Raw genomic sequence first — 70,306 nt, 5'->3', positions numbered from 1 at the left:
TGCAACGATCTATGCTCTACTTGGATGCCCTCTTTCATATGTTCTGTGGTACAGGCCTCTCTATCGTGCAATGAGGTAAATATTTAAAGAGGGATTTGTTTCTAGTTTCTAGATAAATATAGGATTTGTAGTTCATCTGGAGCTCACAGAGAAGCTGCTTGTTAGCATAGAACTTTTGGCACTACATAGAAATATTTGTCGGAAATATCATGGATCATAGGCATAGCTAAGACAAGCTAATAACCAGATATAAAAGAATAAGCATTTGCATGTCTCACAAAATTATCTTTGTCTTCACTGCTTGTATTGATTGTTGAGGGGTATTTTTTCCAATTTGCAGGACAGATAGTGCCTTTAAGTTTGGTTGGTTTTTCCTGTTCTACATGGTATGTACTGATACTGTATCCTTTTGAATTCTTACTGCTTAGCTTATTGATCTGATTTGTAATCAATTTCATGAGGCAGCTCCATATTGGGTTTTGCATTTTTGCGGCGATAGCTCCTCCAATTGTCTTTAATGGGAGATCATTGACGTAAGTTCTTCCCTTTACTTTTTTGTTTGTTTCTTTGTTTCTTAAGTATAATTTTCTATAGTAAGATGGTTGGCAAATGAAAATTTAGCATGGAACTTACCACCAAGTCAAAGTACATTTTGACAAGCCATCCGTAAAAGGAAATTTCTTGGCTCATTAGCTGCTGCATTAAACACATGTTTAGCAATTGGAAGTGTAAAACTAATAACTTATGCATAGGTACATTTGCTAATGTATACTTTCTTTCAAATTTCATTTCCTGTTTTCATAATGTTGATTGATTTGAAGTAAGGGAAGAAAGTAACTTCTGCAGTTTGTCATTTGAAATTTGTTTGTAACCATTTTCATATTTAACTAAATATATTTTTTTGAATTTTTACCTTGGTGGAATGGCAAGCCTGGAGAGAAGTTACAACAGTTCAATTTCTGGTGGACTTTAAGTTATTAATAAGTTTCTTTTTCTTACTAAATTACATAGAGTTGTTTCAATGAGTATAATTCTTTTCATGCTGTTTAACTGAACCAGTATATTTTCTTCCTTTATATTGATGCTGTTTCCTACTTTTTTGGTTTTTATTTCACAAAAAATACAGGGGCATTCTTCCGGCAATTGATGTCTTCTCAGACCATGTGGTGGTAGGGGTAAGTTTGTAAACATGCCTGTATCTGTCTTTCATGAGCTTCAAAAGTGTGTGCTTGTTAACTTATATAATGCCTGCTAGAGGCTGAGTTGCCCTGAGAAGCGTGTGTGTTTTCTCCTGTTATTTTTTGTTCATTTGATTTTATAACTCTGCAGAGTATTAATAAATAACAGATTTTATGATGAATTATGTTCTTAGAAGAATGTTGTTGGAAATATAGTGTTTCTTTTATTTTCATGCCCATCATCCTAGTATGTTTAGTTTTTATTACAACTTCTAAAGTTTAAGGAACAGAGCAGACAATATTAGTTAAAAGCTTGTTACATAATACATACGTAGAGCTGTTTATAATACATTCAATTCAAGATACGAAACAGCAAACTTTTATGAAGAATTTGGACTACATTTAATCAGGAAAAAAAGAAAGAAAAAGAACAAGCATGATCTAAATCATGAAGTAGGTCGAGAAAGAAATACAAAGATGCCTGCTGGTTTTCTGTGGAAGTCAAAACTTAAACCTGCTTTCGTATCTTTGGCATGTCTTCACTTTTGACTCCAAATTAATGTGTCTTCTTCCCCAAAATACTCTTAACAAATGAAACAGGAACCACCTTCTCTGATGATCTAAACTGGGAGAAAAGATAAAAACAAGCGTGATACGTATGCAAAGAATTCAGAATATCAGATTGTTGTTAAACCTTTGTTTGCTTAGCATAGCTGGATAGTCATAAATTTGTGCTATGCATTGACAAGGTACTGTAACAAGTTTGGTAAAAGAATATGTGTGCTTTTAATGTGGGACATATCCCTTGTGCGTCTTACTTACGTGTAGAAAGACTCTTAAGACAGAACAGTGAAGGTGTATTTGTTTGTCCAGAAAAAGGACAAAAGGTATATTAGTTGGTAAGGATATATTCATCATGATTTGGATTTCGGATGACCAAATTGCTTGAATGTTTGGGTTATAATATTATAAGATTACTAATATTATTTTGCTTTTTTTTTTCTTTGTGCAGATATTCTACTTAACTGGGTTTGCCTTGTTTTGCTTAGAAACCCTTCTAAGCTTTTGGGTACTTCAGGTGAGATACAGAGTTTGCCTTGTTTTCAATATGCACTTTCAAATTTTAGTATTATCTTCTTTAGATGTATAGGAAATGCTTTTGGTGGCTCACAAAGAGATGCACTAAAGTAATCTGTAGATTTGGAAACTACTCTTAGTTTATGGAGCTGTAGACCACAGTGATTGTTCCTTGAAAGTGGTTTGTGCCCTGATATTTTGCCTCCACCAAATTTAGTCTGTAGTTGGAAACTTGGAATCAGACAATTATTTTAAGCTAAATTAATACTTATTATTTCCCTTGATCTCTGCCACAACAAAGTGGTTGCTAAGATCACCTGAGGGTAATAATGAGTGAAAAGCAAATAACTTTCCTGTATTAAACAGATACTTGCAAGTTATAATTTATATGATTTGGATGAGATTTAGTAAATGGAAATAGATTATTTATTAATTATCTAGTTGACACAAGAAACACAATTTATCACTCAGTTTCACCATATCGCCTTTTCAAAGATTGGAATTTCTTTACTAGTCTGAATGATTTGTTATTTTATTTTGGGGCCTAGTCAGAATGAAGTCATTGTTTACGTGGTATTTATCCTTGGTATATATCTGATTGTCTTTTTCCTCTTTGGTTTGTGCAGAAAGTATACATGTATTTCAGGGGGAACAAGTGAGATTTGATCCTGGGGTTGTGTCCAATTGGGATTCAGAGTTGCGTTGTTCTTTTCGAGTGATTTTAGTATATTCTTCTGCGGCCTATTATTATGTTGCATTTCGTTGCGATAATTGCATTGCATGAGTAAGTAGAAGAATGATTTGTAAGATAAATATATATGACACATGATGTATTGTTCTACCCTAAACTCTAAAAGTCTGTCTATTGCCCCCTGTTCCTCATCAAACTACCTAGTCTTATAATTGCTTTGTTTGTTATATAGTCATGTTCATCAAACTACCGGTGCAAAAGCCACTGCGAACATTATGAAAAATATATATGCCAGACACAAAAGCTCTTCGGAATAGGCAACTGCAGGCTCGTTTGGGACGGCTTCGACAGAAGCATTCACGCTGCTAAATGCTTTTATCAGAGGCGTTTTCAAAATCTGGTGCTTCCAGTTGATAAACACGAAGTCGAGTTTGATTCACCTCTATCGTAACTTTGGGCTCTAAAAACTGTAAGGCCAGCTCCCGTTCGTTTCGTTGGAGCTTTCTGAATGAAAAGGATCTGCAAAATCCCATCTACGCCCAAAATAATAAATAAAATAAAAATTGAAAAAAAACCTGCAAATGTGTTAGAGCCAGGGGTGTTTGATGAATAAGAACTTCTTGGACATGTGGCAGGAGTAGATTATTTTCTGTTCCAAAACCTTAAATCATGGTAACTTGTGATGTCACCTAAATAAATATTAAATTGGGAAACTGGTTAAATGACCAGACCCAACAAACAACAAAAGTCTTCATCAATGATCTTTTAAAAAAAAACAAAAACAAAAACTGTAGAAAGTTTATGAATGGAAGGACTTTGTATAATTAATGTATTTATTTTGGTTAATTTTCACATAATATTCCAATTGTTTACAAGGAATGCACACTTTATAAGAAATAGAAGTGTATATGTATGCTTGGTCAATTCATACGACACCAACATTATTTGAATATATATGCTTTCTGGCTTCAAAAAATCTGGTGAGTTTATTAGTATATGATATTCATGCGAAAACAGTGTTATTTGAATGAGAATGTTAATTTCTTTTTGCTAACTAATATTGTGTGTTATATTGTCGTATTATCCATTGAATTATTTCTTAGGTTTATTTTTAATTTGAATGCATGATCCGAGTTGTTAGTTGGATACCAAAGGATGTCAAATTGTCTAGCAAGACATCATATTATTTAGACTATTAGTTTAACAATATCCCTCGAGTGCTAAGTAGTTAGTAAATTAATACAAAACTAACCAAATATTTTGACCCACACCACAATTTATCTCATGATTCTTTTAAATCATCATTGAAAGATCATTCTAATAAAAATTCACTCAAATTGAAAAGCGTTTAATTTTATAGTTATGACCAAATAAATAAATGAATACAAAATTATCACGACAATAATCAAGTGGCTAAATGTTCTTTAATTTAGATGAAATTTTGCACGAATGATCTATGAACGATGAAACTTATTAGCCGGTTAACGCTTAAACCCTATTGATTAATCTAACAAACAACATTTATTATGCATAATCATATCATACATGAGTATATGATCTAGATTGATGGTAAAACACACTAGAGTGACGTCGCTCATTGTAACTCGTCATGCTTCATTGTACACGTCATGACTATTTTCTAAAATATATATATATATATATATACGTTCACTTTGTTAAGAATATCATGTGTGTGTTGTTGCTGAATCATGGCAGCAGGTTTTACCAAACTGTGAAAACTTTATAATAAAATATTAATAATAGAAACTAGGCACAGTCCAAAGATTAAAGTGTATGGCCACATACTCTCTCCATCTCTCTCTCTCTCCTCCATATCTCTTCCATTCCTCACCCTTCACCCCTAATCTTCAACCAGCCACCACTGCCATGCCGCGTGGCACATCAAATATCCAAACTAAAGCAAATGACCACCAAGCCTTCTTCTTCTCTCCATCCCTCAGGTTATCACAATTCAATTCACATAATGCCATCACCTCATCATCAAGAACTTCATCTTTTCTAAATTAAAAAAACAAAGGTTTTTTTTTTTTTTAAATTTAAAATTTTTGCAAGTGGAAAAACAAAGCTGTGAAATGACAATTATACCCATCGCCCACTGGTTTAAGCCCGTCCTACAACCTTAGAATTAGGCTCCAAGGTTGTCCGAAACCAGGGGTACTCAGAGAAACCCACAAACCAGAAGACGCGTCAGCAAGCGGCCTTAGCATATCACCAAGACAACACAACATCGTGTCAGCAGCAACCTCTTATTTATGTTCCAAACTTTTCAATTTTCTTTGCAACCCAAAAACCAAAAAAAAAAAAAGGTTCAAAACCCATAAAACTTATGTGTCTTCTTCACAAAACCAAGCCATAACAGAAGAGGAGAGAGAGAGAGAGAGAGAGAGAGAGAGAGAGTATAGTGCTCCAAAATGGCAATTTGTGCAGTTTACACAACCACCCAACTGAACCCAACATGTTCATTTTCCACACCAGCATCAAAAACCCAAACCCAGCTGGGATTTGGATTGGGGTTCTGCCAGAAGCAGCAGGTGGTGTTTTACAAGAGAAGTCAAAGTAATAGCAGAAGAGCAAGTGTGAGTTTGATAACATGCTCCGCGGGTGGCCAAGAGACGGTGGTGATTGGTCTAGCAGCAGACTCAGGGTGCGGGAAGAGCACATTCATGAGGAGGCTGACGAGCGTGTTCGGAGGAGCCGCGGAGCCACCCAAGGGAGGCAACCCGGACTCGAACACGCTCATCAGCGACACTACGACAGTCATATGCTTGGATGATTACCACTCTCTGGATAGGACAGGGAGGAAGGAGAAAGGGGTGACTGCTCTTGACCCAAGAGCCAACAACTTTGATCTCATGTATGAGCAGGTCAAGGCAATCAAGGAAGGGAAAGCTGTCGATAAGCCCATTTACAACCATGTCTCTGGTCTCTTGGACCCTCCTGAGCTCATCAAGCCCCCCAAGATTCTTGTCATTGAAGGCTTGCACCCAATGTAAGTATATTTATTTATGGAAAAATCTTGAACGAGCTCGAAACAAATGATTATGGACACTTGCCCAATTCCTCTAACATTTTTTTTTCCTCAATATATTCCCCATTCATTAATTTTCCCTTTTACTAATAATAATATATATTTTGGGTACAAATTATAATGCAATCCACTTTTTTACTACTTATTCATGAAATCCTCAAATGTTGTTCTATATTTTTGCTTTAAAAAAAAAAAAGACATTTAGAGAAGCATTTTCAGACAATTTTTTTTCAATGTTGAGGAAAAAAAATTCTTCATATATACATTATTGAATAAGATTATCATCGTCTAAAAGTGTGGTCCAAATTCTCAGTATTTGTTCAGGGCCCATCCTTATGACAAATTAAAATATTACTATACACACGTGTGTAAATAGGTAATGATAATATAAAAAATATATATTTATTTATAATCTAAAAAAAGACAGGAGGAAATGAGAATGCTTTTGAAGAATCCTATTTTTTTTTTCTTTCTAAAAACCTCTATTGTAACGAGATATCACTGTTTTACTATTTCTGGTCAATAACGTAATGATATATGAAAAAGTTATCTCTAGTGTCATTACATTATTAACCGGAAAAAAGAAGATTGATAGAGTCACGAAGGCTGGTAAAGGTGGATGGTTTTCAGGGGTCCTTTGTTGGTGGAGCTTAGTTTCTATTTAAATATTAAAAAAGCTGATGCTGATCAAATTGTGTCAAACCTGAGGCATAAGTCTAGGTTCAAAACCAAGGCGAAAGCCACTAATAAATAAAAATAAAAGCATTTGAAGAAAAACAAAAACAATGTTTTTTTATTTTTATTTATACAAGTGGAGGGTTATTAGTGTACAAGTGGCCTTCATTTATATATAAATTTTACTATTGCCTTTGATTGTTCAATGATTAATTAATGCCACCAAAGAAATCAACCTACATAGTACATACTAATTAATTCCAAGCTACTGGCCATCACTTTCAAATCTTTAAAAATACAAATTTGCTGTAAGCGACTTGTAGCTCAAGTCAAACAGTTATACTTACATTCGAGTTCATGCGTTCAAATTTCTCTTTTATTTTATATTAAATTTGAAATTAATTGGCTATGCAGGTATGATCAGCGAGTTAGGGACCTGTTGGACTTCAGCATCTACTTGGACATCAGCAATGAGGTCAAGTTTGCATGGAAAATTCAGGTGATTAACCTTAATCTTAACCTTAACCCTGTTTAATTATAAATTTAATTTCATGTGTTCAATTGGAGTGGTGCAATTAAATTAACCATTGGATTTGAACAGAGGGACATGGCGGAGCGTGGTCACAGTCTTGAGAGCATCAAAGCCAGTATTGAAGCCCGGAAGCCTGATTTCGATGCTTATATTGGTACACCAACCTAGTTAAACTTTGATTTTATTTAATTAAATAAGTGAGAAAAATTAATTAATCCTAATTTATTTAATTAATTAAATTTGTTATTTTTTGGTTGAATTGCAGATCCACAAAAGCAGTACGCTGATGCAGTGATTGAAGTGTTGCCAACCCAATTGATTCCAGGGGATAATGAGGGGAAGGTATTGAGAGTGAGGTTGATAATGAAAGAAGGTGTGAAATTTTTCAACCCAGTCTACTTGTTTGATGAGGGCTCCACCATCTCCTGGATACCATGTGGAAGGAAGCTCACCTGCTCTTACCCTGGAATCAAGTTCACCTATGGCCCTGACACTTACTTTGGCAACGAGGTACTAATTTTATTTCCAGTTTGTTTACTTATCAGAATGGGTGTTGGAATTATTCGAATTCTTGCTTTCCTGTGTTTACTGACACATGGAATTTGAATTATTCCAATTCTCGACTTCCCATGCGTTTATTAACATATATGGAATCAAAAAATTTGTGAGTTATACGTTAAAATCCAATACCCTCAAAATCCGGAATCGGATCAATTAGAAGGGAGTAGTTGATCTAACTTTAGTGTCTCAGTGTATTTATTAGTTTCCTACCTTTTAATGTTTTGCTTGTTATGGTCATATTATTAGGTGTCTGTGTTGGAGATGGATGGGCAATTTGACAGATTAGATGAGCTGATCTATGTAGAAAGCCATCTGAGCAACATCTCCACCAAGTTCTATGGAGAAGTCACCCAACAAATGTTGAAGCTTTCGGACTTCCCCGGCAGCAACAACGGCACTGGTCTCTTCCAAACCATAGTCGGATTAAAGATCCGAGACCTCTTTGAGCAGCTCATTGCAAGCAAGGCCAAAACTCCAGTAGAAGCAACTAAAGCTTAAATTAAAACTATGCCTTATCTTTCTATCTACTGTCTACGTACTTTAAGGCAACGCAGGCCACTCTAGAAATCTTCTTTCAGTTTTCCATTTTTCCACTCTCTCTCTCTCTAGTGTTTCTGTTAGTGTTAGGCTATTCCTAGCAAGAACAATGACACTGTGTAATATCTTCATGTTGTAATTCTATGGAACATTTGTATTATAGAGAAACAAATTTAAAAAAAAAAAAGAAAAAAAAAGAGAGAAGAATACAAAATTCAGTTATGAGGTTAACATCCATTGATCACTTCCCAATGCTGCACTGCATTCCATTTCATCACTGACATAAGCAACCGCATTTATGATGGTGCCATTCGTCCTTTACTGTATGGAAATGCTTCTTTTTCTGTTTTCTGTTCTAGTTCATTTATAGGGACTGACCTTAGCATGACACTTTGCTTCTATCTTCGACTATTGAGGCTTCTACCTCATCAAATTAACATCTCATGCTAATTTAGAATCAAAGATTAGACCCTTGTGAAATGAAAGCACTTTCTCGTACCAACTAGCTCATGGTCTATAGGAACCACTCCCATATCATGGGGTGTATATCCATTTCTTTCTATCTCTCCCCTAACTTGAGGATAGAGATGGATAGAAAAGGGATAGACACCCCGGGATGTGTGAGTTTTTCTTCTTGATCTAGTAATATATTTCTTCTCAATGTTTTTCGGGGGGGGGGGGGGTCTCAAGCTGAAATCTCCTTCCATGTTAATGGGAAAAAAAAAAAAAAGTCTAGCTTAATATACATCGTTTTATCAGGCCTGAATCTTGGCAGTCAAGTTATATAGGGAGAAATGGAAACATAAAATGGCCCCAAAATGTTCTCCACTTCGACATCTGTTTGAAACCTGCTAAACTCGTTTATGTTAATTTCTTCAATTCCTCAAGACATCAAATTGAAGGTTGTTCGGTGCAAGCTTATATGTGCGTGAGGAGGCTTTAATGCATGCTGTGTTAACTTACATTTTTAGGTCGCCTTCCTATAAAGTGCACAGTACTCCATGTAAATTGCCAGTCTTTTCCCCTATAAATTTTGTTCTTTATAGTTTAGAATAAAATGAACGTTTAGATTTAAACTCGATGTTTTTCGTAGTGTGTTTTTAATAAGAATATACATACTAAGGGCAGAATTTCTTGTGTACATGTATACGGATACGGTTAACAAAAACATAGATTTCGAAGCAGTAGCTAATTGTAAGAACAACGAAGCAGCTGATAATTTCATCCAACTACAGCAAGCAAGCTTTGCCTAACTGCTGGAATTGAACAAAGCAAAGAGCCAAATATACCATTCAGAGCATAAGCAATGGCACAAAATGGGAGGGCCTCGGGTTCCTTGGCTGACAATGCTGCCGTTCCCAATCCATGAGCACTAAAGCAACAAAACAAAAACAAAACACAGAGTTCATTGAATCATAGTTTTCAAAACTGATTGTGATGAGTAATGCTCTGAATCTAGTCAATAGCACCTATGTTTGAGTATAAATAACAATAAATCATAGGATTAAAAAGGTTTTGTGGCACAAAGGTAAAATCTTCATTATTTAATATATCTAAGAAAGAACTTTCAACCACAAAATTTTCCTGCAATAATTCAGATGCTTTAACGAATTCCTTTTAATTGTTTAAAGTTTCGTCCCCTATACTTTCTCATTTATAATTGACCGTTTCATGTAGAGGGTTCAGCAGAGATGCATACCTAGATGCAGTAGCTATCCCTCGAACTATAGGATCACGGAATTGTAGTTTATCAAGTGTTGCTTGCACAAAATTAGCTCCAACCAGACCAGTTACCACAACCACAGCGGCTGTGAGCGATGGATTGGTACCTACAAAAAGTACCAAAAAAAAATATTATAGAGATGTACATGCGTAAGTGTATTTCAAGGATACAAGATAAAGATGTACTGCATGCAATAATTTGTTCCTATGTATTACTTAGTTGTAGCGTGTTGAAAGAAAGAAAAAAGAGGGGAATAGGTTGAGGAAAATGAGACAGGAATAGTCTCCAATTCATTATTCTAATATTTTATAAACTCATGCCAAACTTAGCACATGTTTATCAGGTGAGAAATTTGCTTGTCTACAACTCCAAAGTATGAACTAGTACCTTCAAACAAAGACACAATGCTGAGTGCTAATGCCACAGTTATACATCGTGGTAGAATTGAGACAGTCAAACCAGGTTCCAACCCAACAAGACGTCCAACAAGAGCAGTTGAATACAACGAGAATATGGTTGACAGGATGACGGATGTGAAAATCTCAGCTGCGTGCCTCTTGACTAGCTGAAAATTTGTAGTTCAGCAATAATCTTCATCAAATGGTTGTAACATGTATTTAAAAAATGTGACAGCTAAGTTGGTTTTAACATCAAATAGAATTTGGGGGAAATTATGACACCCATTGGGTGAATGCACAGAGTTGAATCAGGTTCAAACTGTAATGAAGTATGTAGACATAAAAGGCAAACCAAAATTCTTTGATTTGAACAACCATATCTCTTAAATAAATAAATAAATAAATAAAGCTGTTCTAAGGCCTTTTGCAATCAGTTCTCAACTTTTTGCTATATTCCCTATGATATATTTCAGAATACCAAGTAAAGAAAGAAGATTATCATGAAATATTGTAATTATATATGATGAAAGAACTATCCTAGTTAAAGCATTGAAGAGTTATAATCTCCCAGTTATATTTACTCCACAGGTTGGAACGCAATGTTCTTCAGAAGAAATATATTTCCAATGGATAGTCCATAAAATTCAGTCCACCTACTCAATTATGCTTTTCAACTCACCATGGAATAAAAAATAAAAAACTAAAGATGACACAGAATGGGAAACCTGGGCTCTTCAAATGTTATTTACCTTCCTCTGTTTGAACATTGAGAAGGCAAATGAGAGGATAACAGACCCCAAGAATCCCATCAGAACGTCACCAGCTCCAGGATTAGATGAAACCTTTGTAAGGTAAGATCCTGTGCATATCATTAAGAATGACGATCTACATACTGAAAGCACTACTGGTCCATTTGGATGGAAAGATTTAAAATGAGGGATTTGTATTGGAGTTTTAATTGGAAATTGCTTAGTTGGACTAACGACATATTCATTCCTATGTAAGAAAATCCACATATAAAACTGAGAAATCCGAAATATTATGTTCTTATTTAAGGGGGGAGAGAGTTGCAAACAGAATTTCAGTTAAAACAATGCAGAGAGGCTCTTTCTTATCAATGACTTGCCAATTTTAAAATGAAGAACCTAAGAAAAAAAAAGACAAAACCAGAAGAGTATCCTGGACCATCATATATTCTCACAATTGCAATGCTAACCTTTTTCTCCTTGTAAAGGCCTTGAAAAAATTAATTCTGATGCTATTGATGTATTATGCATCCCAATAGATTAGCTCTGTCGTCATATGACATCTTAAGTTTTTCTGTATGTCGTTGAAGCCTCAAAACTTTGTGACGTGAAATTCCTTAGTATATTATAATCCAAGTATATATTCTTCAACCCTGCCATTTATTTCTAAATCTTGTAGCCATTTGCTTTCTAATGGTGAAGAATTTAGAGTCCCAAGTAATTCCTTTCAGGGTGGTCGGTACACAGTTTCTATCTGTTATTAAGGCAATATGAAACTAGCAATAGGCTCGCCCTGGATCAATTAAATTACAGATTAGTTGTAAGAAAATCAGATAAACTGATGCAGGGCAGGTGGTGTGTGCCTCTATGGAGCATTGGGATGAAAAGAAAAATTGATTGACATCAATGGCACTTAGGGCTGGCTTCAGTAACTTTAAGAGTGGCAATAAATCCACATGCATGTTAGGGATTAAATGCACGTCTTTTCTGTTTTCTAGGTTTATCTGATTTTCAGTCTTTTAAAAGTTTCTGCAGGTTTATTTTGTAAAACTTTTATTAATCATCTTTTAATTTTTCTGAGTTTATCTTGTAAGCCTATAAATAATACTTCTTGCTGGAAGTAGAGGATAATTTATCTGGTTCAGAGATGGTTGGCTTTCATTTTTCTAGTTGTCCGCAATTGTAGGGTGGTACTAGAAATAGGTAGGTAGGCGATGATTTCTAAGAACCCAAACACATAGAGGAAAATTTTGAGATCGAATGATGAAAAACTAACAGATATGTCTAACAAGAGGTGACAATGAAGAGTGATATGAGAATTTGTACATGTATTTTTCTTTTATTCTTAAGAAAGGCGGATGAAGAGAGAGAATCAGAAAATCTGCTGGGAGGTGGTTACCAAAAACAAAAAATTGTTTTGACCTGAATTTTATAAGAATTATCTTCATTTTATAATTTTTGTTTCAAGAATCATTGAGATAAATTGGAGTTTTTGGGCCAAATATCCTCATTACAAACTAGCTTAGCATTGTTATTTTATACCATAAATTTTGAAAACCTAATAAACATGCAGACTTCTACTAACGTACCAGGGTGGCAGAAACTCCTGACTTCCATATTACTTAGGCAAACACTCAAAATTTGTAATCCTGATTCCTGACATTTGAATTATCTAAGTTTCTGTCCTACAAGTTTGTTTAGTACCTGTCCTTGTTTTTTGTACGTGAGTCAAATGTTTATATCAAAACTATCTTCGTTTTAAGAATATAATTATATTCATGAACATGATACAGAGCATAAAATTCTTCCCTCAAGACCCATTTTCAGTATTCTTTAACTTGACCTAATAACAGGATGTACATTAAGTCCTCTTGATGGTACGTCAGGTCATTTTGTAGTTATAATGATTTATGGAGGAAAAAAGAAAAAGAAAGAAAACAGAAATTAATAGACTGGTGAAAGAGACCACATCGAAAAGAAAACAAATAAAGAAAATAGCGATGGAAAAGCTAACTTTGAATCTATGAGGTATTTGTCATTGGGTGATTGTTGCAAGTTGTTAAAAGTCTGCCTTTTGTTTTAATCTTATTGCTCAGTAATCAAAGGGGGCATAGTGTACTAGCCAGAACCAAGAATGTGGTTTCAGAAGTGTACCAAGAACAGAGTCAAGCCCAGACTTAGAGAAGTATCCAAAAGCCAATGCTGCCAAATCTGCAGATAGTGCACAGCAAATAATCGGGTGGAAAACCTTCTTCACATCTGATGGCAATCTGAAAATTAAAAGTCAACAAATGAGTGAGACCTTCAAAAGGGAAAAAATATAGCTGGAGAGTTTGAGTAACTTGAATTAAAATGAAAACCTTTATTTGGTCTACATATTTGTTTAGTTTTCATAATAATATTCTTGTGAAGACAGAACTAAATTGAGGAAAATAAGTTTTACCCAGAACCAACTATATAGCCCAACACAGTTGACGCAAGTAGGAATGGAAGGCATGTTCGAGCACTTGTCCCCAGGGCTGTTGGATATAATAATGCAGAAACAAATGATATCAGGAGGATCCCACTCCAAGACCACACTTCAACCGCAGAAAATGGAGAGGGTTTTCCCATAGGCTCAGCATCTGTCATTTCTGTCTTTACCATTCTTCTAATAGCTATTGCTGTATATCCTGCAACAGCAAGTGAAGCCAGCCAGCCTCCAACTGCAGAAAACCACTTATATGTATAAGAAACAGACTCAAGAAGGAAGAAGGAAGATGAGAGATAGAAGTATAGAGCAATTGAACTGACCAAGATGATTTTGGTCTCTGTATTTCAGCCGTACATATCATGTACAGGAGGTAGACTTTCTCAAGTCTATTTACAGAAAATAAGCAATACAAGGTAAGTAGCATTAATCTTATATATGTCAGAATTATGCACATGTACACCAGAAGGGAGAGCGAGACAGGTAACTGCTCCTACTACATAATTATTTGCTCAGAGACAGTTATGGTTGTCATCCGAAGACACCACTCTCTAATTATTAAACTATTCAAGAAAGACAGTTTCTAGATTGTGAAAAATGAATAACGACTTTACGATTTTCCCCAAAACAACAAAGAAAACAGTTTAAGCGTTTTTTTTTTTTTGCATGCTTCATTAGGATGGTATAGGCCAAAAAAGTTAAGTCATTCCCATTGATAACCAAAACAAACAATCACCATAGGGAAATTTAAATACTCTATAGCTTCACCAGAGAAAGTTATGTTAGAGTAGCAAAAACTTGCGTACCTATAATATAGCAGATCTTGATGCCGGAAGCAGCGGGAATACTTTTTACAGAAAGTGGCAAAACAACCAAAGAAGGAACATAGAACAATGGCAGCCATCTCTGGATGAACAGTAGTGCCGGCTCAAAGAAGTTCATCAAGCTTGTTGCCACAGCAGGAACAGTGGAATCAAGAATAATTAGAATGGAGAATATACAAAACATCCCAAAAAGCGCACTGGGGAACTTAATGGAAGCCGCCACAAATGCTTGTTTCAAAAAATTGTCGATTGCAAGAATAATACCAACTGAAACAATCAGATGCAAAATCCCAAGCACCTGCAGTGCATCAAACTAAAGCTAAGAACTTTTGACAAAAAATCATTGAAATAACACAAAATACATAAACCCAAGAAATTTTTATGTCTAAACATTCATTTACTCACACTTTGAGACACAGTGGAACCGCCAGCACTCTCTGCACCAGTTGATTTCACTAAAACATGTCTACTAGAGGAGCTTTCCTCAGAACCAATTTGCAAGAACCTGGAATTCAGCACCCCAGGAACTGTATTTTGGACATTAGCCTGCTTATGTTGTAACCTGACGCCATTGAAAGCAACAGGAGAATTTTTGGGATGGCTTCTCTGAAAGACTGAAAGTGAAGGCAGGCAACTTGGAAAATAGAATAATGAATTGTGGTGGTTCAGGAGAGAGGTGGGTGTACAGGGTGTAGCTGAGAAGGTAGACATCGAAAGAGAGTAAGGGAGTGAGTGTGAGAAAGGTGAAAGCTGCTGCTGCTAGTGTGTTGATGCAGCAGGAAAACCATTGAAATTGTGCGGACCGGAGCCCAGCTGACGTTTTAACGTGAGGATGATGAGGTTTTTCACCCCACCCACCCAATCATATTTTGTCCCGAGACCACCAAGAAGCAACTTTTCCCGGGACGTTCAAAAACAACTTTTCCCGTGAGTTTAAAAAACTTCGGCTTATTATCACAATACATCCTTAAAATTTACGAAATTATCAGATTGTATCTTTCTTTCTTTCTTTTTTTGGTCGTTTGTGGTCCTCAAGGTTAGTATGTATGATCACAAATGGTCCCTGCTATTAGGTTCCGTTAAAAACTGTGTTAGTTTGATGACGTGGCATATACGTATATTACAAAACATCCCTGAGATTCACACGCCTTTCACAAATGGTTCATACAAATTTTTTAAATTTAAAATTCATATAATTTTGGTTTTCTTTTTAAAATTATTTATAAATGTAAAAACCATTTATGGGAGGATTTTAATCTTGAGGACCATTTATGAACCCTAAATCCTTAGTTTTTTCATTTTTAAATTTTATGAATTTTAAATTATTTTTTAAAAACTCCATTAGTTTGTTGATGTGGCATATATATGGAGCCTACATCTACAATAATATAGTGTCACATGTATTTTAAATATAATATATATTTTTAAATAATTTAAAATTCATATAATTTTAAAAGAAAACAAAAATTTTATGAATTAAAAATTCAAAAATTTCGTAGGGATTATTTGTGATAGGTGCGTGAACCTCAGGGATGTTTTGTGATATATGTATATGTCACGTCAGCAAACTAACGGGGTTTTTAATGGAACCTAACAGCATGGACCATTTGTGATCACACATATTAACATTGAGGACCACGAATGACACAAAAAAATATTAAGGATAAAATCTGATAGTTTCGTAAACCTTAGGGACGTTTTGTGATAATAAGCTAAAATTTTATTTACCTAAATCTGAGTAAAAAAAAGTGTTTCTATTTCTTTTTGGTTGAAAAAGTGTTTCTATTTGAACCCCATATTTGTGTTATTTGGTTACTCCTAACAATTTGAAGGCTTATGTACATTTTTCTTGGAGAGCCAATAAGGAAATTTGGGCCCCGTTTGGTTCATGGAATGAATTTGAGGGGAAATCATTTCATATGTCATTCCCCAAGGAATGGGAATGAAAGATTCCTTTTCCGCGTTTGGTAATGCCCGGAAAGTAACCGGGAAATATCCATTTATTTCCTTTCCCATGTTTGTTTTGAGTAGGAATGGAAAACAAAGTTTGTATAAATTTTTAATTATTCCCATATTAAATCAAATAAAATAATGCATTTAATGATATATTGTAATTCTAAATTGTTAATGGGGATAACATGGTCATAAAAAAATGTATTTAATGTTAGCTCATTTTTCCAAACTTTCTATGAGGAGGGAAAATAAAACCCATGTTGGGAGGATGGCTTCACTTTCCCCCCTCTTTTTCCATGAGCCAGGCAATGATTTCCCATACCTAGACTTACCAAACATGGTAAAGCAATTAATTTCCCATTCCCAAGTCTCCTTTCCCATGAACCAAACGAGAGAGGAAAAAACAACTTGGATGTTATAAAGAAAGTGATGGAGCCCACATAAATAAATAAAAAGAAATAATATTCAAAAAGCTTAATGATGATGTTGAAGCTTAATGATGATATTGGAAGCCATCCAATTTGCCTATAAATAGGCTTCCCATTGCTTAGCAAAACACACCAAAAGAGAGGAGATAAAAGAAAGGAAGAGAAGAAAGGAAGAGTGAGAGGAAACAAAAGAGAGTGAGTTCTATCTGAGAGGAAATTCTGTCAGTGTAAACATCACAACAACAAATACAATTCTACTCCCAATATTCAATGGTACTTTTCATACTCTGATTAGTTTATTTTTATAACACGTTATCAGCACGATAGTCTCTCCTCTTTACTTCTAAATTTTCCCAGCTTAACACTATGTGGTTATTTCTATGTCTCCTCTCACTTTACTACTATGGCGACATGAAAATTTTATTTTATTTTATTTTGTTTTGTTTTTGTTTTTGTATTATCGCAATTTTTATGTTGCTTCATCCATGTTTATTTAATTTATTTTTTCATATTGTAATTTAGAATGGTGCGGTTTTATACCTCATCCTGTTATTTTATGGTAGTGTAATTTTCATTACCCATCACGTTGTAACACATATTATCGTAATAAAAATGATGGCATGATCTTAAAACCCATCTTATTATATCTTGAATATGTTGGCGAGTCCTTACTTAGTTAGAATTTTGGTTCCTTATTTAGTTAGAATTTTGGTTACTTACCAATTATTATTCAGTCTTATTGTAATAGAGATTTATTTCATATTGTAATTTAAATATATTTCCTATTTTATTTAGGGTTAACACATCTTGTACTTATATAAATACCTCCATGTTGGGGAAGAATAATAATATGAGCAAATATGAGCATTACTGAATATTTGCCATACTTTGTTTGACTTGGTATCAGAGCCAGGTTTTCTTGTGACCCGTGCTTGCCGTACTCACGTACAAAACTCATGAAGAATTAATACTTGGTCAAAACTCCTGAAGAGTTCAAGAAATATTTGTCTCGACCTGAAGATCGAGCATTATGCAACGAGATTCTTGCTTATACTAAGAAAGTATTGAAGCATTTTCATGTGGATTATCCGTTAGGCACTTAAATGATTTTCTGGAAGTATACTAGACTAGACATTATATTTTTCAGATAGAGTTCAACTCCATCACCACCACTTTCGGATTATGTGAGACATATTTAATGCTATCTCGGCATAAAATCATATACGGGTATATTCTTTTCAACTAAACTTACAAATAGCCCGTGTTTTGTTTGATTCACGGACTATGGAAATTTCTATGATTTACATAGAGATAGCTTACTGAAAATATATTTGCTTATTCAACTACATGAAATGTTGATGGCTACATCATTCACTCAGTCCAAAAGATCTTCCTTCTAGAAAGATAGTCATGAAGATATCAGGGAGAGATATTCTTCACGGAGAGCATCCAACAATATTACAAGATTGACTCACAGAAGCAATGTCAACTATGACATTTAGAAAGATGATCAACAGTATGGCTTAAAAGATATTTTGCCAATCATTAGGGGGAGCGTGTTGTCAATAAAGATCTTCACACAATGTACTCCTTTTCCTTCATCCAAGTTTTTTCCCACTGGATTTTTCCTGGCAAGGTTTTAACGAGGTAGTATCACACGCATGTCAATATACACATAATTTTATGTTACACATGGTTATGTACTATTTTTCCTTTCGACTAGTTTTTTGTCCCACTGGATTTTATTGGCAAGGTTTTTAATGAGGCATATTCCATACATTGTGGTCTTCAAGGAGGAGTGTTGCAAAGAAAATGGTGAAGCCCACATAAAGAAAAGAATGAAATAATATTAAAAAAAGGTTAATGATGATGTTGGAGCTTAATGATGATGTTGGAAGCCATCCAATTTACCTATAAATACTCTTCCTATTGCTTAGCAAAACACACCAACGGAGAAGAGAGGAAAGAAAGGAAGAGTGAGATGGAATACGAGAGATTGAAATCTGAGTATTAGTAAGTTCTATCTGAGAGAATTATGTCAGTGTAAACACCAGAAGAGCAAATATAATTATACTCCCAATATTCTGTGGTACTTTTCATTCTCTGATTATTTTGTTTTTAGGGTAAATTACTCAAATGGTCCTCAAACTTATACTCGATTTACATTTTGGTCCCTCAATTAAATTATTCGTTCAAATGGTCCATCAACTCTATATTATTCGCTCCATTGGTCCTACCGTTACATTCTATCAATATTTCTATTAAATATGAGGGCAAATTGGTCATTATTTACACTAAAATTAGGTTAAATCTAATAAAAAATTAGACGGTAGGACCACTAGAGCGAATAATATAGAGTTGATGGACAATTTACACGAATAATTTAGTTTAGGAACCAAAATATAAATCAGGTATAAGTTTGAGAACCATTTGAGTAATTTATCTTTTTTTATTATTTTTATAACAATATGTTATATAATCTAAAATTTGCCTAATGGTTGTATCAGACCACCTCATGTGACAAAAGCTATTAAAAAGTAGTAAACAGGTTAAAGTGATTACTTTACGGCGAACACATTCCAAAACAGTCGTCCTCTTTGGCAAAGGGATCTTCTTCCATCTGTTGTTAAGAAGATGCTGAAGTCATGGTTTCACCATCCAAGTCCAATAATTGAAGAATTTTCTTTTTTAGCTCTTCTTTAGACGAGGACCTTGTTTTAAAGATTACAGCTTTCATCTTCTGAGAAAGATCGGATTCACTGACCACAGAGAGAGGAAATGGAGTGTCGCTTGCCAATTCTTCCAGAATAAATTTTAGGATGAAGGTGGAAGTTTGAGATGATCCTTGACGACATGACCAGCTGAAAGTAAAGGATTTCAATTTCAGTTGGGTAATACAGAGACGAGCTGGACTGTATCTATAATGGAATCTGCTGTGCAAGGGTGTTGAAATATTACTTGGGAGTGCAAATTTGGACGACTTTAGGCATAAAGGGTAAGAAAGGTCGCAGAGTGTGACACTCTTCGATGGTATGGCCCGCGTATCACAAACTCATCCACATGATCCCGATCTTCTGGGACCATAGAAAGGCACTTATACAAAACCTCTGCATCTTTGAAATATTTCTTTCTATTCAGCCAAAAATCAGATTCAGAATATTTTCACAACGCAACTACACTTGCATTAATGAAACAATAATTACATTTATAAGGCACCTGAGAACTCAACCGAAAACATCAAGTAACTAGAAAATAAGCTAGATATCATGGTTAGAGGTCTTGTAAGCATGCTAGCAAGTTAATGGTCAAGGTTCTTCGTTGTAATAGGCATAATGTGGTGGGTAGGTTGAATGATACTCATAACTGGGAGGAGAGTTTGAATTATAGACGTATTGGGGTGGAGATGATTGATAATGGGCATATTGGGGAGGAGATGGGGGTGTCTGATGGACGTAATGGGGCGGAGAGGGGGAACTGAGTTCGCTTGTTATGGGAGTGGCAGCATGAGTTTGATGCTTGTCTATTCTGACTTCAACCAACTCCTGTTCCTCGAATGACCGGAAAATGGGGTGCAAATAGGCGTCTGCCAAGTATGACTTCAAATTTAGGTCAGGTTCCGCAGTTCGCTCCATTGCGTCTTTTGCCATTGCTTCCTGAGGAAGTAACAAGGAAATAATTTCCATCAGAAATTTGAAGAGAAAAATTAGATGCTCCTGTGAAATTGTATTACAGTCAAATGACCTCTAAGAAAGTTTGTAGCTCATAGCATACAGATCCAGCACAAGAATGGTACACTAACAATATCAATTCAACTTAGGCACATCAGAAGGGACCTTGATTAAATAAGTCATAGCTTCTACCATAAAGTGCATTGCAAACATCTGACTTGGTCACACAAACAAATAACCAAGGGAGACTCTAGAAATTATAAAATTAGGGCATTTTCCATTGCCTAACACTGAAGAATTGATTAGACTGAGGAATATAAAGAGAATCTCGACTGTATCAGCAAAAACTTCAACCATACAGTACCTTGTATTGTGTAGATTGGTTACATTGACTTTGGTTAACCTTTTGCTAACATCCAAGAATAGAGACTAGTAGAGTATGTAGAAAGCCAATCCATGTTAACAGTTAACCAGTTTGAAATGATACAAGGCCCTCCAAGATATAAATACCTTTAAATTGTTACAGAAATGTTAAATCAACTTACCAAAGGCCCATTTTGTAATATGAAGCCAATTTGTCACTAAGGGATATTTTATTCGTTAACATGAAAGGACCTATTGCAGATCCCCATCTAACACATATTAGAATCAGTTTCTATCGAAAACTAGTAAGTAGGTAGCCAAATGTAATTACTCAAGCTAACTGTGCTTAAGGTTCAATTTAGGATATGACAAAATGTGGTGCTAGTAGGCATCTTCATCACAACTTTCAATGGAATCTATTCCAATGTGTAAACAAGTTCTCACTTCTGATGATTCATTTTAGGAAACAGTGCTGCTTATCCCGCCGATATTTTAATAGAATATTACTGATAAGTTTACAATTTTGTAAAATACCTCTGGGAACCACAAAATCGCTACCTTAAAAAAGTATTTGAATAGAAAGAAACTTATGATTGGACAGATAAAAGAATTTAAGAAAACAATACATAGTATAGTCATACGTTTTGATGAACGGGAAAGAAAGGGAATAAGCTTGTAGGATGGGTAGCAACCAACTGGTATAAATGTTTAAGCTTTGATGAGCTAATAGAATTAGGGTTTATGAAAGAAAAATAAATGGAGATAAGAGATGAGTGAGTGTGTGGGATGACAATTTGGTGGGGGAAGAGTGTTTAATTGGTGGGTGATTAAGTCATTATTTTGGGGTATTAAGTTAATAATGAGGGGTAGGAAGGGTGTTATTCATATCTTATAAAATTTTGTGGGGAGTGAGAAAATAAGGTGGGTGGGAAAATAAGACAGGTGGGTGGGAATAGTAGCCAGGAACTGTATAAACCAAGTGTTGGGGAAAACAACCTTTTCAACATGCAACTCCAAATGTATGACAATGGAAAGTTTGGAAACATGAGTACATTACTTTAAAAAATTGAATGCAATGGATCAAAAAATTGATTAAAAGTCCCAAGATTACCTCAAGTGGGTACTCTCTGAATGCAGGTTCAAAACGATACTTGCAGTACTTGTGGAATGATAATGTTAATATGGGTAGAACAACAAGAAATGGAGTTGAATTAGCAGCCTTTTTTGTGCTTAGCAAACCCATCAAAAGTAGTTGAGATATCACTAAGCTTGCTATAATGCGGCTATGGACCTGTGGCCAAAATGCAGCAGCACTTTCATAGTGTTGATTGTACACATTGATTATCTGCAGGAGAAATAGAGAACAGATTACATAGAGAAACTAATAAGACCAAATATACAATTTACAGTTGTGATCCAAGAGGAAGTTTCATAGACATCTAATGGTTTTTCTTTTCGTGTTCACCATATCCGCAACCACTAGTGTTATTTGTAAAAATAGAAATAAAAATAAAAATATCAATTTATTGATATTTTTATTTCATTTAGATTGAGATGAAAATGAATATTTTTTATTATCTTGGATTAGCCATGACAAGTTTACAACCAGTTGCTTCTGAATTTAGGGACACGATGCAAAGTCATCCTTTGGCCCTTTTATCTTATGTTAATGCATTATTATACTTGAGTTTCCAAATGTTCTTCAAGACATATGAAAAATGTAATTAGTAAACTGACCTGATGACGGTAGACTAAGTATGCCAGGGCAAAGAAGACTAGTATGAAAGGAAGCAGGATCGGGGTAACCACAGCATACACAATACCCAGAAGGAAGTATAGTTGAAGACTTGGGAGAGTCTCTGGAAAATCCACACTCCCAGGGTCCATTGCCTTCACTCTATCTCTTTCCGTTTTTACCAAAAACATGTTCTTCAGATGAAATATAACTAATGGTTTTAAACGGAGAATCTCACCAGCAACTGCAGCCCACCCATCAACCATTATATACGTAATAAAGAAGGTAGCCTTCGTTGGTATAGAAACTCCAATGGTTCTTGGAATCCTATTGAAAATAAAAACAAGGTTCATTAAAAGTGCATGTTTATCAAGCTCTAAAGAAAGCGAGATATATTTCTGGTATTGATAATATTAGTAAAAATATTTTTACAAATATTAATGATTAGAATTTGGTCTATGTTCAAGATTAGCTTTTGGTTAATACAAGGATTTCAGTGGATGGATTTTTATCAGCAGTGGTTGTAATTAGAGGGATTAATCATTTACAACATACAGAAATATAAGATTAGTTATTGACAGTACAAGAAATTCACTTGAAAGCATGAAAAAAAGTGAGCATGATAATCATGGATGTTTGGAGCCGTTGTATTGTCAAATTCCATTTTCTAATATTAAACATAGAGACCAGATAGAGATGGAATATTACTGGGTAGGAGATTGGTGAAGGAAAGCATGCAGTTGCTGAAAAGCTGTTCCAGTCACTATGCTTCCCAAGAATACGTTGACTAACATGAAGTAATAGTATTTTGCTGCTGTTTTCCGTTCAAGGATTGATAATGCTATATGCCCCTCAATTTTCGACATGATCATTAATACAGTTGGGAGAATGTACAAAAATATCTTGAGGGCAAGGCCAGGAAGAAAGCCCTGTAGAAATGACTTGATGAATTTCCTGTAAAAAATAATTATATTAATTATTGGTAAGGAAGAACCAAATATTTGAAAACCATATGACATAACAAAACAAAGTAAACAATCAATCGCAGCAGCTGGAGGACATATGAAAGGGTCAAAAGCCATGTCACAGAGGTCAAGCCTCTTTTTTCTTATAAAAAAACCAAGTTGTATTATAACTTCATGCAAATACAGATGCGATGGACAAGATGTCCACTCAGAAGATTGTACAAATACAAAATAACAATAGTATCTCTAAGTTGAAGCAAATACTTGAAGTTTCAATGAAACAAGGACTAATTTGATTGGAAATGTAAATGCCACGTAAATAAGTACAAGAAAATGCTTTTCCATGAATTATTAGAATAATCAAAGACGTGAAAGTAATTATTTACAGAATTTTTGGTTTTTACATAATTAATGAGAAACATTTGAATGCAAAAGTATTATCTGAGAGAGAGAGAGAGAGGAATATGCTCTTGCGTTTATTCAATAATGATGAAACTACCAAAAAGCATAAGCATGAGATTTTAATGTATTAAGAAAGCAAGCAGGTATGGAAATAATATTGTTTTATAGTTCATCTGAGCTCATTGGTTAAAAAAGGATGACGAACTTTAAGGACTCTATGGCAAGATGAACAATTGTCATATATAAAAGTAAAGAAACCAAAGAGACGAGATCTATGTACATATTATTCAATCGTTCTATTAAAAAATACAAATTATGGTAAGGTTTATTATAATTCTATCATCCTTTATTGAAGAGGAGCGACCTTTCTAGAAGCAAGCAAACAGCAATATTACAAGTTTCTCAATATAATGAATATATAAGAAATTGGGGACTTAATCGAAAGAAGAACTAGCTGGCATGAAACATAAAGCAAATTAGTTTAAGTACTATGGTAAATGTTATTTAACAATACTATCCAACAAACCTTATAATAAGGTAGGTTTACTTACAATTCTATAACCGGCCTGAGAAAAGGAGCAACTCTTTCCAGGCCTTCTAAATTTGCAAGCGATTGCACAAAGGCTATGGGTATCATGTAGAAGAACACCAAAGCAAACACTGAAAGCGTTATTACAAGTTTTCGGATGCTTAAAGAAACAAAAGGTATAGCCAAGTTACGCCAATAAACATCCCTGGGTTCTGGGGCCCAATTTGTCAACCATAGTGTGGGATTCTTGCTCTGCTGTGTCTGTGCACAAACAGCCGCACCCCAGCGTGAATCAAAAGATACAAAAGCAACTGGCAAAATAGACTTGGGGTCTTTGAGAATCTTTTGTTGTTCCAGTGTCATCTAAACATACAACACAAGAATGGAATATAATGCCTATTAATTCATGCATTTATATATATATATATTTATGAGAGAGAGAGAGAGAGAGAGAGGGAGAGAGAGAGAGAGAGGTAATCCAACTGAAAATATAGATCCCACTACACAGCAAAACCTAACCCCAAAAGAAGAAATGCCCCACCCTAAAGAAGATAGATAAAGAAAACTGAAAAATGGTAGCTTATAAAATAAAAAGTACAACATTATCAATTTTAATCATAACTTACTATTTTATCAAACTGCTTTATCTGTTGTTTGTAGTACTCGATGGAATCAACGCTTTCACCCCAAAGCCCCAAAAATCCTTTCTGAAAATTCAAAGAGTGTTAAATGATCAGCATCCAAGATGAAGAATTGCACTCAAACTGTTAAATAAGTACATGCCACATACATTTATTGTCTGCTAATGTCAAACAATATCATTAATGATTAAATTTGAAATGTTTGCTCAATTTAAGTACATATGAAAACACTACCTTTGTAGTTGGTTTTTTGTCTGGATGCCTTTCGAACTTGAGGAGGTTATAGTCTAGCCAATTTTGGAGCCTATCTCGCTTTCTTGCAAGTTTGGCAAATTTGTTTGCATTGTACACTGCCTGAATGAATAAAAGTCAATTACAAATAAAAACCAAAGAAAATACTTCCAGGTATTGTATATATTGTTCAGCAATCAAACTCCTTACTAGTGAGCTTATTTACCCACGAACAGAAAATTTTTAGTACCTGGTGACAAAGATAATTATTCGGGTGGTTCTTTTGAAAGAAGTGGTCCACAGTATCTGATACTGAGCGACCAGAGACGTGTGGTATACTCCTAACCACTACCTGAAAGAAATAAAAGAAATAGAAGGTGAAAATTATAGCATTAACCTTGAAGTATAAAGAGATTTTCAAACAAAAAGTTAAGAATATATTCACTTTACCTGATCAAACTGTCAAATAAGAAAGAATTACAATAAAATAAAACATTACCACAATCAATATTTTTATTGTCAGAACAAGAACTTGATCAGAATATGAATCATGTGAGAAAAAGGATTTTAGATCCTGAAAAAGTTCAGACTATATTTTTCTAAGTAGCAGCAGTATTTATGTAAAATAATTTCCTGAGATGGAGTCTATGAGGGCAAAGCAGGGATCAGGAACAGCAACACATATAGTCATGCAGGTTGCACTCCGTAAATATATGACTGAAGATCATAAAGATTCATACAAGCACCTAATCACCCCTAGAAATAGAACCACACTCTAAGGAGGTAGAAATGCAAGCAAACTGAAAGAAGGTGACTGTTCCTCCTCAACGAAAAACATGCTTAGTGGTTTACAAAATTATGCGGTAATTGATGATTTTACTCACTGTGAACTGTTCTGCACGCCTGCGTTGAGAAGCTAAGAATTGTAACCTCATTGATGCTACATAGTCATACTCCTTGTATAACATGTAACAAGTCCAGAGTGTGAACAAGTATTCCAATCCTATGTGGAAAAAAAACCTGAAATTTATAGATTTCAATTCTTAAGTAAAATCTGCATTCGTATATGATAAAATTGAATACAACTGCAAACGATTAAAATAAACAAAACAAAACAAAAACAAAAATATAGTGGCAGATACCAGATCTTTAATTTCAAGATACAATTCTAATTCTCCCCCCTTCCCCCCTTAAATATGCTCGTAATTATTGTCTTGAACTATTACTATTTCTTTCTTTCTTTTTTTCTTTTTCTTTTTTTATTGATTTTACATGTGTCACAGTACACCATGGATAATATGTATAATAATGAAATCCCTTGACTAGAAAACACTCTAGTACTTGCTTATTTAACAAATACCTGGAATAACTTATGGTTGGTGAAACTAGAATTAATATCGCTCCTATTATATTATTGGCTCAATCTATTTTTACTGGATTAATAGAATCACAACTTCAACTGTCCAAATAAACAAAGAACTATCCAACCAAAAGGAATTTTAGGCATGTTTTAATGTTAAATTCAATATAATAATCCAGGCACAACAATATTCTTCTCATCTATGTGCTATCATCAGTAAGTAAATAATTACTGGACGTATGGGTTGAACATGAAAAAATAAAAAGGTGAGTCATAACAATGGTGTTATTTTGACCTTCATTTACTCATTAATATCAAGAATGTCATCTTTTTTATGCATAATTTAAGAGAAGATTAAAGAGAAGTCAATACTGCTCCTCATACGTTAATCAGTTATCAAGCCTGAATATTTGTAAAAGTGTAAAAGAGTTAGAGAGTTACCTTATGGATTTGGGGCGCACATTTGATATAGAGAGCTTATCAATGTCACTCAAAACTAATTCTTTCCTTAGGAAAAATAATGTTCCACTTGATACATTGACTGGAATGAGAATAAGGAGTGCTAGGACTGCCATTGGAACAAAAATCTTCAAGCTACAAGTACAAGGTGGAAAAAAAAAAAGGTTCAGTTATGTATCGATAATAAATATATATACATATATATATTTAAACGAATAGTAATAATAAGAACTCTTTGGGGTTGCAGGATCAGGCAGTGTTTTGGGTCATATGGATGGAGCAAAATAGAATGCTTTTTGAGGATTATTCAAGGGTGGGTGTGGATGAACTTATGGATTGAGTTATTTTTACTCAGCAGTTTGGACCAAAAGTTTAAAAGGACCGAGCCTTATTACAATGTAATGACAGTTATTCCAAAGAGAGCTTAATAGAGTAGTGAAAGTAGTTCTTAGAAAACAATTATACTGTACGACAAACAAAACACATCGCGTCTGCATTGAGTTTATATAGTGGCTTGTCAACACTGCATAGTTTAGCATTCAAACACTGAGCAAGCTATCAATGGACAAGTAGCAACTAGAAACTAGAAAGTCTTATAAAGATGTGCTTACACCTCCAAAGTACCAGGATAGATGATGAAATGCAGTTCTATTGAAACATATTGGTATATGTTTGATCATTTGATGGTTCAATTAAGTCTAAGTTGGCTTAAACAAAGCTGAAAAGGCAAAAAGTCAACACCAAGTATATTCTCTGAAGTCGAAAAACTACTAAAGCATCGAGAGATAGAATTGCTCACAGAATTAACAAATGAGGCTTTAGAATACTTTTTTATTTGAAAGACAAAATGGAATTGTTTGAACAATACAAATTTTGTGAGTCTGGATGCTAACACAAGTGACACTGAAAGCCAATCCGCACAAATAAACACACACAGATTTACATCCCGAAGTTTTTAAAATAAAAAATAGTAGTCTAATGTGAAGACCAACTAATGTTGAAGGCGAAATATTGTAACCCATAGATTATCATGGCAAACAATTAATTAATTCTAAATAAAAAATTAAGCTTACCATGTGCATAATTCCTAAGAACAGAATGGGAAATTCAAGTTTTTCAAGTCCAATTTCTGTATTCTTTTAATCCAGAGAAAAATATATATAACTCTAACCAAAAGAGTCAAAAAGTATTTATTTTCCATCCCGTAGATATTTTCGCTAGAAACAAAGAACACCCAGAGTCAAAATCATGTAATATTAACAGCAAAAAGAAGGGAAAATGATGATTATATGAAAACAACAGGGGAACAGAAAATACAAATAAAAAATAAAAAATTCTCGTCCAAGTCAAACTTAGCAGTGACCGGCAATTTCACCTAAAATTTATTTAAAACAACTCAAACAAAACCCATGTAATAATATCACTTAAAATTCCAAAACTTTCTAACAAAACAAGCAAACCAAGAACCCAAATAAATAAATAAAAGTTGAAAAAATGAAATTCAAGGGAAAAAGTGAAGTTACCCGAGAATGTAAATTCTGAGAAAAACAGCAGAGTCAAGGCCAGCATGGTTGATAATCTCAGACTCACTCATTTTCATGGCCTGAGGCATCCAATTCAAAAAAGTAAGGTAAGTCTTGAAGTTGAGATTTACAAACTTGCCCACAAAGTTGCCAGAGCCCCTTGGGCTGCTCCTGGAGCCATTAATGTACCATTTGGGAAAATAGACCCTGTCATTGACAGGTTGAATTCTAAGAAAAGCAAAGGCCAAAAGGAAAGCTATGGCACTCAGTATATTGATCAATGCTGAGACCCCAATATCACTCAGAGTTGCCATGGAAGAAACCCAGACGAAGAATCAGCTAGAATTTGGAGAGAGAGAGAGAGAGAGAGAGAGAGAGAGAGAGAGAGAAGATAAGGAGGAAAGTGGAGGAAGAAAGGTGAAGGTGAAGTAACAGACTGGATTGGAAGATAGAGGAAGAAAGAGGGAAAAGAATATAATCACTTCACTTTTGTACAATATTTTATTGTATGAGAGTGGGTTTGCAAATGCGTCTCGTGATCTGTTAAGGAGCCTTAAAAAGGTGGCCGTTTATGTCGCAAAACAACAATTTATATTCTTCTCAAAAACACTTTTGCCGTTTTTGCCTTTTTGTTTTTTTATGACGAAAGAAGACTTTTTACTTACAAATAATGGAAATGATTTTCATTCATAGATTCCCTTAAGTTTACTTGCATATAAGAAATCATTTAATATATGATTTCACTTAAGATCTTAATCAAATAAACCAATGAATGATGATTGGATTACTATCATCTTCTCGTTGATTTGATTTTCATTCCTTGTTTATCCTATTTTATATCTTTTTACTCATAAGTAAATATGAATGGAAGAAAATTTATCAAGAAAAGTCAACCCTAAATAGTGAGAGTGAGAATTTTGCCTAATTGATTGGTTCATTCGTTTAAGAAATCAAGAGAAATCTTAGAAATTATGAGGTGTGTTTATGTGATATTGTTTTTTAAAAAAAGATACTACTAGAGTCAAAAAGGATTTTATAGTGAATTTGGTTGAGTAAACTCAAAAAATAAGAAGAATCAGTCATGTAATATAAAAAGTAATTGAGTCAAATATAACACATACGAACATACAAATTATCAAAGGGTAAGAAAGATCATGTGATCGTAGTGGACCTTAATTGGCTCCGCCCATGATTACAAGACAGACTAGTTAGTTTCACTTTTGTTTTAATTATTGTTGGTTGTGGTTTTTGGCTCTTTTGGGTGGTGCGTTTTGTTTGTTTTTAATTTAAAGTTCCCATGACTGGTTTGTTGCATGTGAAAGCGTGACTGGGTGACGTAGTTGACTACTTGAGCGTTTTGGGATGAGAGAAGAGAAAGACGTAAGGCTGGCTGTTGCTTTGTTCGTGTATGTATGTTGTGTCGTGTTTGGCATCAATTTGTTTTATCAAATTATTGGTTTTGTTTGTTGTCAATGTTTCGCATTTAAACACAAATTAAATCATTAAAAAATGTCACTATTTTCTTTGTCTCTTTCAGTTCGACGTGTTATAAACAGCGGGAAAGCTGGATGCCATTAAGGAATTAGCTATAGTTACGGCAAATAATCTGCTGTTTAATTTTTAAATATTATTTTTCATGTCCAAAGGAAAGGAAGGAACGGAACACAAATTATGGTAACGCGTCACTTTTTTCGTTTAGTACAGCAACACCAAAAGTCCAAACAAACTTTTTTCCGGGTAACCAGAAAGATATTGGGTTGTACAGCATGTCCCCACTCGAGTTTTGACTAAGGTCATTTTTCGGTCCCTAATTTTGACTTTGTGTGCTGTATAACAAGATGTAAAATCTACCTAAATCTACCTTAAGTATATAATGTAATTAGCCTCGCTTGTAGAGGAGGTCAGAATCTTGAAATAAGTATGTAATATTATTGAGAAAAGCGATATGAAAACCAAAAGAAAATGATCTAATTAAGATTCACTTAAATGTCACGTCTCGATTGCATAGTCATGTGACAATGACATGTATCTTGAAAATCTGGAAAATACAACACTCGCTTGTCAGAGTATTATATTTTTCAAGATATGTTAAGCTCTTTTAGACTTTGAATGAGTCTTACTCTCACATGTATCTCAATACATAAGTAAAACAAAAACCACAAGTAAATGTAATTAAATACAAATAATACTATTTAAATCTAAAATTGAGGAGAAGCTCAAAAAAAGAGGGGTGAACTTGGAAGAACAATTGTTACGAAGATGTAAAGAATATGAGAAATCTGCTGGGCAACTAAAGATATAGGGCATGTTTGGTATGGCTCACTAAATGGGACTGTGCTATATTGGACCTGAAGCCCATGTTTGGTTAGCAAGAGGACTAACTTAAATGGGACAGTAGAGCCCAACAGTAAAAAAAATGCCTCACTCGTTTCAAAATGGGTTCGCAAAATAAGCCTTCGCTATATTGAACACGCCTCTCTCCAGTTCGCGACTCCTTCTCTGCGACTCCGTCTTTGCGACTCTACCTCTCCTTCGTTCAACATCGACTCATCTTCTTCGAATCTTGACGCAGGTAAGTTTTTCTGGTCTTTCCCTTTGGATACCTCTCTTATTCCTTCTTCCATCTCTTTGATTTTTGCAAATCTCCTCAACAATTTTGACTGTGCTCTGAGAATCTCTCCTTCCTTTTCTCTGTTATTTTCTTATTCTCTTCTCTAATTTTCATAGAATCTGTAGTGACATATATATATATATACATGATGTTAATTGGCAATTAATTTGCAATTGGGTATTTCAGAAAACCTAGAAATTCAAAAGTAGAGTAGACTTTTGGCATGAATCTTGACCCAGGTAGTGAAAGTTTGGGTATAGCTGTTTGTGTGGTTTTGCTTTGGTTATTGTCAAAGCTCTGGTTGTTGTCAAAGTCTGGGTATAGCTCTGGTTATTGTCAAAGCTCTGGTTATTGTTATCATAAATTCTCTCTCTTCACAAATCATGCGATCATAACAGAATTAATGGTTTGAAATTGTTCTGAATGATCTGGAATAGTATGTTTCTTTTAAGCCCTCTCGTGTCAAGCATATGGATTTTTGTCATTCATTTTGTTTTCTCATGGTAGAGCACAAAGTTGCATTTAGTTTCCTACAATTTTCACATCAGCACTAGCTGAATTATTTTTTAATTGTAAATTGTTCCAGGTGGCGGACAATTTCTATAGACCCAATTTGAAGAAAGCAGCTCTTGCCAGGGTAAGTGTTGGTCACAGGAGTCTCAAGGTCTCCAAGTCTGGTGTCAAGAAGAGGAATAGGCAGGTTGTCAAGACCCCTGGTAGGAACAAGTTTTTTTTTCTTCTTCCAATGTATTAATTTTTAAGAACCGATGATTGCTTTTGTACTTAACATAGCTCTAACTGCAAACTGGATTTCCATCGCAATTGTCCAGTGTTATATGTAAGTATACTTGTAGGCAAAGGTGAAATTTGGAAAACGTGATTATGCTACCTATACCCAGCAATGAACCAATGACAAAATTTGCTTGAAATCGTGGTACTAATTTAGTTGTGAGATTGCTTGTATGAGAAAAATTCAATTGTTGATCATTATTGGTTTCTTGGATAGTTGTAGACTTACATATCTATTAGTGGGGAAGATGCGTCATCTTCTACTATGTTCATTTGGTGTTTTTAGTTTTACTTTTCCAAGTTCAGAGAGATATGATTTCCCATTTTATATTTATCTCTAGAGGACTTTGGAAACTTTTGCCCTTTTAATGAGAAAGGGAGGCTCCCTGTTTGTTTTTTATCACCAAATTTTGCTGAGGATTGATTTGGTAATACTATGCTCTAATATGTAGTTTTCAGAAATGTCTTAGTCATAGAGTTTTGGATGCAACTCTTGTTTAAATCCTAATTCTAGTTTACCAGGTTAAATGCAAGGTATAAAGAATGTTTGCCTATATTTTTGTCACAATTTTCTGAGTTATCTATTTTATCCTCAGCCAACATATTTTGGTATAATAACATAATATCACATGGTAAAGATTCAATTAATTAAATTCTTTATGTTTGCATACAAATAATCATGCATAAAATTGGTGGAATTTATAATTTTAACAACAAATAAAAAGCCTTTGGTTTGGAGGAAAGAAATGTACATGTCAATTTGGTAATTATAATAACAAAAAAAATTACATTAATTATTTAAAAATTATTAATTTTAAATATTAAAATAATTATTTTTTAGTCCGACACAGCACCAAACATAGGTCTTCCCTATTTTTACAATCCAGTTTCTTAGTCCGACGCAGCACCAAACATAGGTTAGTACTTAATCCAGCTTAGGCCAATCCGAGCTAATCCGAGACAGTTCCAGGATTTAGTCCAGTCCATGGCAGTCCGCCGTGCCAAACGACCCCATAGGGTTTCGTTTATCTAACTTTTAAATTTTGGGTTGGGCTAAAGATATGTATCCATTTTTTTTTTCATAAAATTTTGGGCCGGCTTTATGTAGAACCGCCACTATGCTAGTTCGACCAAAGTTTTCTAATGGCAGTGAAAATTTATAAACAGAACAGTTAAATTTAAAATAGGGTTAACTGGTGATTTACCTCCTGAACGTATACCTAACTTTCAATTAACTCCCTCTCCTTTTTTTATTTATAAGAATATTAAGGATATAAATTTTTTTTTCTCCAATTTCCCCCTACCGTCTAAATCCTCAACATTTCATCCAATTTTCAGTTAAATCATTTTTAAAAATTATTTTTTTGGAAAAAAAATTGAAGAAAATTGACCAAAAAAAAGAAGAAGAAAAAGACACTGAACCAGCAACCCTATCGCCCCCCTTCCCCGTCTCTATCTCCTCTAGCACATTAACCCCATCAACCCTAAATCCTCCCCCCTAGCATTTAACCCCATTATATGTACATTTTTGAAAGCCTGAGCTAGTAATAGTAAGAGTAGAGAATGGTGGCTCTTGAAATTGATTTGGAGTCTACCAAACCTTTTGCCATGCGGCTGGACATTAGGCTGCCATGCCTTTTGTTTCTTTTCTCCTCATAGAAAATTGAAATATTCTCTCTCCCATCCCCAGCCCTAGCCGAAACCTATCCCTAGCCCTTGCCCCTAAGACCGAGACCCATTCCATTTCCCAGCCTTGCCCCTTTTGCAGAGACCCATCCCCCAGCCTAGGGGTGGCAATTTCGGACACGTCTCGATACACGACTCGAAACCCGCACGATAAAAAAAGGTCAATTTCGGGTCAACCCGTAATGACCCGTTTAATAAATGAGTGGGTTTCGGGTCAACCCGCTAAGCCGCTAAAAAATAAAGACAAATAGAGACTTCAACACACACAAAAGAGGTTTCAAACCCCTACCATCCTCATTTCTCTCAAACATCTTATCCACCATGCTACAAACAACTTTGTGATTTTATGGTATGCCTTTTGATATTTATAATGTTTTTTTTTCTTTTATGTTTTCCTTTCTTTTCCGTCTCTCTCTCCTCTCTTTTTTTCTTCTTTCTCCTCTTTTTTTTTCTTTCTCTCTTTTCCTTTCCTCTTCTCTCCTTTTTTTTTTCTTTCTTTTCCTTCTTTTTAGTTTTCTCTCATCTCTCTTTTTTCTTTCTTTCTTTCCTTCAATCCTCTCTCTCTCTCTCTCTCTCTCTCTCTCTCTCTCTCTCTCTCTCTCTCTCTCTCTTTTCCTTCTCTCTTCTCTCCTCCCTCTATCTTTTTTTTCTTTTTCTTTTTCCTTATATTTTCTCTACTCTCTCTGTTTTTTTTTAATTTAAATTTTTTCGGTTGTGAGTTTTGTAACATGCATGTTATTCTTTATGAACCCGTTACACGACTTGAAACCCGCACGATAAAAGACAACCCGAACCTGACACGACACGTTTATTAAATGGGTTTGGTTCGGGTTGAGTATTTTTGAAACTTTTATTATCCCGACACAACACAAACCCGACACGACACAACCCATTGTCAGCCCTACCCCAGGCCCATCCCCACGTGAGATCCACCTGTAGACCACCACCTAATGCCACCATACAACCACCTCCATCCACACACAAGCCTACAAATAGAGAGAGAGAGAGAGAGAGAGAGAGAGAGAGAGAGAGAGAGAGAGAGAGAGAGAGAGAGAGAGAGAGAGTTTCAATTTTTTGTTTTTTATTTTATTTTATTTTTAATGTACAAAATGACCATTTTGCCCTCATTTTTAACGGTAAATTAGATGAAATGTTGTGGATTTAGACTGAGGGGGGAAATTAGCGAAAAAAAAAAGTTCATGTCCTTAATTTTCTAACAAAAATATAGGATAGAGGGTAAATCAAAAGTTAGATACAAGTTCATGGGGCAAATCACCAGTTAACCCTTTAAAATATTTACATAGTCAACAGTTACAAGTCTTTAGTTTTGCATGCAACTTTGTTCAAAATTTTCAAAACAGAATAAGTTCAAAAACTCAAGCCAATCAATAAAGATGCAAGCTAAGATCTCGAAAGGCTTTTACAAAAACAAAAGGAAAAAGCTCAAAAGAATGCCATATGTCTAGGATGACATAAGAAAGGTTTTCTTGACTTGCAAGTAATGTGGAGCAGCAACAAGGGTTGACAAATTTGTGCCGTGGTTCCACAGACCTCTAGGTAGTAAAACATGTACGTAATACGTAATCTACACCAAAATGTTCGGGTGAGTATCACATTCATTTATTTGTTGAGTAAGGGGAAAGTGTAGTGGAGGATCTAGGATTTTTACATTTTTTAGACAAAAATAATTCTGAAAAATTAAACAATAGTACTTTTATTAAAGGATTTTTAGTCTAGTTGCTTTCCTAGCCAAAAAATGAAAACTAAGTTTCATTTATTATTCCATCTTTACGGCCCTACATAAAAAAAGCCATCAACATGCACATTTTGAACTAATGTCTTAAGAATTTGGTTTGAATAGTACCAAAGTCATGAACCCCGCAAGGAAAGACTGATGTCTCACGTGGTGCAAATTTGTAATTTTTTTTTTTTTTTGCTGCAACTGTGACTCAGGTTGACAGACAAGAACGCTTTAAAAAAAATGGAAGTAGAAAAATAGAGAGATCGTAGGTTGAGACACCGAGATACAAAATCATACAAAATCAAATTTATACACATATGTATATCATAGACAGATCAAATTAAATTAAAATCGAATATTTGAATTTGGTGGGAGCAGCAATTTTCGTTTGTACTTAGTACCACTTCGATCTTTAATGCGTCTCTCCATTTCTCTCCATTTTTTTTATCTATTTGCTTTGTTTGTATTGCGTTCTCTTCAGTTCTTGGCAATAACGCGCTGCATAGCAGCCCTGGATTTCATTGAGCCCTTCATCGAGCATTTGGGGTGCATGTCGGCGTCACCCACCAAAGGAGCTTCTAGGAGAATTTTCCAGTGTCCATGGGGTCAGCCAACCCCGTTTGTCCATTTATGTAGGCACCTAGCAAAATTTGAAGATAATTAGGTACATGTGGAAATATTTTATTTTAATTTTAAAAAAAATAGTGCAGTAAGTTGGAGTATATTTCCACATGTCCTATGTATATTGGATGGAACATTAGCTGGATGGTGTACCCAGAACAAACAAAAACTTCTCAAGAACTAGACATACCTCAACTAAGAGGTATCAAACGGGCCGTGTCGGATTGGGCAGATTTGTTTAGAGTCCACCCATTTAATAAATAGGCTGAGCCGAGCCCATCCATTTATGAAAACCATTAAGTCTAGTGCAAGCCCACAGCCCTAGCTCGGGACTGGGCTGGGCTCATGTCGAGCCACTAAATGGACCAATATGGGCCCACACCAAGCTTGACTTATGTATTGCACTTTTTTTGTTTACAATTTCACTTCAATCCTTTTTTATAATTAGTATGTACTAACAAGATTTATTATTTGTTGTAAAATGAGGCCAAAGACTTTATTTAGAGTACATAAAAATAGAAAGGGCTACATTATTGTTCGGGTTTAAAAAATTGAAAAACAAAACATTGAATTTTAAAATGTATTATTAGAGAATAGAAAATGACTTTAATTTAAAATATAAATATAATAATATTGTGTATAATTTTCACTCAAATAAATTTAATTTAATAAATGGGCTTTAAACGGGTCAACCCATTGGGCTTTGGGCCGACACTGTCGACAATGGGTCTCAGTTGACCATGGCATGTTTGGCCAATTTACCTCATCCTGGCCCATTAAAAGATATGGGCCGTATCGTATCGGACCTTACTTATGTCGTGCTTGGGTCGGGCTAGTCCGTTTGACACCTCTAATTCCAAATAAGAATTTTTAGAAAATATTACATAAACCACTCAACTCGATAATGAGAACCCTTTAAAATCATTGGCAAGGGAACTCATCCACAAATCTCCACCAAAACTTTTTCTCTATCTCTCTGTTTCACTCTCCATTTCTCATTTCTCATTTCTCATGTTAGAAACTATAAGGTTCTGCTCCTATTTATAGTGGTTATAGTCATAAGATAACTTGCAATCCTTAGATAATAAACTTCAAATATTTAAACGGATAAGAACATCCAAGTTTATCCAAATGATAAATATCTTAACAAGATAAGATCATCCAAGTTATCCAAAGGATAAATTTATTCTTTCATCCTTTTAAAATACGGTTCTTCATAGAGGACCACATCGTCAATGGTAATAAGGTGAACTGGGGCTGGATATGTTGTTCCCATCCCCATCTCCGCTTCCATACCCGTAATATTCAAATTGGAGATTCCCCATTCATTGGGTACAACTTTCCAGCCCCATGTCGTTACAAAAATTCCAAGAAAAAAAAAAAGTTAGAAACTATTTGACCATGGCAATAGACCAAATAAAAAATTTTGTTTTTTACTTATATTTTATATTTATTATTTCATTCAAAAATAATAAAATAGGGAAAAATAAAGAGTTGTGAGACATAGTTCGAAGCCACATCTGGCTAAAAAATAAACGTATTCATATGGAAACCAATTAATATAGGGTAAAGTGCCGAAAATTCCCCTAAACTATAACGTTTGTCGAAATGTCCACCATAAATTATTTTTTCGGTCAATTTAGTCCTTATAATAAATTTTATCACTAATTTAACATCTACCGCCAAGTTTCTACACTTCCATCCAATTTTTCGTCATTTATAAGGGTAAGTTTGTAATTTTACAAAGTAAACTATTAAAAAAAAAATAAAAACAAACAAAACCCAGAGGCCTCAAGCTCTTCACCTGGCAATGGCTGCCCTCCTCTCCCCTCCACGTGGCCTCATCTTCATGGTCCACGGCTACAGCAACGACATCAGCTGGACCTTCCAAGCCACCCCAATTTTCCTCGCCCAACAGGGTTTTGCCTACTTCGCTCTCGACCTCAAAGGCCACAGCTAATCCCACAGCCTCAGGGCCTTCGTCCCCAGCGTCTATCTCGTGGTCCAAGACTGCCTCGCTTTCTTCACCTTAGTCAAGCAGCAAGAACCCAAATTTCTAAACGTCCCCTGTTTTGTCTACGACAAGTTCATGGGCGGTGCCATTTGCCTTCTGATCCACTTCGCGGAGCTGAAAACTTTTCAAGGTGCAATTTTAGTGGCACCTATGTGTAAAATTTCTGATAAGGTGAAACCCAGGTGGCCAATTCCTTATTCAAAAGTTCATGGCCAGATTCTTTCCCAGCTTGGCCATTGTGCCCACCGCGGACCTCATGTACAAGTCTGTGAAGGTGGGTATATTTGCAAGTCCTCCTTCTTCTCCACCTCCGCTCCTGCTCTTTCACTGGAAAGACCTTGCGGATGTGGGATTGCAGAGAGAGGGTCTGGGGGATGGGGTGGGGAAGACATTGATTGCTAGGGTTTTTTAATTATTTTTTGTTTGTTTAAGTTGCCTAAGCAACAAGAGGGAGATGGGAATTGAACAATGTCGGGGACAAGGTGAGAGAATCAGTATCAGATCCGGTGGACTCCATTCTTTTCTGTTAGGGGAGGAAACCTTGTTTGTTTGATTGTCAACAGCTTTTCAAGCAACAGTCGTCTTTTGAAACCTTTACCATTTTGCTTTTTTAGTTTTTAAAGATTTAATTATTTTTAAAGGAAAATTGGATGAAAGTACAACGAAATTAACAGCATAGGCTAAATTGACCATTTTAAAAGAGTCTGATGGTTAAATGGCTGAAAAAATAATCCAGAGTGGACATTTTGACAAGTGTTATAGTTCATGGGAGTTTTCGGCAGTTTATTCATTAATATGGCATGTTCAAGTTTAGATTAGAATGTGTTCAAGTTTAGATTAGAATACCATCCTCACCTCCGGCCCGAACATTATTCTCAAAAATTTCTCTAATCAATCACCAAAATTCGATTTCAATCCTTCATATTCAATCCATTAAAGTATTTCCACCCATGCTCTTTGCCATGTTAAAAGGGGGCATGGGTTGAAAAATAAACAGCCACACCAAGGGCATAGCACACTAAGCAAAACCAACTATGGCAACTTGTGGGCTACATCAAAACCAGGAAAGCCCAAAGGCAAGACTAGTCCGAGCTGCTGCCTGAAGGCGTTGATTTCAAGCTGGTGTGAGCGAAGAAAATGTAAATTTTTGTTATCATTGGCGCGTGCGCCATAAGCAAGGCGTACGCGTCACGCCTTAAGCAAGGCACACACGTCACGCCTATCAAACACGCAACTAACGAACTGATGCCTTTTCTCCAACTGGCCAAAGCCACATGGCGCAATCTTAGGGCGTTTGATTCAATTTTTTTCTCCATCCAACGGCCATCAATTTTTGTATACTAAAAATTGAAAAAAATCGGAAAAAATCATGATTTTAACAAAATAATAAATACCTATTATTGTTCGTCACTTTCCATACCAAAACTTCATACAAATTCCTCTCCTCATATCATGTCTTTATTTTCTACTTCCTTATTCCATTTGTGTAAAAATACAAATGACACATGGTGCAATAGTAGCAACTGAAAATCTTATTTGAAATATGTGATGTGAATTTTATAATAAATATGGACACGTGGTAACTGAAAATCTTATACGAAATATGAGATGTGAATTTTATAATAAAAATGGATACGTTACAACCGAAAATCTTATCAAAATTAATCTCATAAGTATAAATAAAATTAATCTCATGTGAATAATGATTGTCTTTGGATTGTCATGGCAACGGGTAAGAAAGCAACTAAAAAAAAAGGATATGGTAGGCATTACTCAAGTGAACAGTACTCGCCCTTACTTATCCTTACTCTTTACTATGACAAATGAGTGGAAGCGCTCTTACGAATGAAGTCAAGCCCCAAAGTCGGGAAAATTTGCCAGCCTAATTTGTGAGTGTGAGTTGATGGTTGAGTGGCCTTCCAACTCGCCAACCCGTCCGAATTTTGGGCAACCCAAACCCACAAAAGAAAAATCTCAATCCAACACCGGAATACAATGACTCAATAACCAAACAGACTCACTCACAATTTGCATTCCCAAATCCCAGTCCACCAAGGGAACCAAAACCCACGAGTTCAGTAAAACCCTTTACTGGCGGACGAGACGATGGCGATGCAGAGATTATGCACCAAGCTTCGGTCATTGTCCGTACACTCAAACCAAACTCTACCATATTTATCTTCGTCTTTCCTCTGTTCTTCTCCTCGTCTTCTCCAGCCGCTCCCTTTCGCTTCAAATAACAACAAATGGAGCTTAAGGTCACTTTTCAATGCCCATTCACCAACCCAACCTTCGCTAGCTATCGCCACTCTTCGCCCTTCAACATTCCCTATCTCGGTAAGCTGGGTGGTTTTTTTATTAATTATTTTGTTTGAATACTGAGAAAATGCCTGAGAAAGATTAATATCCTAATTCTTGAATAATAAGGAATGCAGAAAATTTCGCAGGAAATACCTGGGTTAGTTGGGTTTTCATTTAACATTTTTATTTTGACTTATTATGTAATCTATCAAACGGAAATGTGAATTGGGGATTTCCATATGGTGTTGTTAAGTACATTTTGATGTACAATTCCATAGTAGTGCTTAAAAGAGAAATGTTGTTTTATGTGTGCATGTTAAGATGCTTCAAGTGCGGCATGTTTCTTCAAGAGAGCGTAAGAAGAGGAGAAAGCCAATGACACCAGTCACTTCCAAGTTAAAGAAAACCAAAATAAAGGCTTACTCGTAGGTTTATGTTTTCTCAGTCATCAAGTTATGTCATTATTTTCTTTTGGAAATGTTGATAAAATTTTATGTAATAATGGTTTTGGAATTTCTTGGTCAGGTCTTACAAGTCCAGGTTTAGGACAATGAATGATGGGAAAATCCGACGATGGAGGGAGGGCAAGCGTCACAACGCACATTTGAAGGTGTGGTTTGCATTTTAATTTTTCAAAACTTGGGTTCCATATGCGGTGTTGGTCGCTACTCATCTAGCAAGTCGTTATATCTCAATCATGTTTAAATTCTGTATGGTTTAATTCTTTAATACATTTGGGATGATGCATTTAAATTCCCACAACATACACTAGAAAAATCCTTTAGTGTGATTTTCTTGTTTGGGCCAAATTTCTTTGCTATGTTAGGAAGCAACTTGAATGGGCTCAGCCCGAAGTCCCTGAATCCAATCCCAAAATTTCATCTCCTATGGTCAGGTTAAAGGTAGGTTGAGAGTTTGAGTTGAGAAAATACCAACCCCATCAAGTTTGAGCTGATCCAAGAGTTAACTCGAATTACTGATAAACTGTTTCAAGACCTATCCTAATTGACATCATCACTAAATTCATTTGAGTAATACATGTATGTGCAGCACATTGTGAAAAGTAAAGTGGGAAGGGATGACAGAAAGGAAAGAATGATCACTTAGTAAAATGGGATGTGATGTGATGTGACTCAAGTCAAGGATAAGGGAGGCTTAGGGGTACAAAATTTAGTAAAGAGGAATGAAGATTTGCTTGGGAAGTGGTTGTGGAGATTCTAAGCGAAGTCAAATTCTCTTTGGTATACTGTAACCTGGACCAAGTGTGGGCTGCATGAGAATGGTTGGGATCCCAAGATTGTGGCTAGAGCTTCAAGTTGATATCCATGGACAGATATTTTTAAAGGGATTGTTTCTTTCGCTGTGTATTGTTGTTTTGGGGTGGGTGGGGAATGTGGAAACGTGAGGTTTCGAGACAAGACTTGGGTATGGGAAACTGATTTTTGTGCTCTTTATCCTTGTCTGTATAGATTGTCCTGATATCATAATTATCCCATTACTAGAATATGTGTAAATGTGTCTTGTTTTCCTCCTAGTTGGTATTTTGGGTATCGAAGACATTTTAACAAGCAGGAAGTGAGAGAGTACTTGTCTTTGCTGTCAGATCTAGAATCTATCTTGCTTGTCCAAGTAGAGCATTTATTATTATTTTAATATTTGTGTAAATGTTTCTTAAGGTATCTTGTGTAAAATCTTACTTTCTACTTTGACACCCTCCCATGTAATATGGAAAGCTAAAAATACCTCCTAAGGTACAAGTGTTAGCTTGAGTAATTGTTCATGGGAAGATTAATACTTGTGACATGGTTCAAAAAAGGCCTCCGTTTGCCCCTCTCTTTCTCCCCTTTGGTGCGTTATGTGTAGGAAAGAAGGATGCTTATGGATCATTTGTTGCTTCATTGGCCAGTGGCATGTTCTTTATGTTCATGTGACCATAAACCATGAACTGGTTTGGTCGTACTGAATTGTGGTGCGTTCGCGAACCAAATTGTAGAAACTAACCAGAGAGAGGGAAGAAGATGACACACCTCTGTTGCAATACATCCTTGAAGTCTGAGTCAGACTCTTGAGAGATGAGAAGAAGATGAGTCTGTCGACTCTGTTGAGTAGCGAGTCTATTAACTACGGAGAAGTTAGAAGAAAAAAACATAGAGAATATGAAAGAGGGAGGTGTTTGGGATGCTGTGTCAGTTTCATCTTCCAAGAGGAAGGTGCATGTGTGGAGAAGTCTCCATTTAATACAAGTTGGATAAAATAAATAGACAAAGTGAAGTTAGAAAAATTAAAAGTTAGGTTGAAAATTATGACGTTTATTATGCAGGAAACAACTTGAAAAATTAACAACGACCTGAATTAAAGTCTCGAACGAATTGTGATTTGAAACACCGTACCGACTATGCCTACCCCCAACAAATCCGTACCATAGAAACTAGCGAACCCCATATCCATTCGTGTTTCACGAACTGTATCGCTCCCGGTACCAGGTGACACTGCTTTTTTTTATGAGGCCACAAGGATTTTGATGGGAGAAGGCAAATTTTTTGTAGAATAGTGGTGTGTTCGGTTGTTTTTGGTGTCTGTTTGGAGAATAATAAAAGGATTTTTGAGGATCATAGCGGGGCGGGGTTGCAGGGTTGGAGGGTTGGTGGGACGAAGTTAGTTTTGGTCTTCACTGTGAGTTTCAATGTCTTTCTGAATATCTGGATTTTCCGCTCTCATCTATACTGGCAGATTGGAAAGCTGCTGTTTTATAAGACTCTAATTAACACTTTGAACTTTCCATTTGCAAGAAAGTACTTGGTTTTTGTTGTTGTTTAGCCTTTTGTGATTCATATGTTGTGGTGGACAACTTGTCCACTACTTCATCTTGTTTAGTTTTTTTTTTTTTATAATTTTTTTTTTCATTTAATAAAATTCTGTTCGTAAAGTTGAACTCTTTCAAGGAAGTTGAAAAAAGGTCTAAAGTTCTAAACAACTGCACCAATTAAAGTGTAGGAAAAAAAAAAAAACTGTCTAAGAAAACAAATTATCAGGTGTCACTTTTATTTTTTATTATGATAGAATGGAGAAAAATGAAAATGAAACAGAAAACAAAGATAGATATCAATAGATAAGATGTTTGCACTTTACATGAATAGAAACATAATATAAACATCAACATTTGTTATTTTACTGCTAATAATCCTAATGTGTTAGGTTTACATGATATTTAACCGCAACCAGATTTACATGAATTGATTTAAATTATTATTTGAAACTTTTGCTAATGTTATAAAACCGTAGCTAGATTTGCTCATTTTCCAATATATACATATATATATTTATACTAATAGCCCGCATATTTGTATTAGATCTTTCTGTTCCTTGAAAAAAGGCCTACATATTAAATTTTTAGCCCCTTGACATTGAGCGCACAGGAAGTAGTGCCATATTTGATGTGGAACAATTGGATGGAGAAGAATAGAAAGGCAATTCGGGGAAAGGAATGTAGATTGGAAGATTTTGTAATTGGTCCTAAGAGGACCTGTCTTGTGTTTTGATATGGTATTCTTTCCTTGCTTTTTTTAGGGTTCAGTAAGCTGTGCCTGGATTTCCTATGGAGGGGATGCAGAGTTAGTAAGGAGTTCTGCAATTGTTTGCTGACAACTCCCTTCTGTATCCCTAGTGGAACAATAGATGCTTTGAGAATAAGGAGGCGTAACAGAATTCCATTGTGTGGATTGTCTTTTTGGATCATAGGGAGCCTTCTGGAATAAACTATGGCTGTAATTCCATAGGTTTAGATGGTTTGTCAGCTTTGAAATTTACTACTGAGTTTAACTTCTCATACAAGTTTCAATTAACCCTTCCTACATGATACTTCACTAGACATTTGCTAGCCATAAATTGTTGAAATTCATGCTCTATATCTAAATATCTTTATATTTTCATATCAACTAATAAAAACTTGATATTCTGCATCTTCCTTAATATTTCTTCTTAATTTGGCGATGCTGTAGCTACTGGCCCAGAATTGGATATGCAGAATTGATAGCCAAGGAGCTTTAAAATGAAATTGCTGTGTTTGTATTAAGTTTCATTTTACTAGTCAGAGTCATCATCTTGAATTTATTTTAGGTCTTATTTGGTTTAGAAGTATTGGTGGTATGGCAATAATGATCACTACATAATTGGAGTTGAATCCTGGAACAGACAAAAGTCTATAGGAGTTGAGATGGACTTCTGGAAGTTGGGTCATTGTCTGGTAGAATTCTTAAGAGAAGTCATCCATTCTTTGAGTTTTGGGGAAGACAGGCAATGTTGTCCTCTTAAACCAATTTTTATTGTATTTTCTTTGTGTAATCTTTTTCTAGATGGAATATAAGTATAATCCTTTGCCTTTGTTGAGACCACAATAGCGATGGAGGACAGCCTGGTGAAATGAAATGAGGCTCGAAGTAAAAGAATGGTGTTAAATGCAACATTTGGTTGCTGATTCATCAAACCTCACACAGAAGAAATCTGAGCCATTTCTTTGCGTGGGGCTTTCCTGTTTTTACCGGAAGAAAATAGTATGAACTTTCAGAACGCAGGGCATTTTACAGCAATTAGGAGAAAGGATTTAAGAAGATTTGACCTAAGGATCTTAGACCTTTTACCACAAGTTATGGAGATGTCTAGAGTCTAGTGATCACCATTGCCAAGCAAGAAGGGAATAGAAGGTCTGTTGAGGAAATATTTTGTTATACATATTCTGGATACAGGGGTCAACTTCAAGCATCTGAGTTTCTGTCATTTTCTTTCTGGTCTGATTTAAGCATCTAAATCCTAACATTGCATCATCTCAAAATCTGTTTCTGTACGTCAGCCTCGATGACTTTGTTTAGCATGTAGGTAATATACCACTTCAAATGGAAAAACATTTTACTCAATCTGTGAGATCTGTACCTCAGAAGAAAATAGGTGGTCCTCTGTTTTTATGTACTGGGGAACACAACTTTATTAACAAAGAAAGAGAGGTACAACACAAGGTGTCCCCTGTCAGAACAAACATGTATTTTACATCTAATGTTAGTGCAGCTAAACGTCTCTTAGTGGCGATCTCTTGACCTGCTTGATCAGACTTAATTTCCTTTTAATTGTCCATGTACCTTTTCCTTGTAATGGTGCATTCATGATTTACTATTTTTCTTTTTCTTTTTTTCGTAATTGAGCAGAATTCTGAACGTATCAATTTATTCTTGAAATTAATGAAATTTCATATTTGTTGCAGTCGAAGATATCTAAGCGTAGACTCAGACTACCTGCCTTAGTCCATCCTGCTTATGCTAAAGTTATGAAGAAGCTCAATTTCTGCGGTTAAAACTTTCAGAGTACCATGTAGGTACTGCCAATTTCCCAGAATGAAAGAGAGTACACTTTTGCATTTTCAAATGTGCTCTTTTCAATAGTTTACATTTCTGTTTCCTTCAGACAAGCAGGTGTTATATGCTTTTAGCGGCTAGATGTTCTTAACTATTGACTAGTTCAGTTTGAGGCTATGGCTGATTAGCTGATGAAAATAATCAGCAGCTGTGCATTTCCTCTAAGCTTGTATTCTGTGGACTAGTACTTGCTGAGGAATTTTTTATGAGAGTTTTGCATTACTGTAATGTATCAGAAAAGAAATAACAAGTTCTCAGTTGACACGGTGAATGACTCAAGCTTGAAGCATGGTATGGATGTTAGTAAAGGAAATCTGCAATGTTGACTAAACATCAACTGATTTGCCGATTTGCATCTTATAAAATTCCAAAATTTGTGATCTCTTGCAGCACTTGTAGAAAATTCAAGTGGGAGTTTTGCAGTGAAGGGAGAAAAACATTGATCAATTTCTTAAGAGCATCTCTTACTTTTCCCCCGCCACTCCTAGCTAGCATTGAACAGAACAGGATAGCAATTTTAGCATAGGCCCTCAAAACACAAACAATGAGAATTTGGGTACGTCAAGCTCTATGCACAAGGACAGGCGTATGAAAGAAATAAAATACTACCCAAAGTTAGAAATGTCAAAACGCTTTAATCCAAATTTAGAATGTTAAAAATGTTTAATTTAAAAAAAAAAGTAATGGAAGAGGGGGGAGATCCTAATTTTCCAGAAAACAAAATCATATATCCGAGCTGATTATTGTTATTCCTAAAGAATGAAAGGCATAAAGCATAACAAATTGAGGAAATTAAATGCCACAGATTCCCTTTTAATTCGTCTTTACTTAAAATCTTTCAATAGGCAGATTCTTGTATCTCATAGGCAGTAGCTGCAGCATCAAGTCCCTGAACAGGTGAACCTCCTTCCTCACTATCATGCCTCACATACCCTGCTGCTTTGGCTCCTCCAGAGTCGCTAATGTTCCCAAAGATCAAAACTAGCACTCCACAGACGGCGGTGATAAACGAGAGCCCGAAAGAAGTGGACACATTTCCCGGGATTGCCGATGCAACTGCGAAGCCAGCACACGTGCCAAGAGCTTTTGTCCAAGAAAACCAAGCAGAGAAAGCACCTTCTTTTCCGGGAGGCGAACAATCCATCAACAGAACGCGCCCGAAAGCGTGTAGGAGCCCCGCAGAAGTGCTTTGAACTGCGGCGAAGAGCAGAACATGGTGCTGCTTCCAAACTGAGCCCCCGAAATAGAACCCGTACCCTGAGGTGGTTAATGAGAGGAAGAAGCCCATGAGTTGCATTTTGACAGCATTCGCCTTGATGAAATGCTGCAGGGGTTGCAGCATTGGGAGAGAAAACAAGGGGAAGATGAAATACATTAGCCAAAAGTAGAGCAATGATCTTGGATCATAGCAAAGCTGCCCAACTAAGTAAAGAACCCCTCCTGTGAAAAGGCACATTGTTGTTGCTGAGGAGAGGAAAGCGCTAACAAGGCCTCCTACTGCATGAGGAAACTTGAAGATTGATAATGCATGGGACTTTGAGATTGGTGGGTTGACGCAAGGCCTGTTAGTGACAAAGAAATGGAAGATTCCACAAAACCATTTGATGCCACTAAAGATGGAGACAACCCAGAGGCTTATGAACTCTTCGTCCTCTCTAAGCATGTGGTACGTGAATGAGGACATGATGGCGGCGCCCAAGGAGCCTGCGGCAGCTGCGTAAAGCGAGAGCCAGGCAGAGATGCCTCTGCGGTCTTGGAACTGGGATTTTTCAAGAGTTGGTCCAGTGAAGCCGCGGACCATTAGGCTAAGGTGGCGGGTGTGGCAGGCGGTGGAGATGATGTGAGCGGCGGTTATGGCGGCGATGTATGGGGGGAAGATCCAGAGGGTTTTGAAGAAGCCGGCAGGAAGACAAAAGATGGCGCCAAGGGCGGTGGCAGCTGCAGCAATGATGGGCTGGTTGTAGCCGTGGTCAAGAATGATGGAGACAAAGGCAAGGAGTGGAGAAGCCAGAGCTAGACCTATGGCCCATGAAATTGAAGTCCACTCTAGAGCTGAGTATTTGGAAAGTATTGACTTCTTTGTGAGTGAATGGTACCTGCAATATTAACACATAAACTTCACCATCTAAGCTATGGAAACTTAGTTGGAGTGTAGTGATCAATAGCTTAACCCATAAAAAAAAATGAGGATCAGATGCATGTTGAAGTTGAGTCTATTTCTAGACATGACATATTGAGAAGTCTGATTTCTACCCAACTTATTTTTTTTTTTTTTACGTTTATCTCATTTATTGACGTGACTCTTCAGGATGTAAAATCACTATAGGTTTTCAGTATGAACTCAAAGTTTGAAACTTAACACCTAATTAACTCCGAAACTCTAATAAGGGTCATTTACAATATAATAAATAAGACCACGTTCCATAGAATTTTTTTCTTTTTAATAATAAAAAAAGTACAAGTGATAGTCTAAACTAGAGGGGAGGAGGGTATCTCACACGGACACAACTAAGACACCATGAGGGTTCGAACCTAGATCTCTTATCTGCAAATTAAAGCTTTTTTTCTATTGAACTACGCCCGCTAGCAAGACCACGGTAAATAATTGAATAAAATTTAGTATAACTGAGATTTTCTTAACACACTTGTCATTTAATAAAGAATAAACTTCATGCATAAAGAATCTCTGATGACTATAACAAAGCATAACAATGATTAAATGTAAAATGATGAGGTAAAAATATTTTCATCTAAAAAAATCTGACCTTTAATGGCCTATGAAGTTAGACATACAAAAGCAAGGGACCATAGACATCTCCATAGGGAAAAGGTGCCAAATTAGCTCATTTCGTTCGATACGAAACAAAAAAGATAAACAGCAATGATATTTAAAGATAAAACAAAAATTATAAAATAAAAGTTGCAAAAAAGTTTATTGACATGCGTGTGAGGGCAGGTCGAAAAACTAGTATAAATAAAAGAAAAATACTGATGCCGCTAAACACTTAAAAAGAATCCCTTAAAATATCCTTACTTATTAGGTAATATAGACTTTTCAAATAATTAACAAATCTAAGGATAAGAAAAAAAAGTCTCACATCGAAAACTTAACTAAATAAAATAAAATATATAATAAATGGTTATACTATTAATAATACTGATACATTTTGTGATAAAACCACACACCTACTGAATTTTGTAAGTGATTAAGTTGAAAACAATATCGGTGTTGCTAGTAGTGGACCAATACCGTCTCTCTGAAATTTAACACTCTTAAATTTTTAATATGAAGAGACAAAGACTGAACCAAAACTAATATAAGACTAACAAATTATTTTTCTTTAAATTGAACTGTCTTGGTTACTTCATTTATTTATCAGTTTACTCTTTTTACTTATTTTGAAAAGGCATTTTGAAGCAAGCAAAAGGTCAAGAGACTAGCAAATGATATCACAAGTATAGGTCGTCTACTTACAGTTTGATTTCCTTTTGTTTGCAAACAAAGCCCTTGTCGCTGAACCCTCCCTCTACAGAGGCGAGTGATCCGTTTGCAACTTGGCTGATGATGAGGGGGAAGACGATAGGGATAAGAACAGTAAGAATGAAGTAAGAGCACAACTCATAAAAATACCAACTCAAAACCTCCACCTTGTTAGGCTTCTCTTCAACACCTGCATATGCTTTGTACACATCCCTTGCCCTCTGAATCTTCATGGCCGCCCCATGCACATCTGGAGTAGTTCCAATCCCCATATATGCTCTCTCCTCCTCATTCTCGACCGCTGGCGGCGCAGAACTGATGATCAACTCTTGTGCACTGCTACTTGTTCCAGTTTCCGGGCTAGGTTCAGCCATTTTTCTTTCAACCCTAATTTATTAATCAAGGGAAGTGCGTGTGTTCAGAACTTTTGCAAGCTTCTTTTTATAAATACTCAAAATAAGAAAATGGTATATACGCTTGGTGAAGAAGACTAAAGAATGGAGGATGTTGATGGCTGGACATGAAAAACCAGCTGGTTGCGGAAAATCCCAAGGGCTTCAAAAGCCTCGGTATGTCCATATATATATGTAAATGCCAATAGGGGAAAGGTATAAATCTGGCATCATTCTCAACTCTCACTAGTCTTTTATCATTTTTCTACACCATACGGTCCAATTACTAATCTATCATACAACAAGGTGGCACAATTACTATATTCTTAATTCGTTTTCTTCATTAGGGTTTAAATATTTCACTCCATTAATATATTGTTGGTTGGGGTTTTTTGAGTGGACAATTTCTTCATCTCAAAAGGAAGACACACAATTAACAAACACGTCTTATTTTTGTTATTTAACACTTTAATTATTTATTTTTTTATGCCTGCTATTCAAGTCTTTAAGAGGTAAAAGTACAACGTACAATACTATTTCTTATCATTTTTTTTCTTGAACGACCTAAATCAGAAATTAAGGCTGTGAATCAACCGATGCTTTCGCCCTTTTAGTGCGATTGCGGGTGCGCCGTTACTTGGTTTGGAATTGCTGTGCTGTGAAAATAATCGCTGTCAAATTTGCTGTGAGAGAAATCAGCTATGTAGGAAAGCAGTTTGGCGTTTGGTAAACTTTTTGTTAAAAGTGTTTTTGGTACTAATTCCCGCATAATCAGAAAATGATTCCCGCATAATCATTAAACCCAACACCTCTTCGAAACTGATTCCTTCATAATTAGAAAATTAAAGCACCTAATTAGCTGCTTTTTCTTATAGCTTTCTCTCACATCAATTTTTAATAATAAGTGATTTTCTCATAGTTTACCAAACGGGCTGGACTTTCCAAAAAAAATTAAAAATCACTTATCACTCCAAATAAGCAATGCCAAATGGACACTTAGAGCTCGTTTGAGAGTGATTCTGGATAGGTCAATAATTAATTCTAAGGAGAATCATTTCTGGATAAGTCAATAATCACTTTTATGGACAAGTACGTAGGAGGTAGAGTTGTCAATGGATCGGATTTTGATTCGGATTCGATTCGAATCCGATGTAATTAATAGGAGATGGATTTAGTGACATAATTCGATAACCCGATTATGATCCAAATTCATTAACTCGTTAAGTTAACTGAACAAATATGAATCTTGCCTAATCCGATATGATAATTATCCGATTTGATATAATATATATCTATTATTTTTTTCACTTACTTAATATATATAGTTTTTCTGTAATGCAAACGTCCGCATTTTGTTAAACTACGGTTGTCCACTTTGCAACTTGTTTTTTTGCAGAAGAGGTGGATTTGATTCATGCAATTCCAATTAGCACTGGAAAGCTATTGGATTCATTGATTGAAAATGGCAGTTTAGTACAAAGTGCTTAACACGTTGCCGATGGTACTGCTTCTTTTTTTTGCATCTCTATATTCCCATACTTCGGATACTTTTTGGAAGGCCCACACCTCTGCCAAGGTGAAAGTAATCTAGAAGCATGTATGCTTTTACTTGTATCAGTTTCGATCTCTTGGATTACAGGGGTTCAAGAGATTTGTGGTCACTCACCGTTGGATGTAAATTAAATGGTTCACTTACTCTTGCACTCCTTTTAAGAAACTTTTTTGAACCGTTGGATGTAACATCCAACGGTGGGTGACCACAGTCTCTTGGACCCCTGTGGTCCAAGAGATCGGGGCTGTTACTTGTATATATATATATATATAGTCCTGATCTCTTGGACTACAGGGGTCCAAGAGATTTGTGGTCACTCACCATTGGTTGTAAATTCAACGGTTCACTTATTATTGCACTCCTTTTAAGAAATTTTTTTGAATCATTGGATTAATATCCAACGGTGGGTGACCACAATCTCTTGGACTCTTGTGGTTCAAGAGATCAGGACTCTATATATATATTGGCAAATTTGTGGACAACCGTAGTTTAATAAACTGCGGACGTTCGCATTAGAGCAATATATATATACAGTCCTGATCTCTTGGACTACAGGGGTCCAAGAGATTTGTGGTCACTTACCGTTGGATGTAAATTCAACGGTTCACTAACTCTTGCACTTCTTTTAAGAAACTTTTTTGAACCATTGGATTAATATCCAACGGTAGGTGACCACAATCTCTTGACTCCTGTGGTCCAAGAGATCGGGACTGTATATATATATATATATATATGCATATGTAATAATATTGTGGATTTTTGTAAATAAATAAAAATATTTTCAACTATTTGTATTTATGACATAACGAAATTCGGATCCGGTTATCAGATCTGACGTCAGATAATTCAACAAATCGGATATGGATCTAGTTGCGAATGGTTTGTCGGATTTTTGGATCGAATTGGGTGGAAATTTTTTTGATTTCAGATAGAGTCGAATTTCAAGTGCGAAGTCCATCTCCGACCCATTTACAGGTATAATGGGAGGTGCTTCTCCCCATAATTTTTTAAAATCACCTAAAATAATTATATGGAGAAGCACGTTGGAGGTGTTTCTCCCCTAACTTCTAACCAGGTGATTCATCGACAAACAAAAGTACCCAGTTTTCTAAGTTCATTTCTTGCTTTCAATTAGGTTCAAGGAGTTCAAATAAACAACTAAGAAAAATAAAGAGAGCTTGAATTATGGGCCCTTGATGACTTTTCAGGATACTAATAAATTTGTGGGAGGTCCCCGGTTGTGAAATTTTGGTTCCGTCATTGCTCCAAAAGTGCGTTCTATGATGCTCTTAATGGAAGAATGTTTGTGGTTGAATACTTCTTTGTGACCCATTGATGAGATATTGCCTCTACAAAAGCCATAAAGATGATACATTTCACCTTTATATGTCTTTAAATACCCTTTTCATTTGTGGGTACCATGCATTCACTAGATCTGAAAAATATAATATATATTTGATTATGATATTATTAAGATTCATAAAATAAAATAAAAAATTAGAAGTCCAACAATATGAATATTTCACGAAAGAATTACCATTTGGAGGTTTAAGAAAAGTTAAAGTCTTATATCGTAGAACCAATAAGAAACCCTTGCATTGTAGGGCATGTCATCCTAATTTGCACATGTAAATATGAATTCCATGTCTAAATTGTCTGCATGCATAATATTTTGAGTTTGTATTCCCCTCCTTCCAACAACGGCAAATCCATAGAGAAGGAAGGGTGGTTAATTGACCCCTAAAACCCCAGAATCCACCATGGGAGGGAAAGAAATTGACCCCTGCAACTTGCTCATAACCTGCTTGATGAAATGCCCCAAGAGGGAGGCAACATAGTCTTTTTGTTTTTTTTTTCCTAACGTCAAAACGACGTCATCCCACTTAGGTGTTTTTTTTAATTTAAAAAGCTGGTCAAAACAACGTCGTCCCATTTAGGGTTTTTTTTTTAATTTACAAAAAAAAAAAAAATTACCACACTGCTGCTCGATAAAATTCATTTTGGGAATGAGTTAGTGAATATATATTGTTTTGATGGCATATGCATTCAACAAAACTAGTTTCAACGATCCAACCGTCAAACTTGTTTGTTTATACTTCGAGATCATATACGCCAAAAATCGAAAAAAATAAACATTCAGAGATCAAGTAATGGGACAAAACTTTTCGACGATTATAATGAAAAATCACGATTTAACGGTTATTTTAACTCCGATTTTGATGATTTTTTTTATAGCTACACTCCTTGACCCTATATGAATACAATGAACTAATTCGATCGTCAATTTAAAATATATATTTTCTAACAAAAATCCAATCCGAACAACAATAATATATTTTTCTAACAAAAATTCGATCCGATCTAAAATAATAAATTTAAAGCTACTTAATAAATATATATACCGTTTAATTTCTTAAGTGTTATGCATACAAAATAAAAAATAAAAAAAAATTAGTTTAGGCGACGAAATATTTGGATTACGTCATGCAAAGATTTGAAAAAATAATTTTTTTATTTTATTTATTTTTATAAGGACTTTGCGCGATGAAGTTTACTGTTTTCATTATTCAAAAATCGGTCAAAAAATTAGCCCAATTTTCTTCCTTAAATTTTCATTAACTAAGGGCATTATGGGGTATTTTGAAAGTTTCACATTTAAGGCCCTCCCCATTTATATATACTAACCCCCCCCAATAGGCACACATCCCTTTTTTTGTTTTGTTTTTTGGATACAAGCGTTATTTGGGGAGGGGGGAGTCGAACCTAGGACCTTGGGTGCAAGGGTAAATGCTCTTAACTACTTGAGTTACAAACCCCTTTCGCACACGTCACCTTTTGTAATGACTTTTACATTTTTTACTTGGTTTTTATGTTATTTATGTGCATATATATATATATTGTCTCCTTTTATTGAGGATGGCTCAAGCGTTAACTGATTAGTATGTTAAGACGACACTAACGAGCTGTTTGAGCTCATTCTAAAACATCATCTCATGACCCGAACCATTTAATTTTAGGTTGTCATTCAAAAATCACCTTGCAAAAAGTTAGCCTAATTAGCCAAGTCACCCAGTTGACGTAGCCCATTGAGGTGAAAAACATACTTCTTGTGTTTTGTGTTTGTGCCTATCTCTTAACCCTCTCTCCATCTCTCACCACTCTTGTTGATCTATTTTTGGATATCAACATGTTTAGTTGACCATTTATCTTATTTTGCACTTCTAATTCCAAAAATGGATCCTTGCCTTATGCAGCATAAAAAAAGCAAGCTCGGATAATATCAAAGTGTGATTTGAGATCATTGTGCAAGGACTCTTCTTGGTTATTGTTTTTTATTATTTAATTTTTTTGACAGATGGGCTTCTTCAAATTGGGAGCATTGAGGTAAGCCTTTTGGTATTACATTATTATTATTATAATGAAATATTTATTATAACAACCAAGTAATTGAAGCCAAACAATGAATCTTGAAACGGTTTGCACAAAAAAGGAAGAGTTTGAATTTTTTAAAAACACTTCATTTAAACCATTAAACATAAATCAAGGACGACGCCGTTTGTGACAAATAAAAATAGGGTTGTCTTCTTCATCCGTGAACCAGAGCCTCCATCAGCGACACACCTCGGCAACTCCTCCTCTACAACACAGTGTGTGCCTCAATCGTGTAACTTGCCATTTGCGATTTCAGGAGGCCTCAGATCGTCGCACTCAACGAGATGCGCCTTGATAACACCTTTTAAAACGCTAGAGAGCAAAGGGGCAAATCCAGCACATCCATGGCTTTTTCCGGCGAGGGGAGGTGCAACTGCACCTCCTTGCGCCTCTGTAGGTCCGCCATTATCAAAGTGAGTAGCTGTGGGCGTGGTTAGGGGGGGTCTTCACAGTCTTCATGTGTTAATAATATTGACTTTTTCATTTTCACTTGTTGCAGTGCTTACAAGGATAAAGATACAGTATCAAATGTAGAGAGCTCGGTAGAGAAGTCTGTCAGGAGATCTCCAATGCTGATGAATCACTCTGAAGCGGAAAGCTGCTGTCTGAAAGTTTCTTCACAAGAGATATCTCTGAGAAACTTGGAATCCCTTGAAAAAAGCTGCTTCAAGGCCATGTCCTTAAAACCTTCTGATGTCGAAGCATCATCAAGAGATATAGAAGTCCAGCATTTATCTCTCTCATGGCATGAATGTGGTGATAAGGGACCTATGCCCTTGAGGAGGTCTTCAAGGCTAATGTCAGCCCCTGGAAACAGTGTTAGTGAATCATTGAAAAATTTTGACCTTGAAAAATTGGATGAAAAGCACGTACGGAAATCTCCTAGATTTTCTCATTGTGTGAATGAAGGGCACATAAGGAGATCTCCTCGATTTTCCCTTTCTGTGGCAGCGGATGAGAAAAATTCTAATCTAAATTCTAGTATTGTTGGATTGTTTGTTTCTGAAGATGAGAGGAGGTCTTCAAGGCTAACGTCGGCCCCTGAAAACGGTGATAGTGAATCGTTGAAAAATGTTGACCTTGAAAAATTGGATGAAAAGCACATGCGAAGATCTCCTATATTTTCTCATTGTGTGAATGGAAAGGAGATAAGGAGATCTCCTAGATTTTCCCCTTATGTAGCAGCAGCTGAGAAAAACTCTAATCTAAATTCTATTATCTTTGGATTGTCTGATTCAAAAGATGAGTTTCCATCCAAGAAGATATTGATGTCATTAGGAAAATCTGATTCAAGAATTTTTGATGAAAAATACTTGAGGCAATCTCGAAAAGAAGCCACAGCTATGTTTGAGAATGAAGGAAGAGAAACAGAATGCTCTTTGATTGAATTGCCCGAGACATATGTGAAACAGCAACCAAAGAAAAGGAAAACAGTGGATTCATCAGCGAACAGGCAAAATAAACAAAAGAATTGCAAAAGTACTTCCTTGATTGGGGATCCAATTCCTGATGTTGAAGCTCAAGAAAGATGGGGTTGGCGGTATCAAATGAAGGTGTTAAATAAACTCAGATACTATTTATTCCTTTGCATTTCTTTTACTTGACTCTGTTTCTCCTTTAAGGACCTAATACATTATACTATTAACAAATTTTCGTCCTGGCCATTATTGTACTTAAAAAATGTAAAAAAATAAATTCAATGAATAGATAGAGTCAACGGTACGGCAGATTGGGGGTAGAGTTTGATGAGAGCCCCTTTGTATCGGTTCTGTTGATGACTTAAGTATTGAGTTGTCAATTATTGCAAAGCTTAAGTAGACTTCCTAAAAGAAAAAGGGAAGAAGCTTAAGTTGATTTCCTGTAAGGAAAAAAGAAGAAGCTTAAGTTGATCAGGAATACATACATACACCTCATTGAATTGACTCACTACTTCACGACTCAGCACATATCTTTCTCTCAATTGGACTTCCTACTGGTCCTTTAAAGAAGGTTTTGGGTTGGAAATTTGCTGATATGGATACTTCTCCTAGTTATAATAAGCCAAAGCTTATCTAATAAGGGTTACAAAAAAGGTTATATCAATATGTTTCTTTGTGAGGAGTAAGAATAAGATATTTGAAAGATAAAGATATAGAGAGATCCGGGAACTGGTAGAGACAAAGAAAGAATCAGAAAAATCTAGGGAGAGGGGCGTAATGAGAGTTTGTTTTAACGTTTCAACACCCTCTGTTTAATGTTGACTATGTGCTACCTTATTTCCTAATCAAATATGCATTTTTAGTGAACCTTTTGCAGTGGAGATATTTCTATTATATCTTCTACAGTTATATTGAAATTTTATATGCATTTTTTTATACGAAAATTATATGCATATATTGTGCTCTCGAACCTGTTTGCATTATATGTATATAAATGAGTGTGCATGTTTTAATGCAAATTTGTGCATTTTTGTATGGTGTGGGTAGAATAATTTCTGGCTCTTGAGCATTGAACTTGTACCTTTGAAGCCATTTGACGACTTGGCATGGATTATACTCTGTTGTAGGGTTGTTTGAGGTTTTATGCTCATTGTAATGAGACTATTTTAAATTTCACCTCATTATAGCGTTTAATATGTCTTAGATTTGTTTGTGGCTGTGTTGGAGTTTTGCAGAGTCAAAGATCTAAAAGTCAAAGCTTGAAGTTAAAGTGAGTAATAAACAGTTCACAATTTGCCTCTTTGATAGTTTGGTTGTTGTTTTCTTCAGTTCTATGTTGTGGTTTTCTTCAGTTCTATGCTTTGCATGCGGTGATGCGTTGCTCCTCACTTGTCAAGAGCACATTGTCTTGACTGGTGAGGAGGTACAAACATGTAATGGAACATTCTTACCAAACATTCTTTTCCTTGAAAGCAATATATTCTCTTTGATCACACCCTTACTTCCACTGTTTCTCTTTTAACTTGCCAACTACGAGATAAAAAAAAGATTTTTATTTTTATTTTTATTTTTATTTTTATTTTAATAAAAAAAGCTTGTTTGTTGTTACACGGAATATGTGCCATTACATGATTAGACCTGAGAACAATGTGCTCCTGACTTAAGCGAAGCATGATCGTTTTTAATATAATCCTCTTTGGTTCAATGTTTTTTTCTGTTCATGTCATGCTTGCTTGTAGTGAAGATGAAGAAGATGAGATAATTTTGAATGTGGAATGTCACTTTTCTCAAGCCAAAATTGGCAATTGCATCTTCAGTCTTGGAGATTGTGCATACATAAAGGTAATTGCTCTCTCTTTCCCAAGTATGTACTGGTTATGGGCATTTCTTCCTATAGCCAATGTAGATATACTAGTCTCTCCACATGCTATACCTGCTTGAGATGTCTCCTCTTCAATATTGTTGTTTTTCTCTTACTTTTATTTTATTTTAAATAAATGTTAATTAAGATAGAAATGTAAAAAAAAAAAAAAAACTAGGAGTTATATATGGGTGTATTGCTACATAGTTATTCTTTTGAGTTATGCTCATGTTGGATCTATGATATATCGAATACATCCAATACACCCTTAAGTCTTCAGAGCAGCTCTTGTTACAGTTTGTATTGGACGCATCCAAAAGAATGCTCATGCACAGTTTTGGGTATTTCTGTTGGCATTCCTAAGATGAAGGCTGCATTTGAAATAAATGTTAAAGTAATGTTTACAGGGTGATGGAGGAAAAAAGCATGTGGGAAGGATCTTAGAATTTTTCAAGACAACTGATGGAAAAAATTATTTTAGAGTCCAATGGTTTTATAAAGTTGAAGATACGGTGAGTTTGTAAAAACTGTTTCAAGTATGGAATGCCATGAGCAGAATATCCAACTAAGTACTAAACATTTTTTGTTCTTTCATTTGTTTCTCAGGTTATCAAAGATGTAGGGGATGTTCATGACAAGAGGCGTTTATTCTATTCTACTATAATGAATGACAATTTGATAGATTGCATAGTTTCAAAAGTCAATGTTAAACATGTATCTCCTAGGGTATAATTAAATCTTGATTTTTTTCCCTTTAAATTTGACTTCTGTTATATAATTGCTTTTTGTTTTTGTAATTTCCAGGCCTATGTCATATATTATATTAATGAACTTTATCTATGTTTTGACTTTTTTCAGGTGGGGTTAAAAGGGAACTCCATTTTGTCGTCTGACTTCTACTATGATATGGAATACTGTGTGGACTATTCCACGTTTCGCTCCTTGATTACTGGTGAGTGGATCATACTGTGACAGTGATAGGTGTTTATATTTGTTTCTGGTTTGGTGTGCAGGATTTAATTTGGATTGTTACTTTGCTCAGGGATTGGACTAGATTGGATATGATTGTTTTAATACCATGCAATGTTTGCTGTAATATAGGATTAATTAAGTAATACTATCTTCTGTTTGGTTTCAGTATCTTGGTTTCGGGATATCCAATTCAATTGTTGACTTATCAATTTCAGTGGATAAATTTTTTGAGAAAGTCTTTTATTTTCTTGTCTTTATAGACAATACTTTCCATGTTCAATTTCAGTGAATAAAAAACTTTGTAGTATGGTTGTTTTCTACTACATGGCCCTCCAAGATCTACCTAAAATGTGAGACGTTGAAATTTAAATTTGCACTAAAATTTCAAGTTCAAAGGTTTGACAATTCCTACTTGTCTAATTGTACTTCAGATAATTCTCTTAAGAACCAAAACTTGCCAGCATACAATTCAATCGAAGCAGTCTCTATACTGTCAACTGTAAACTTGTTGGAGAATATGCCCAGCTCTGAAACTTACAATGCAGAGTTAGCAGTCTTAGATCTTTATTGTGGTTGTGGTGGTATGTCAACTGGATTGTGCCTTGGTGCCAAACTGTCTTGTGTTAATCTTGTCACGGTATTCAACAAATTTTTTTTTTAAATTTTCATTTTCTTTGTATTTTTTTATTTATTACTATCAGCTGCCTCAAACATGTTATGGGTTATTTTCTGGCCTTTATTTAGAGATGGGCCCTTGACAGTGATAAATCTGCCTGTGAAAGCTTGAAGTTAAATCATCCAGAAACGCAAGTGAGTATACATAGGCAATAGCCAATTTTCTCACCCCTTTAATGTTCAATGACATTACAGAATAGTTCTATGTTTTTCTTTGTAGGTCAGGAATGAAGCGGCTGAGGATTTTCTAGAACTGTTAAAAGAATGGGAAAAGTTATGCAGACGGTATACAGTCAATGATGTTGAAAGAACTTATCCATTAAGATCAAAAACATCAAAAATACCCAAGAATAGTAATGAGATTGCTACAGACGAATATGAAGTTTCGAGGATTGTTGATATCTGCTACGGTGATCCTAATAAGACAGGAAAGCATGGAGTAAACTTTAAGGTAAAAGAAATTCTTTTAAGATGTCTGATGACAATGTCTGCTAGGTCATGATGAGATTTTATTTTCACTTACATTCAAAGACGGTAACTCATTGCCAGTGGGTGTGAGATTCTTAAGCAAAGTAATGCATGCGGCTGTTCACACTCTTTGTTTAATGAATTTTTACGAAGAAAACATGATCATGTATTAACTTACTAACCGGTTAGTGCTTGGGTCCTCCTCTATATATATATATATGATGTGAAACCAAAAATACTAAAGGGGAAAAATGTAATTTCTTAGTAAAAGATTTTAGGGGAGGGGGATAATTAAGCAAATTTGGTAATTCATATGGACTCACTTTTATATTTTTTGTGATTATTTCGTTCTAGGGGTTTTTCATCCGAAATTAAGAGTCAAGACACTTGTTTGAGTCTTAGGTAGTCCTTCATTATCTCAATATGCTTTCTCTATTCGAGATATAAGAAAGTGGCTGGGCTTTCCCAACTATTTATGACCATTTATACTGGATAAGGCTGGAGATTTGAAACTTTGTCATTTCCAATCATTGAAATAAAAGATTCATACGCATAGTTTCTTTGTATCTTTTGTTATGGGTATATACGATATGTCTCTTACATTTAGTGCCCTTCGAGTAATTTACTTTGCTTGTCTTTCAGAAAGAACTAAAAACATTGGTGATCAATTGACATGCTAATGTATATAATATGAACAGAGCTATATGTACATTCCATCTCCTAACTATTTCCAAACCCTATGAGTAGTTCAAGTGCTCTAGACTATACAATAGCTGAACCTTTTTTCTTTCTAATAATTTGTATCTCTGATGGAAGGGTCAACTCCCCTTCTATTTGTGGGGTTCTCGAATTGCAATTATATTTTTTAACTCATGTTTGATATTGTAGTATCAGGGTCCAGAAACAAAAAGCGATTGTGGACAGTAAGTTAGTGGCGAGTGTTTTGTTGTTCAGATTTAAGGATTTGGTGTTTGCTCCTTCAAGGGGTAGATAGTAGGCATTGTAGTGATGTGAAACACAAATCATGTATCGGTTTTGGAATCTGTTGTAGGGGAGTTCTTGGCATCCATAAATAAAAGGTTTATTGAGCAGACTGGTGGCTTTGAGGAGTCTATGGCCCGTGCAGACATAGGAAAATGAAGAGCTTTTGGGAAGAATCATGTGGTGTGTGGAGGAGACTTTAATACGGTGAGGTTTGTCACTGAGAGACAAATGATGGAAGGATGACTAAACAGGTAGTCAATGTGTCTTGTAGGAATCCATGGCGAGAGATTTCGAAAGGGTATAATTCTTTTCTTCAATGCTGCTGTTTTTTTGTTGGCAATGGGAAGAAGATTAGATTTTGGGAGGACTATTGGCTGAAAGAAGGGTTACTGAAAAATTTGTTTCCTAGACTCTTTTCCTTGTCCAGGAAAAAAAATCTAAGTATCTCTCGTTTTGTTAACACTCAAGAGCTGCCTCTTAATTGGGATTTTGGCTTCAGAAGGAATTTGTCCGAGGCTGAGATTGCAGAAGTGGTAATACTTTTGGATATATTGGCGAAGGTAAGATTAAGTAGTTCTAGATTGGATCGGAGAATATGGGAGATCGAGGAGCAGGGTTCGTTTTGTGCAAGTCTTTTAGGTCTTTTCTTCTTCCTAACGACATCAGGGATGTCTTCTCCCCTTTCGTCTCAATCTGGAAGGCGAAGACACCTCCAAAAATTCAGTTCTTTGTGTGGTTGGTAGAGAATGGCAAGATTAATACTTGTGATGTTATTCAAAGGAGGCAACCAATGATGTGTTTATCCCCTTCTTGGTGTGTTCTTTGCAAAGAAAATGCAGAAAACATTGATTACTTGTTCATTCGCTGTTCGTATTCACTAAAATTATGGTGGAAGATGCTGTGTGCACTCGGAGTGGGTGATTCCTAAAGGGTGTTTTGAGTTCCTTAGTATCAAGTTGGTGGTTTCAGGGAGGGGGAAGAGAGTTCGAATTCTACAAGATTGTCTAGTTCATGCTATCTTCTGGAATATTTGGATGGAGCGCAATCGAAGAATTTTTCAGGGACATATAGGAGTAAGGGTTGAGGAATTATGGGATAGAGTTAAATTTTGGGCATCTCTTTGGGCATCCGTTTTGGGGCAGTTCAAGGATTCTCATTATTCTATCATCATGAGAGATATGGTGGCAGTCTTAAGATGATTTTATATAAGTTGTTTTCTAATTACAGATTTATTTTCAGGCATAGTAGTTTAGTTGTTTTTTATTTTAGGTATTCTGGTGCTTAATGAGTCCGAATTCCTTTTGTTGTATGATCGAGGATAATTTCTCCTCTTGATTATCAATACAACTGTTTATATTATTAAAAAAAAAATGCTGGTTTTTTTTATAATGATTTTATCCAAGAAACAAATTTGAGAGATCCAATAAATGCTGATTTTACTTGGTCAAGTTTTAGAGAAGAAGCAATGTGTCAAAGATTTGACAGGTTATATTTGCTGGAATTTTAGCGTAAGAATTCTTATTGATTTGGAGTCAGAAGTTGGAAGGGGTTCATTTGTCAATTTCTAGGGTGGATGATAGGAGATGGAAGCTAGAGGACTCTGGGATTTTTTCTATGCATATCATACAGTAGCGTTTTGTGGAACAAATCAGATGTTCCATTTTTTTTTCCTTCTAATGCTAGTTGGGTCATTCCAAAAGGGTGTTATGAGGTGTTGACTACTCAGTTTTACAGGCTTTGGGAAAAGGAAAGATAAAACCCTACGGCACTGTCTGTTGTTGCAGTGTTTTGGGCCATTTGGATGGAGCGTACTATAAAGCTTTGTTATTTTTATTTTTTAAAGGATTAGTGAGATTTTGGGGTGGAAGAACTTTTGGATCGAGTTAGATTTTAGTAATCTTTCTGGGCATTGGTTACTTCAGATTTTTAGGACTCTTCATCATCAAGTATTATGCTGGATTTGTTAGTTGTTGTAAATTGTTGCTCCATAGTGGTTGACTGTGAATTTCTTATCCATGCTTGTATGATTAGCATTCACGATTTAGTAATATCTCGTTTTGCATAAAATAATTAAAAAAAACATTTTAATCATAGCTGTTTTAATAGGTGCATTGGAAGGGTTATAGTAGCAGTGAAGATACATGGGAACCAATTGGAGGGTTAAGGTATTGCGACTCGTTATGATTTGAAATATATGTGTGTTCTTCAGCACTAATTGTTCCGTCTCTTCTCAGTAACTGCCTAGGAAGCATACAGGATTTTGTAAGATATGGGAAGAAGGTGAAGATCTTGCCACTCCCAGTAAGTATTTACTGATTGTACAATTTAAAGTAGTACCAATAGGTGTTGATCTCATATTATCTGAATCCTGATATTTATCTATAATTCCAGGGTGATGTTGATGTAATTTGTGGGGGCCCTCCTTGCCAAGGAATTAGCGGCTATAATCGCTACAGAAATGTTGATTCTCCATTAGATGATGAGAGAAATCATCAAATTGTAGTCTTCATGGACATTGTAAAATTTTTGAAGCCAAAGTATGTGTTGATGGAAAATGTAGTTGACATTTTGAGATTTGATAAAGCTTCTCTTGGTAGGTATGCACTTAGTCGTTTGGTGCATATGAATTACCAAGCAAGGCTAGGAATACTTGCTGCCGGTTGTTATGGCCTTCCGCAATTTCGGTTGCGTGTTTTCTTGTGGGGTGCTCATCCTTGTGAGGTGGTCTCTTTGTTTCATTGTCATTGTCTAAATAAATGTTTGAGGGTAATACAAAAATACATAGGGGTCACATGAGGCTCCAAACAACAGAAAAATAATAAGAAAGAGAATAAATATACTTCAATTGATAATGAATCAAGCTCAATCAAATTCTTGTGGGACACATTGAATAGTGTATTCATTCATGTTGGATGACGGAACAAGAACATGATGTGTTTTTATCCTGTTTGCTTGCAGAATCTACCTCAATTTCCTCTTCCTACACATGATGTCATAATTAGATACTGGCCTCCACCAGAGTTCGAGGTACCTATTGTGTTTTATGGAATGCTTAAACCTTCTTCAGTTCTTTCTTTTCGAGTTAAATTGTTTACCTTCATGTGCAGCGCAATACTGTTGCTTATGATGAAGACCAACCTCGTGTATTAGAAGAAGCTGTGGTTCTTCACGATGCCATCTCTGATCTTCCTGCTGTGCGTTCATTGTATTTGAAGCTTAGCTATTCTCTTCCAGTTGAACAAATTTCTGATTTAGTTTTATGTTATAGGTCACAAACGATGAAACAAGTGAAGAAATGTCGTACCAAAAGCCTCCTGGAACAGATTTCCAAAGATATATAAGGTCAACGCAATATGGTAATATCGCTATTCTCATACTTTGTATGCAGTTAATATTCATATAAATTTTTTCATTGATTTAGGATTTGTCTCTAGATTCAGTATTCAGCATAGTTGCAGAGGTAGGATAAAAAAAAAAAAAAAAAACTGCTGTGATGTGAAGTGTTTTTTTGCATCTTGTTTTATTTGGGTCTTTCTGGTGTAGCAGTCTGTGTAGTTTGGCTGGTGTCTTTGTTTTTTTAGTCTGTTTTTTCTGTTGTTGTTCGTTTGGCTTGTGGATGCCTTATCCACTTGTGTGTTCCTTTTCGTTTCTTTCAATAAATTTCGTTTCTATCCAAAACAAAAAAAACAAAAACAAAAACAAAAACTAGAGTTTCAAGACCCCAAATATAGAAAAACAAGAGGCATTAGCCTCCGTAGAAGGTGACCATGACTACGCCCAACTCCTAGGATAGCGGAAAGAGGTGGAAAATTAAGGGGAGTGCTGGCGACCATCAGAAGGTGTGCTAGATTTTTGTTTCTTTGTTGAAGGGGCTGGTCGTTTCACTAGGGTTTAGGGCTATAGTTTTGTCTTTTCTTGTGGAGGCTACATTACAGGTTTTTATACCAAATCATAACAATATTGGTGTAACTTGATTATCTCAATTTGAGGCCGAAAGCATATTTACGTTGGAAATATTTACACGACTATGAAAAAAAAATATCCTTGCAGGTAGAACAGTGAAAATAACAATAATGAAGTTGATGACCTGTGTTTCCAATTGGTAGATTCATCTGATCCCCAAAGATGTCTCCAAATATTAATATAGTTCAAAACTAATGTAAACCACCTCTTGATCGGGGTGTAAATTGTTACACAACCACTACCCTGAAAACCTAAGCTATCATGGAATCGGCAGTAATGTGTATTGAGCTTAAACCCTCTCTCACATGTAGCCCTATCCGAGGCAGACAGATGGAGGGAGAGAAATTTATAGGTGCAACATCACCATTCACCCTGCAAACTAAGAAAGATGTGGTTAACTGGGATCAAACTCAATACCTCTTGCAAAGAAGGTTTTGATACCATGCTACACAACCACTAGGCCCAAAGCTTAAGTTTTCAGGGATTGCACCAGTGGTGCATATCAAGCTTAGATTACTGCCCACATAACACTATTATATCATAGAAATAGAGTTACACTTAATAAAGTATTCATAACTGGTTTAGTATAAAAGAACAATAAGGAAATAAAGCCAAGAGCATGACTACAGACTATACAAACTTGATCTGTTTTTGTACTATAGCGTGGTCAGCATATTGCTGAACATTTATTTTGGCATTCTAGTCATGGCCATCAACCTCATCAAACTTGATCAATTGGCTGTTTGATGAGGTTGAAGGGCATGTTGGGTGTCTGGAGGTTTATTGATATACCAATCGGTTCTGCTTATCTTTTTATATCTTCCGTCCTTCCAACTGCATATATTTATATGATTTCCATTTTTACTTTCATTTATGCTGGTTCTGTAGAGATGATGGGATCTGTGTTAGATGGCACTATGAAAACAAAAGTTTCACTGTATGACCATCGGCCTTACCCATTGTTCGAAGATGATTACTTACGAGTTTGTCAAATTCCAAAAAGAAAGGTCAGATATGTATACAGCATGGATAAGTGTAACATTACGTTTGTGCCATTAATTTTTGTACCCATCTGTTATTTCTAATCTATAGCTATTTTCAGGGAGCAAACTTCCGGGACCTCCCTGGTGTTGTTGTAGGAAATGATAATGTGGCTCGGAGGGATTCAACTGAAAAGCATTTGCTGTTGCCATCAGGAAAACCATTAGTAAGTGTTGATGCTCTTTACTTAATCTTATCATTGCTGTTTCTTCAAAAGTTTCCTGCCTTGAAACAGTACGAATTTGAACTTATGCCTTGTTGTCGAAAAGGTCTGCTGCGGTAGTTGTACTTGTATACATATCAAAGCAATCTGTGTTATCTTATTTTCTTTTTGTAAGCCTGGAAATTGTGCAGAAAATATGCAGGATTGCCCCTGACAAATTGAACATAACCTGAGTGGTTTCCTTGTCAATCTTTCAACCTGCTTGGTCAAAGTTTGTGTACCCTACTTCTAGATGACCATGCTTTGAGAAATTATACCCTTTCTAGGAGCAGACTAAATACCTTAGGATTCGATAAACATCTTCCTTGTGGTGAGTGCACAAATTGGCCACCACACCAACTGCATTAGATCAGATCGTGTGCTAGATAGATAGATTAACCTCCTAATTAGCTTCTAATATCTCTCCTTATCAGTTGGAACCTGACTAGGATATTGCAAGGTGCCTTGTACCTTTTAATGGATCCATCAGCTCTATGTTTCACAGTAAACACCCCTTTACACCCCACGGTCTTCTTACCCTCGAGTATTTCTCCACAGTATCTCACGTAGAGTTTTTCTGGTAAGCCTTCCTCTTCTGTAGCATAGCATTTTTTTCACTTAGGATTGCCAAGAGCTTCCTGTACATTCTTTGGGATAGACACGACAGATAATTGATTTTTGAAAGCTATATGGTCGAGGGAAAACCATACCTATTAGGAGACAATGTTCACAGAAAGGACTGAAGTCCTTGCTAGATGGAACCAAAGGAGTTGTATTTGAATTGATACAAGTGGATTAAGTTTGCAGGAGTTGTGTGCATACCAAATGAGTTGCAAGAGTAAGTTATTTGAGAGATCAGGAACACCCACCCCATAAACAGGAGTAGATACCTCATTAGCAGCCCTGATAGCAGTACAACAAGGTAGGGTAAAGGAGACAAACCGAGAGGGATCATTAGTCTTTGATCAGTGGCGTCTGAATCAATGATCCAACGTTACATGTTTCCAGAGGAGTCACCGGAATGGTGATAATAGGAGCAGCATGATCAGTTGAAGACTCATGAAGAATATTATCACCCATGGTAATTGGAACCCAGTGATGTAGGAAAAACAAATCTGATCAAGATTTTAGGGAAAAACAGAGCTTAATTTTGTGTGGAAGAAGACTAGAGGGGAAAACAGCACCTAGGTGGCAGCTGTAGCAGATTTTAAGTTTTTGTTTTCAGAGAATGGCCCATGCCTGCTCTGATACCATGCAGAATATTTTGTAAGAATTTGAATTGTTTATTCTTCTGTCATGGAGAGGCATATAAACATATTTACAAAGGATTCCTAAAAAGGCTAGGAATCAATAATAGGAACGTATTTACAAGGTCAACTCTTATAGGGCTGAAAGGGGCTCAGAGGACTGAAACTGCCTCCGTTGTGTCATGAGCATCTGGCTCAAGTGGAATGAAAATTGGCTCGTATTTAACCAAAATCTTCTCCTGTCAGGTACCAGATTATGCCTTCACTTATGAACAAGGCAAGTCAAAAAGGTTAGATCTCTTGTTTTGGTAGCCTTCTCATGTGTTTCTCCATTTTTTTTTTCTTTCTCGTATTTTCTGATTCTTTGATATTTTTAGACCATTTGCAAGGTTGTGGTGGGATGAGACAGTGCCCACTGTACTGACATTCCCAACTTGTCACAGCCAGGTTTGACCATGGTCTCAAATGTTCTTAATGGCATCTCATGGTTTGAATATTGTAGTGACCTATAAACTTCTGTAGGCAATATTACATCCAGAGCAAGACCGAATCCTCACTTTACGAGAATGTGCAAGATTGCAAGGGTTTCCTGATTATTATAGATTCTGTGGGACGGTTAAGGAGAGGTATACTCCTCTAATTCTTATGAACGTATAATTTCATATTTAATTCCTTTTGACCGTTTCTTTAAAAAATATGAATTTCATTTTTTGAGTCATGCCCGAGTTTGTGATCGATATTTTCAGATTTCTGCAGAAAATGAAAATTGAAAACAGAATACATTAGAAATTAAAATGAAACGAAGAGATTTTAAATAACAAAATAAAATGAAACCTTAAAGTTTCTTACTATTCAACATCTAATTACACTGAAAGCATGCCCGCCTACACTTCTCTCTCTATAGTTTCATTTATGTTTTTGACACACTTTTTAGTATATATATTTAGTGTGTAGTCTCAATTGTTATATATTTTCATGTTATATTGACATAATGTAAAGTTGGGAGTGCTAATATGCTCAAATGTTAGAACCTAACGGAGAATATATGATTTCTTATTTCATTATTTATTATTATATACCTCTCATGTGCTTGGCTATTCCGTTTTCGTAATTTTCCTGCGCAAAATCTTATATGCAGAACTCTGATAATTTTGAGGTTCTTCAAAGTTTTGGTAAACTTTTTAACATAGCTGTTCATTTCCGTAGTTATAATTGATATTTTATATCATAATTTCGATGTTTACACTTTATTATTGTGTTTTTCAAATCTGTATTTGAACTTAGTTTACATGTTTTGTAGAGAACAAATTTCTTCTACGGCATTGCTCCTTTAAGATATTAAAAACTTGTTTGGGTATCTTGCTTAAAAGCAGCTTTTCTTTTCTTATCTTAATCATTAATATACAAAATTGTTATAAATAAAAAAGAGCTACCAAAACAAAGCATTTGTAATTAGGATAGAACTGAAATCATTTTTGACACTGTTTTCTAACCAATGATCTTGTTACATAATATTGGAATTTCAGTGTGCATATTCTATCCAATGAGCTTGGTAAGTGTTTTTGAATAATCATATGATGTGTATTGCAAATTCTGTGTACTTTGTGCAGATATTGTCAAGTTGGAAATGCAGTTGCAGTCCCTGTTGCGCGAGCTTTGGGATATGCTTTGGGATTGGCAGTTCGAAAGCTCAGTGGGAATGAACCACTCATGACTCTCCCCCGAAATTTTTCTCATTCAAATTATTTTCAATTCACAGAAGTTTGGCCTCTTGAGACTGAAGAATAATGATTCTCTCCATCATCACCTATAACGTACTCTCATAAGTTGCGGCATTGACATGAAATTTTCCTTTAATTCTTTTTGTCAAGGCTCACTGTGCATCCTAGTGGAATGGATAGGATTTAACCATTTTTTCAACTCAGAGTGCCCAATTTATTTGCCCCATTTCTAGATCAAGTCCACTAGACTTCGACATGTCCGTTTGCATTTGTTCTTGAACCGTCGGTTCATTTAAACCTAACAGGAATTGGTGTCTTGTTCCTATGTTGTATTTATAATTGTCAAGCTTGTATTGTTATAATTCATTATTTGCCAGGATAATTAATTTGATGCACATTGTATTAGGCAATAATACTAACCTATATGGAAAACTTGCAACATGTCACTTCTTTATCTTTGAACAATCCAAAAGTAATAATAAATGTTGTCCCCGTTAACGTAGAATCCTGTCTCACGTTGAAGGGGTTCTGGAGCTCGCATGTCATTGAAAGCAGCTACGCAAGAAATGCGAAGTCTCACAAAGTTTGGCAAGTTTATGCGTTTTGTGAAATATGGCAAAATCCAGACTCTTGTTGGTTCACAAATTGGCCTATATAGCTTAATGAACTTGTTATTTAAGTAGGGAATTTTAAAACTTTGATTTTTTTGTTCTAAAATTTATTTTTTAAGATTCAAAAACTTGTTAAGTATGTAATTGAAAACTGTTTTTAGAAAAAAGAAAAAAAAATTCTAAAAAAACAGATTTGTTATGAAAGTAAGAATGTGTGAAAAAAAGAGCCACACGAATCTTTCAGGGTTATATGGATGGCCCAAAAGATCTCTTGTTAGAGCAACTCCAGCGGATCCACCAAGCCAAAATCCGTTTCCAGCGAGGAGCCCAAGCCCGAGTTGAAAGTGGGTCCCACAAAGACGGGCTGGCCCGAAAGCCAGTTTCGCCCGAGCTCGAGCCCGAG

General features: G+C 35.5%; 6 protein-coding genes and 1 pseudogene across 10 annotated transcripts in view; 5 read left to right on the top strand and 2 right to left on the bottom strand.

Annotated features, from left to right (window-relative positions):
* LOC18777326 (secretory carrier-associated membrane protein 4) overlaps window positions 1–3,174 on the top strand; it is a 17,971-nt gene extending 14,797 nt beyond the window's left edge. For both annotated transcript variants that reach the window (XM_020563762.1, XM_007209401.2), the window contains 6 exons: window positions 1–75; window positions 341–386; window positions 466–533; window positions 1,127–1,175; window positions 2,191–2,256; window positions 2,882–3,174. The exon at window positions 1–75 is cut by the window's left edge and continues 19 nt beyond it. In XM_020563762.1, coding sequence (XP_020419351.1) covers window positions 1–75; window positions 341–386; window positions 466–533; window positions 1,127–1,175; window positions 2,191–2,256; window positions 2,882–2,914 — 337 coding nt within the window. In that variant the 3' untranslated portion in view covers window positions 2,915–3,174. The remainder of the gene's footprint in view (window positions 76–340; window positions 387–465; window positions 534–1,126; window positions 1,176–2,190; window positions 2,257–2,881) is intronic.
* LOC18778041 (phosphoribulokinase, chloroplastic) lies at window positions 5,058–8,537 on the top strand. The gene is made up of 5 exons (XM_007210449.2): window positions 5,058–5,956; window positions 7,085–7,169; window positions 7,272–7,356; window positions 7,468–7,712; window positions 8,010–8,537. Exons 1-5 carry the CDS (start codon window positions 5,379–5,381, stop codon window positions 8,259–8,261), a joined length of 1,245 nt encoding a protein of 414 aa, XP_007210511.1. The 5' UTR covers window positions 5,058–5,378; the 3' UTR covers window positions 8,262–8,537.
* On the bottom strand, window positions 9,318–15,336 carry LOC18777177 (plastidal glycolate/glycerate translocator 1, chloroplastic). The gene is made up of 8 exons (XM_007211173.2): window positions 14,867–15,336; window positions 14,444–14,759; window positions 13,611–13,872; window positions 13,322–13,437; window positions 11,171–11,280; window positions 10,411–10,588; window positions 10,000–10,129; window positions 9,318–9,672 (listed from the first exon to the last, which is right to left on the bottom strand). Exons 1-8 carry the CDS (start codon window positions 15,170–15,172, stop codon window positions 9,522–9,524), a joined length of 1,569 nt encoding a protein of 522 aa, XP_007211235.1. The 5' UTR covers window positions 15,173–15,336; the 3' UTR covers window positions 9,318–9,521.
* On the bottom strand, window positions 19,940–29,275 carry LOC18777298 (CSC1-like protein At1g32090). Of its 2 annotated transcripts, none has more exons than XM_007210295.2 (11): window positions 28,719–29,275; window positions 27,178–27,330; window positions 26,261–26,396; window positions 25,627–25,728; window positions 25,380–25,499; window positions 25,131–25,211; window positions 24,527–24,867; window positions 23,317–23,562; window positions 22,611–22,935; window positions 21,985–22,218; window positions 19,940–20,495 (listed from the first exon to the last, which is right to left on the bottom strand). In XM_007210295.2, the coding sequence occupies exons 1-11, from the start codon at window positions 29,030–29,032 to the stop codon at window positions 20,148–20,150; spliced, it is 2,400 nt and encodes a 799-aa protein (XP_007210357.1). In that variant the 5' UTR covers window positions 29,033–29,275; the 3' UTR covers window positions 19,940–20,147. The 2 variants fall into 2 exon arrangements, with proteins under 2 accessions (XP_007210357.1, XP_020419660.1); XM_020564071.1 differs by lacking the exon at window positions 28,719–29,275 and adding an exon at window positions 28,269–28,657.
* Window positions 31,045–38,793, top strand: LOC18776542 (annotated as a pseudogene).
* Window positions 40,089–46,553, top strand: LOC18777780. Its single transcript, XM_007209642.2, has 4 exons — window positions 40,089–40,517; window positions 40,803–40,906; window positions 41,007–41,091; window positions 45,733–46,553. Exons 1-4 carry the CDS (start codon window positions 40,287–40,289, stop codon window positions 45,820–45,822), a joined length of 510 nt encoding a protein of 169 aa, XP_007209704.1. The 5' UTR covers window positions 40,089–40,286; the 3' UTR covers window positions 45,823–46,553.
* On the top strand, window positions 54,675–69,734 carry LOC18777830 (DNA (cytosine-5)-methyltransferase CMT2). Of its 3 annotated transcripts, XM_020564251.1 has the most exons (22): window positions 54,675–55,153; window positions 55,240–56,293; window positions 57,394–57,428; window positions 57,898–58,000; window positions 58,427–58,531; window positions 58,626–58,745; window positions 58,878–58,971; window positions 59,423–59,628; window positions 59,736–59,801; window positions 59,887–60,117; window positions 63,225–63,283; window positions 63,353–63,419; window positions 63,510–63,839; window positions 64,077–64,145; window positions 64,226–64,312; window positions 64,387–64,474; window positions 65,970–66,088; window positions 66,184–66,288; window positions 67,818–67,861; window positions 67,949–68,018; window positions 68,094–68,197; window positions 69,182–69,734. In XM_020564251.1, the coding sequence occupies exons 2-22, from the start codon at window positions 55,310–55,312 to the stop codon at window positions 69,357–69,359; spliced, it is 3,264 nt and encodes a 1,087-aa protein (XP_020419840.1). In that variant the 5' UTR covers window positions 54,675–55,153; window positions 55,240–55,309; the 3' UTR covers window positions 69,360–69,734. The 3 variants fall into 3 exon arrangements, with proteins under 3 accessions (XP_020419840.1, XP_020419843.1, XP_020419841.1); XM_020564252.1 differs by lacking the exon at window positions 54,675–55,153 and having other exon boundaries at window positions 55,160–56,293; XM_020564254.1 differs by lacking the exons at window positions 58,427–58,531; window positions 58,626–58,745.

Source organism: Prunus persica, chromosome G5 (genome assembly GCF_000346465.2).
Source record: "Prunus persica cultivar Lovell chromosome G5, Prunus_persica_NCBIv2, whole genome shotgun sequence".
In the NCBI taxonomy this organism is placed as follows: domain Eukaryota; kingdom Viridiplantae; phylum Streptophyta; class Magnoliopsida; order Rosales; family Rosaceae; genus Prunus; species Prunus persica.
This window is presented reverse-complemented; position numbering and strand designations above follow the sequence as displayed.

What these genes read in the sequence shown, in the direction of transcription:
- LOC18777780 (XM_007209642.2), top strand. Translation starts at nt 40,287, where the DNA reads ATGGCGATGCAGAGATTATGCACCAAGCTTCGGTCATTGTCCGTACAC. An exon ending in ACCAAAATAAAGGCTTACTC is followed by an intron (nt 40,907 to 41,006) that starts GTAGGTTTATGT and finishes TTTCTTGGTCAG; the next exon opens with GTCTTACAAGTCCAGGTTTA. An exon ending in GTCACAACGCACATTTGAAG is followed by an intron (nt 41,092 to 45,732) that starts GTGTGGTTTGCA and finishes TATTTGTTGCAG; the next exon opens with TCGAAGATATCTAAGCGTAG.
- LOC18777830 (XM_020564251.1), top strand. Translation starts at nt 55,310, where the DNA reads ATGCTGATGAATCACTCTGAAGCGGAAAGCTGCTGTCTGAAAGTTTCT. An exon ending in TTTATAAAGTTGAAGATACG is followed by an intron (nt 58,532 to 58,625) that starts GTGAGTTTGTAA and finishes TTTGTTTCTCAG; the next exon opens with GTTATCAAAGATGTAGGGGA. An exon ending in AGCATGGAGTAAACTTTAAG is followed by an intron (nt 60,118 to 63,224) that starts GTAAAAGAAATT and finishes CTGTTTTAATAG; the next exon opens with GTGCATTGGAAGGGTTATAG.
- LOC18777298 (XM_007210295.2), bottom strand. Translation starts at nt 29,032, where the DNA reads ATGGCAACTCTGAGTGATATTGGGGTCTCAGCATTGATCAATATACTG. An exon ending in GTGCGCCCCAAATCCATAAG is followed by an intron (nt 26,397 to 27,177) that starts GTAACTCTCTAA and finishes TATAAATTTCAG; the next exon opens with GTTTTTTTTCCACATAGGAT. An exon ending in CTCAGGCCGGTTATAGAATT is followed by an intron (nt 23,563 to 24,526) that starts GTAAGTAAACCT and finishes TATTTTTTACAG; the next exon opens with GAAATTCATCAAGTCATTTC.
- LOC18778041 (XM_007210449.2), top strand. Translation starts at nt 5,379, where the DNA reads ATGGCAATTTGTGCAGTTTACACAACCACCCAACTGAACCCAACATGT. An exon ending in AGTTTGCATGGAAAATTCAG is followed by an intron (nt 7,170 to 7,271) that starts GTGATTAACCTT and finishes GGATTTGAACAG; the next exon opens with AGGGACATGGCGGAGCGTGG. An exon ending in TGATTTCGATGCTTATATTG is followed by an intron (nt 7,357 to 7,467) that starts GTACACCAACCT and finishes GTTGAATTGCAG; the next exon opens with ATCCACAAAAGCAGTACGCT.
- LOC18777177 (XM_007211173.2), bottom strand. Translation starts at nt 15,172, where the DNA reads ATGTCTACCTTCTCAGCTACACCCTGTACACCCACCTCTCTCCTGAAC. An exon ending in TGGGCTTGACTCTGTTCTTG is followed by an intron (nt 11,281 to 13,321) that starts GTACACTTCTGA and finishes TGATATGCACAG; the next exon opens with GATCTTACCTTACAAAGGTT. An exon ending in CATTGTGTCTTTGTTTGAAG is followed by an intron (nt 10,130 to 10,410) that starts GTACTAGTTCAT and finishes TACTTTTTGTAG; the next exon opens with GTACCAATCCATCGCTCACA.